We start from the raw sequence: 72,089 nt of genomic DNA on the forward strand, positions 1-72,089 counted from the left end.
GTGGATGGCTTGAAGTTCCATTACTAGAGCGCTGGCTCTAGTAGAATGTTGGCAATATGTATCCAATTTCTGTAAAATATCGTCTCTATTTTGATTCGAGTTCTCTGACATTCACTGAGTACATCTTTGTCGCGAACGCTTCCCAAGCTGTGATATTTTTCTCACACGAAGTCAAAAAAAATTCTAGTAGCAAAAACAGCTTCGCTTTAGTATTGCCACGTGTCTGTATCTTTGTATATTAGGAACCGAAAGTTAAAAAATCTGTTTCTGCTCGTAGAACCCAAGGTACGAAACCAGGTGGGTCATCATCCGGAGGAGGCCATAGTGCCGCCGGGTCCACTGGGGCTTCTGGTTCCACCGGCGGCGCAGGTGGCGCCACTCCCGCTGGCGCTCCTGCTGGTGCCGCCGCAGGCGCTGGTGCCGCCGCAGGCGCTGGTGGTGCCGCAGGCGCTGGTGGTGCCGCCGCAGGCGCTGGTGGTGCCGCCGCAGGCGCTGATGATGCAGCCGCTTCCAAGTAGAAGCCTAAAGGTGCCACCGGTTGACGGTGAGACATGTTATTATGGGTTTCATGAGATTTTTTGTGATGATTTCTGTTTCTTCATCTAAATAGGAATTTCCAGCCGAGCTACATTCCTTTTTGTTATGCACAACATACATAACTTACTCGGTTCTTATAGGAAATATTCCATCTAATCTTTAATATTTTATGTACTTGGTGTCTCGATGAAATTTCCTTCGTAGATGATGGAGGTGGGTGTGGTGGGGGCAGTTTTGCCGCAGGCGTGTTTAGCCTGGCATACATAGCCGGCAAGTGATCCGTCTGAGCCTTCTTTGAGTGTCAGTATGTCGATCACCGGTGTTGAAGAGCCCCGTTTCTCGCATGAAAAAAATAATCAGTCATTGCACTCTCTTCCTGAACGCCGCAGGCCCTCCTGAGAAAATGATGTCATCAAATGTCCTATGCCAAAGAAAATTCTTTTGCAGGCTATCGACCATCGCTTTTCTTTCTGCGTCGAACTGTGAGCATGGCCAGATCCTATGTTCGATGCCGCTGGTATCATCACAGAAGGTACATGGCTGGGAAGCGCATTGCCTATTCTCGAATAACCCAGCCGCGGTGTACGCGGAGTCGGTTCGGATGCGGTAGAACAGCTTTGCTTTTTTCCAAGTAGCCCATGGATCACACAAGCTTGGTGTGAAGTATGGTGGATTGCCATAAAGTGAATACCGATTATCTCCATAGGGTTTTGGAGCAAATCTTTGGCGCTCTTACTTTTGGGACGCACGTCAGTGCCAAGCGTGCAACAGCGTCGGCTTTTTCATTTCCTTCAATTCCTACGGAGACAGCGATCGTTTCAAATTTTACGGTAGATTCCTTGCTCATTAGAACTTTGATCAGTGCCAGTGATTGCCTTGTAAACTAGTTCCGAGGTAGACCCCGACGTAATCGTTGTAACAATGACTGAGTGCGTCAGAACCACGACGTCACGTGCAGAATAAACGCGTAGTTTTCGCGAGGCCGCAGTAATTGCGGCAGTTTCTACTGTTGTAGACGAATCTGCGCGATCCAGGCGCCCAGACCATAACACATTGTGGGACGGTGTGCTGAATGTCGCTGCGCACATACCAACCGGTTTGTGTATATTTGTAGGTGACTTCGAGACGATGTGTTCAAGTGGTATAGCACAAGAAATTATGCTTCGGCTCTTGAAATAGTGCGTTTGGCCGGTAGGTGGAGTACACTGAGGTTGCGCTTAATGTTCGAAAAAGACCATAGCGGGTCGAGTCGACTCAGTTTAGGCCACTCGAATCCAAAAAATTGAAAGGTGTTCAGTGCCGCATGGAAATGGGAGCGAGTTCTTGCTCTTAGCCGTTGGAGAAGCGCCGCTCCTGCGGGGGACTCACCCAGGCTTAACAGCTGCGTCAGTTAGGCCTTAGACGCCAAAAGGCGGAGCGGAAGAGACTCCGCTTCATTACTAACCCTCTTTCTTGAAGCCGCGTGGGGAATTCCCATCGCTAAGTGAAGTCCCATTATGTTCACTGCCTCTAAGCACTCGAATTGGCTCAGTGATAGTGATATCAGCGGTAGCTTAGAGATAATGCGGCTTGTTATCAGTTCAGCGTTTAGTTTAAGCATAGACATAGGATTCTTTCCCCAACATGTACCTGCCATGCGACGAAGTGCGTTCACTCTTTGCACTGATGAAGTCACAACACCTTCAACAGCGCGTCGCCATAGCAGCTTGCTGTTGATGGTGACGCCCAGGAATCGAACACTAGTCGCGTGGCAAATTGGATAGGCTCTAATATTCAGCGACATGCGAGTTGACTTCCCCCTCACCCATGTGAAAAGCATCAAGGCAGTTTTTTGCGCTCATAAAGATGGGCCAAGCATCGTTATCTGACGATCGATGACGGAGATCACGCCCTAGGCTATCCGGACCAAACCTTTGATTTGGTAGCCTGAGATCCAAATGCAGGTGTCATCTCCGCGGTGGGAAATTTTCACTGCCATAAAACCTACCTTTAGTGCTCTGGAGGGTGGCTATGGCAGCGTTAAAAAGCAAGAGAGATAACACACTTTATTGTGGGGCGCGTAGGGGAATGCGCCGCTTTTCAGTCATTATATTTCCGAGCTTAATCTTAACATGTCACTCTCTAAGTAATTCATGGACGAATCGAAGACCGTTTCCAGAGACACCCAGGGCTTGGAGTCCATTAATGATGCCAGTGTGAAGCACACAGTCGTATGCATTGGCAACGTCAAAAAGATGGCGAGTGTCAACAGGGCTTGGACGCGAAAGTGATCGATTTGGTTTAGCAAGTCCAAGACACTGTCCTGTACACTCAACCGTGAGCGAAATGTTGTCCTGCACGATGGCAGTCTACTTCTTTGCTCAAGAAACCAATTCAGCTTGTACGGGTTAGTCTTCACATCAACTTTCATACGCATAATGTTAGTGATATTGTTCGATATGAAGCAAGGTTCGCAGGTTAATTTCCGGACTTGAGCAATGACACCACCCGTGCTGTCTTCCACACGTTGGAGATCTCTCCCGTGCTCCAGACGTGGTTAAATATTTGCATAAGGGCTCGTATTCCCTCGTATGACAAATTTGTCAGCATTTGATTTCTCACCAAATCAAGACCCACAGCACACGTCTTTTCATTCTGCTAAGCGCCAAATCCAACTGGCGAAATGTGAATGGTGTATTCATTCAATGGAACGATTGAGATGACAAAGGATTGTCATTGCAGCACTCGTGGTGTGTTTGTTTCGCTTGCCCTCGTTTTTTTTTTTCGAGCAGTTTTAACCTCCCTTCAAGTATGAACCAAGTCGCCCTCAAGAACGTTCTACTAAAGTAAATTTCTGTTAATGTGCCAGATGCGCATATATCGGCAAAATCTTCTGCAAGGATTCATAAATCTTTTCATTGCTTTAAAGCAAGCGCTGCGAAAGACATGTGTGGGCGAGTGTTTCGGGATAGGCTATTCATTACTCCCCATCTCTTTGTCGTAGGAGTAGAGAGCGATAAGCTCTCACAGAAAGTAGCCATTGAACTCGTGTTAACCTTTTTGTGTGACGACGGACGACAGCGTTTACAATATTATTTTTAGTTCTGACAGATCGATTCCCTTTTTTTTTCGTTAGTTATCGCTGCGCTTCGTGCATTGTTTGAGAAATTTTAGATTATTTAACATTTCAATAGAGTATATATAAACAAAGCTGCGCAGGATTATATCGGTGTTAAGAAATACCAGTTCACACAGTCACACAAGAAGCCTTTACAAGTACACATGCGGTGAAAGAAGAAAAGGCGATGAAAACGGTAAACTTTCTCGCGGTTTTAGCCATGTGTGTGCAATCCCCACTGCCGTTCGGTACAACTGAACGATCATGCGCGAAGTAGCTTCTCACCACCGCTTTGATTACACATCACACTGATGTGAGAAGAATATATATTCTTTTTCACAGTCATGGCTGAATGTGTGAGATAAATGCACACGGCTCTGTGAATCGACCGTAGTTACGAAATAATATAAATCAATCACGAATAACAGCCCCGCTATGCTGCACACCTTTTGCCCTCTATCTCTGTAAATATATATCGACCGCGCTCATTTACTGCTTGTTCTTGGACGCCTGGGCAGTGATGTACAATAAGCACGCAAGGTACATAAGTAACATATCTACTTTTCCGGCATCTTCAAGCCGCTAGCTTGACTGAAGATCGATAACATGCAGAAACTGGGCCTCTTCTCGAGAGTCTGATACGCAGACAAACTTATACTCATTAAAAAACGCACTAAGCTGAGAAGAAGTCACACTTGCTCGCATAGGTTATCAAGAGCTAAGGGAAAGCGTTCATGCCTTCAGGCTAGGTTATATTTATAATAATGGTGCCACTAGAAATTTGTAACATGAACTGAAAGATATTTCGTATAATTTATCGCCTGGGCTTCAATGAATACTGAGGTACTCGACATCAGTACAAACAGCATCAATCGTCTCTGCTCTGTACACTTTAGATCTCCATAGTGTAACATCGGTTTTATTGAAAACGTTCCTGCAAAAAAGGCACCCGCGGCTTCTATGTTGGTACAACAGAGGAAGAAAGGAAAGGCAGGCCTTCTAACCAGCAAAAAGTATTTGTTGAACTTTGCGATTTACGTGCGCCGTCGAGTCATGTTATGAGCTATCAGTAATGCTTTGAATTGACCTAGCTAATAGATTGTTATCTTTCCAGGACACACTTGGAGGAACCGAAAAACCTCAAGATCGCAACTTGTGGCGTTTGTGCTAACGTAAAGACAAAAACCAGTCACTAGAAAAAGACATCTCAGTATGGTCTCATTATTGCTTTCACATAATATTGAAGTCAAGCACCAGCAAAACAAAGGAAAAGCAAAATACATATCACATCGGATCACAACATTCTCCTGATATGAGGTATAAAAATTCTAAATAGTAAGCAGTGATGTCAATGAATAAATGTTAGTTATTCTAAAAAATTATGCTCCTTGTCATTTTCTAGGCCTTATACAGTGAACTCTCATTTGAGTGAACTTCAAGGGACCGAAGGAAATAGTTCACTTAACTGAAAGTTCACTAAACTGAATATTCACTAGACCAGCATAAGATATGGCATACAGAGTCAAAAGGTTGAAGTGCAATTCATGGAGCAAAAGACATGGCATCCATAGTGTTAGAAATGTGTGAAATAGAATTTGTACATATCAATGAAAAACACACCACGTGGGTCGTTTGTGTGCACACGCGGAGCCGACGAGACTGGAAAGAAAGAGACGACGACCATGCCGCGACTAACCGGTCGAAAAAAAACACACACCACGTGGTTTGTGCAGTGACCGATCGCCACTTTGCTCTGGCGGCGTTGAAGCGCCAGTCATGTTACTTTGTTCATGGTCTCCGAGATTACATGCTTGCTCGTTTTGTGCGGGTGATCTCGGAGGTCATGCCTTGTTACCGTTCATTTTCCGGGCCGCCGCTTTGCCCCAGGGGCGCTGTAGCGCCAGCCACATTACATTGCCGCTGGAGCGGCGGTTTGATGAGGGCGGGCATCGGCTGCGCCTGCAGCGCAGTGCAGTGCAAGCCTTGGTCCTCTGAGCGAGTTCGTTAAACTGAAATATTGACTGTTCTGAAATTCGTTTAAGTGAAACACTTTTGCATAGAATCTATAAGAAAACTGCCGGGGATTTTTAAAAAGTTCGTTATTCTGAAATATTCGATAAACCGACGTTCGTACAACTGAGAGTTTACTGGATCTAAGCCCTGTGCGTAGTTTTGTTAATAGCGCACTGCTAAGGTACGATGTAGTCACGATACACAAACGTCGCCAGGTCTTCTCTTAACTTAATCGATGTGGAATACATTGTTATAATGATCACTTGTGTTGTGCCGAAATGTTTACATAATGTTGACACACCTACATTTTTATCTTTATTGGCGGACCACGTTTCACCAGCTAACCAACATTATCACTCAGCACAAGACGCGATTGTATGTATCGGAAGTTTCTCGAAGGTTATCCAGGGTTCTATGCACTCTCTGTTCTCATCGCATCTTGTGTAATGTGATTGCAAGTATGCGCGACGCGATTTGTGTAGTACTTTCTGGAAGACAACAGGGTACCAGCGATTACTCTGGAGCCTTCAAGGACTGATGTATAAAAGCCGACGCGCTTGACCCGCTGATCTGATTTTCGACTATCCCAGACTCTGTTCGCCGCTATCGTTGTGCTGTGAGCGTAGCTTGTTTTTGTGGACACAGCTTCTTCCAATATAACTTAGTTTCATCATTCGCACTTTTGATACTGTCTTCTTTACCGTCACTACTAAATAACATCTGGTCGAGGTGCTTTGCGTTCATGTACTGCACGCCCTCGCAAAGCTGGGCTCCAAGTCCGAACCCGTAAGATAACCCCAACGTCTCCAACGACCAGCAAGTTAACTAAAGGCTTCAAGGACTGCCCCCGGCTCAAGGACTTTTGCTTGAGACGACTAGGAAGGTCATCGCCATATCAACAACGATGGTAGCTACAGATTCCTCCATCGTGCTTCATCAACCGACCCAGCCACCTACCTTGCATGGAGCTTCGTCGCACGATCCCGAAACCTCGCTAGAGCCGTTAGGAAGAATCTCAGCGTTCAACAACTCGACTACTGAGGATAAGCTACGCCACGTGTACTTCTCCTTGGAAGATGCTACTTGAACATCGTGCGAAAATCGGGGGTCCACCTTTACAACATGGAACCTGTTCCACAGTAACATTCTCAGGATCTTAACGAGCTCCGTCCATAAAGAAAGGGCCAAAGTTAAATTGGATACCCGAGTGCAGCTACCTAACGATAACGTTGCCATCTGTACGGAAGAAATGAGCCATCTGTTGTGCCACGCTTTCCCGGAAATGCCCGAGAAGAAAGCCCGCCTACTCATGCCTGGTATGAAGCAAGAACATTTCGCCATAATGATACGAAGCCCACCGAAGATTGCCGAACAGTTTCTTCGCAAGGCCACCTTTATGGAAAAAAATGTTGGAAATGTGTCACGGACAATTCCAATGCCACAGGAATTAATAAACTACGCCAAAATTCAATCACTAGGCAAGGACGATCTGCGCGAGACTTTCAGGGTGGTCGTGCTGCAGGAGTTTCACAAGTTGTCCCCCTCGATGCAGCTTCAAGCTGCTTCCGTCGCCGAGATCGTCCGCAAGGAAATTCGGCTGTCATTTGCAGTCTGACCTCAGCCAGAAACCATGACCTACGCCCCCGTAGTCCGCCGTCTTCCGCCGTCACGCTCCCCCTTCGCGACCGCGCAAGGGTCCGGTAACGCCGCTATTCCGCCGTTCGCCGCTGCAGTTGTCAGCTCAGCCTCACATCGCCCAGCGCAGCTGTCCACGCAAGACAGATGTATCGCACGCTCCGGACTACCACCTGTTCTGCTACCACTGCGTTGATGCGGGCCACGTCTACCGCCGGTGCTCATACCACGACTTGGAAATTCGAGGCTTCGCCGTCAACGCACCTCATCCACAGCTTAATGAGCGGCCACGTGACATCGCTGACCATATCACCGTAACACAGTGGAGATCACGACTACCTTTGAGTTCAGCGTCGCGAGGACGCTACCTGTTAGGGCAATGTCACCGCAGCGCCTGGCAACAGTCCGCGAGCCCTTCTCCGGAAAACTAAATGAAGCAGCCGATAGAGGTGCGCTCGCTGTACGTCGAAAAGACAATCCTTTGCCGCCGACGATGATGCTTCAAGACCGAGTCCGACAACGCGGCAAGGTACCGCCATCCAAACGAAGCCTAGAAGCCGAAAATACCACGGCGCAACACGACCGGATGACGCTATGTACCAGCTATATATAAGTCAACGTGACGCAGCCGTGATCCTAAGCCAAGACCTAATTACAACCGAGGACAAAAAGACAACCTCCACGCGTTTTTCGATGGCTACGAAGTCGCCGCATTTGTAGATACTGGAATGGACTACACCATCATCAGTGTATTATTCGCCGCCAAGTTGAAGAAAGTCAAGACTCCATGCGACGGCCCTCACATTTGGACAGCTGGAAGATACCTCATAATGTGACTGGAAACTGCACCGCTAGAATTACCGTTATTGACGCCACCTGCTCTGGCACCTTCCTTGTGCTCCAACATAGCTCACGAGACGTAATTCTCGCCATGGACTTCCTGAACCAACGTGGCGAAGTCATCGACCTGAAGTCGAAGTCGATAAGGCTATCCGAAGATCAAGATATACCACCAGAGCGCTCTTATAGTCACGACGCCTTGAGTGCGCTCGCAAATCAAGTCAGCATCCGGTCGCGATACAGCACTGTCATATCCATCGGCACCGAAACACCCGCAGACGTAGAAGGCGTCATCGAGGGCGACTAACGTCTACTGCTCGACCGCGAAATTTGCGTCGCAAAAAGTATTGCTCGACTGCACGTAGGGAAAGCGAAAGTTATGCTGACAAACTTAAGCCAGGAGTTAAAGTACATCTACGATGTGCGCGACGATCGCTTACCTCAAGCAAATTGGGGAATCCAGTAACGCGTTCGCCCTCTCGGATTGTGCCGCATATACCGGGAAGAACATAGCTCCCTAAGCCGACTTGGAAATAAATTAAAATATCCTCATAAATAAGCAGCAACAGCTCAGGAGCCATCGTCGACAATTAAAAGCGTGCTTTTCGATGTCATCGAGGATTCCACAGACACCACTTGCAAAGCATGCCATAACCGAAGAGTGCACTCGACCACTCCTCCAGAACCCTTACCGAGTTTCGATGCGAGAACGTCAAGCTATAAGGCAACAAGTCGACGAAAACGTGCGCCACCACATCATCCAGCCGTAGAAAAGCCAGTGGTCACGTCCTGTTGTCTTGGTGAATTAAAGACAGAACCCTACGTTTCTGTGTCGATTATACTCGACTGAACAAGACCACGAAGAAGGACGTATACCCCCTCCCATAGATAGATTACGATTTTTATCGGTTCTGCAACTCTAAATACTTCTCGTCCTTGCATTTCAAGCCAGGCTTCTGGCAAATAGAAGTCGACAAGAGAGATCGCGAAGAGACCGCCTTCAACACGCCAAAAGGTCTATGATTTCAAGTTAAGGCTGTTCGGACTGTGCTCGGTGCCTACAACGTTCGAGCTCGTTAAGGACACGGTGTTAGAAAGATTGAAATGGCAGACCAACAGACCTATTTACTTGCATGACGTCGTCGCCTTCGCCGGAAATTTCAACGGCCACCTTAGGCGGCTTGCGACAGTAGCGTAGGCCATGAAGTCATCAGGGCTCCCTCTGGAGACGGAAATGTGCCGCTACGGATAAAATAACATTTTGTTCGTGGACCAGGTCATCAGGAAATGTGGAGTCCGCCCATACATGCAGAAGACAAGGGCGCTATAACGTAAAACTATTCCAAAAGTTTTCTATTCCAATTCTGCAATTAGCCATACGCGATTGGTCCAAAACTTTTTGCACCACCCCCACCTCACCTGTCTGTCACCCGACGTCACGAAAACCGCGATAGCTCCCCATCTGATATGATGTCTACACATTAATTATGCATGATTTGACCGAAAACAAATTGTTATATGTAATTGGACGCCTTTTTGTCGTTATTTCTCAGCTATTGATAAAAAATTTTCGGGCTGCACCCACTTCACCTGCCTTTCACGCGACGTCAAAAAACCGCAAGAACTCACCGCGTCAAAGTGACGTGTATTATTATGCCGAACAAAACTGAATTTTCTTCTGAACAGCCGCAGGCGGCCCCGTTTCGAAAGAAATAAAAGATGGCTGCCGCCGATCGCTCAGGCACTGGCTACTACTTTCCTACTTTGACAGCCGGTCGCTGCCAAAAGCGGAATGCAATTATTCTAGGACCGAAAAGGAATGCCTCGCCCTCATTTGGGCAGGCTCAAAATTCAGCCCTTACCTATATGGCAGGCAGTTCGAAGTCGTCAGCGACCATCAAGCGTTTTGTTGGCTAGCGAATTTAAAGATCTCATGAGGATGCCTGGCGCAGTGGAGTCTTTGACTGCGCGAATATGACATCACTGCAATCTACAAGACCGGACAAAAGCACGCTGATATCGACTGCCTGTCTCGCACTCCGGTGGACTCACCGCCCCATAACATTCAAGACGAGGACGCATGTTCAGGTACTATCAATGCAGATGACGTTTCCGAGTAGTAGCAAGCGGACCCGGAGCTCAGAGACCTTGCTGAGTACTTGCATGGCAAGACCAACGTTGTCCCGAGGGTATGTATGCGCAAATTCTCTTCCTTATCATAATAAAATGACGTCCTGGTGAAGAATACCTTTTCATCAGACCATGCGAACTACCTTCTCGTTGTGCCCGCATTACTCCGGTAAGAAGTGCTGCGTGCCCTGCAATATGATAAAACAGCCGGTCATCTCGGGTTCTCCCATACGTTCCCAGATCATAATGGATTTATTGGCACCCTTTCCAATGTCAACATCTGGAAAGAAGTCGATCATGGTGGCTACCGATTGCCCTACCCGCTACGCCGAAACGAAAGCTCTGCCTAAAAGTAGTGCGGCCGAAGTCGCTAAATTCTTCGCCGAGAACATCCTCCTGCTACATGGTGATACTGAAGTCAATTGACGAACGGTATTCACTGCAGAGCTCATCCAAACCTTTTTGCAACACAACCGGACAAGCCACAGGAGAACAACTGCCTATGACCCACAGACGAATTATATTACCGACGGGTGAATAAAACCTTTGCCGACATGCTTGCAATTACGTCGACGTCAAACGCAAGAAGTGGGATGCCGTCACACCGTACGTAACCTTATCTTACAATACGGTGGTGCAAGAAATAACGCATGTCACGCCGTTAAAGCTTCTTTACGGCAGGAGCCTGGTGACAACTCTCGACACTATGCTGCCGGACGTCACCGACGAAGAGACTCTCAATGTCGCCGCCTATATCCAGCGCATCGAATAATCCCGACAGCTCGCCCGCCCGCGCATCAAGAACCAGCCGAATACCGACAGCCGACACTGGAACCTGCAACACTGCAGCGCTACGTCGAGTACTAACCCGGCGACCATGTTTGGGTCTCCTCTCCTATACCCCGATGAGCTCATCACGAGAAACCATTTCGCCGCCTCTTCGAACCCTACAAGATCATTCGACGCATTGGCGCACTGGACTATGAGGTTGTGCCAGACGGCGTTTCGCAATCACAGCGGAACCGCGCGCGCCCTTTAATCACCCATGTGGTGAATATTAGGCCACGTCTTCCGATTGGTGAATGAAGAAACGAAGCATTGGCGACATGCGTTGATTCCAAGAGCAGCCATCTTTATTATGGCACGGGGCATCAACACAGTCGTTGATGCCCGACATCGCGTCGTGCGTGGTATATACAAGAAACGGCATGAATGAAAAGAACGCTAAAATTGTATTTTATTATTATTTATGCAATTACAATATTTGAAAAGGGCAATATTTTAGTTCTAACTTGATTTTAAGCTATAAGAGGAGCAGAAACACAACATAATTTATTTCTTTTAGCCAGTTCCTGTCATAAAATAATAAAAGAAAACTTGTTTTGTGGTACGAAAGATTTCTGTATACTTTCTTTTACTTTGGATTTTTTTTACGGTGTAGAGAGCAGCCACTACATGAGTACGATTTCGGACAAACCAAACATGGGCGTATGCGAGTGGTCGCTACTAACATATTCCAATTACCAAAGTTCTCCATTTCAATGAAAGGAGTTGTATTTTGTGTGCAATCACTTGAAAAATTTCATATATATGGTGTTCTCCTTTCTCCTTAGTTCACTAGTGGGTGATGCTAGATTTATATTAAACTACATAACACCTGTGAATTTGGAAACTTATCACAACTACCTTTTCTCTGGGGCAGTTGTGCCAAGTTCAGCCCTGCTGCATAATGAATATCTTCTGCGAATCATTTTCTTTCTAACAGACTGTTTTCTGTAGGTAAGAACGGTGCCCATGAGTGGTAACATATTCAGCAGCCCGTACCCAATGAGCAAATTATAGAGAGCAGCAGAATAGCGGCTTCCTAAGATATCAGCAGCGGCACATCAGGCGAACGTACAAGTGCTACAAGCCCGCGTTGGCAGGTGCGGCGGAATAGGAGACCAAGTGCAATTTTTCTTTCTTTTTGCAATTTTGGTGTGCTGGGAAATATGAATATTCAAAACGTCCGACGAGGACTTGATCGCTCACAGCGCACCAAATCTTGCTGAATATATTTCCTGTTTAGAATTGGAGCTTCAGATGACTAACTCCACAAGTGGGGCCAGAAATTCGGAGCCGACGATACAAACGTAAAATGAGTTTCTTCAGGCTGTTTACCGGGTGATGTGAAAAATGAAGCCGTTCACGGCATGAAGAGAAGAAAGGAATGACAAGAATTAGTTGCACCATTTGTTATGTGAGGTAAAAAGATCACTGAAAAAATGAGGAGAGGCTATGAGTTATTCCCTTTGCCAGAAAACAAGAACACATTTTGTTCCATTTCGGAAACACAGCGAGCGCTTTACTGAAGAAGATTTGTGGATTCTTTTTAGTGATTTATTTCGCTAAACTATACTCAAGTGTTTCTTGCATGCTGGCGTTAAAAACATAGACCGTTACAGCCGATTGCATTTGTAATATTCTTGCACTCACGCAGCGACTGTTTTTCCTACCGTATCATTTACAAGCGAAAAGAAAAGAAAAAAGAATCCCGCGAGCACGTTCTCTCCTGCGCTGAAAAATCATTCTATTATGAAGGGACGCGAGCGAATGTTTGCAAAACTGCCCAACACATACTGTGCTTGCGAAATGTCACGCCATCTTATTGATCATCCGCACCTTCAATATTGTTCCTCTAAAGCACTTTGCGCTCTTGAAACCTGCATTTCTCTCACTCCGTGCCTCGCGCTACATATTTTTGATTGTTGGGGAAGGAGAAGAGAGGTGTGGGCTGTCGGTGTATAAAAGTGGTGACGCTTAGCTACCCTATTCACAGTATGGTGGAGAGCTGCTAGTGCACAATATTCGCGATGGCTGCTTCAAAGGCTCTTGTAATCCTGTCCATTATTGCTAGCGTTATGATTATGTAAGTATGCTGCGAGACTCTGACAAATGTGGTAATCTACAGAATAGATATATTTTTTGTCCGTGTAGGTTGTAGTGCTCGTATGTCATTAAACGTCATGGAACCGTAGCTGTGAGTGTGCAGAAAATGTTTCGATTGCTACTGCACCAATGATTCTAAATACATGTTAGCTTTCCTCTTCGTACCTAAAGGTTATTTCCACGAAAGGAGCAGTGAAAGTATCATTACCTTGTCAAAACTAGCTGCAACTTTTTTACTGCGTCTCTGTAAGAATGTCATTGTCTCATATGCGATAGAATTAACGTTGCACGAAAGTTTTAAAACTAAAATTCTAAAAGGTAGGTCTGTCAATTAGGACAGAAAACTGTATAATTCCTTTTAGATGCGTACCTTTAAATTACGGAAAAAGCACAGAAGAATTGCTCTGACAGGTCACTACTCCTGTCACGCGACTAGTAGATGCAGTTTCTGCACTTCCGTAAACAATCTAAATATAAACGTTTGATGGAGGCATGCGAAATTTTTACAAAACAAATATTAAGGCGTTCTCATAGACAGCTATGATGTGCACTTTGTGTCACCCATGCCAACGCATGCAGACATCTTTATGTGGCAACAACAAAAACTTGCTAATACTGTTGCGCCTTCAAGCGATCACCGTCTTGGTAAGCCACCTTATGTTCTCAAACTGGCTATTGCGAAGAGTGCAAACGGAACGTTACCCGATATTGGCATACGATTCTTATTAATATATGGACACAATTTCATTGGCTTCTCCACCAATTTATGTATTATGTATGCAGTCTCCATACGCTGACCGCGTAAAAAAAATCGCAGGTTGCTTACTAGTGTGAAAAACGAATTGTTTTAGCGTTCGCTCTGCTGTCAGCTAGACATTTTCGCTTCTCATCTGGAGCTTGCCGCAACGCTTAGGGTCAGAAGGTCCTTGTTCTTCCATTATGTTTGTATAAAGCATGTTCTGTAGCGTCCTCGTTTAAACTGCTCTGCTCTTCTCCGATTGCCCGAATGCACGCCGACTTTCTAAGCCTACACTGGCGCAGCCCGGCCTCCCACAGTGCTCTGAGCGACGCATCGCAAAGGTAACAGTTAAACATCTAGTTACGGGACGTAACTGCAAACAGTAAAGCAAGGCGCCGAAGTCATACAAAAAAACTTCCCCGATGCAGGCACCGAAGGGCAACACAATTACTCTTGTTGCTGCTACCCGAGCTTTGTGTCCCGTCACTGACCCACTGCCCTCTCACTGCACGCGACTCCGCGTGCGCTTCCATAAGCAGAACCTCTTTCTGGCTTAGCTCTCCCCTATCTCCCTTCTCTACTCACCTTTATAGCTACGCACAGCGCCAATGTGTGAAACCGAGCAACGAGCAACGAAAAAGGTATATTATTCTAAAATTACAAAAATATATCCCCTGCGATGTGTAGAGCCCGACTTGCAGCAAGAATGTGGTCAGTTATCCTTGAGGCTATGACAAAAGTTGAAAAGTGGCTGCAGACTAAGTGCGACAATAGAACTTAAGAGAACTGCCACCAGTACGCTGTCACAATACAGACAAACATGAGCAGCTGGAGAATGCCCGATCACCAGAGGTCCAGGGACATGCTGTGCGTGCGCTTTCCAATACGGTCAATTGCGGGTCAGCGGTGACCTGTATTTCTGCTTCCTTGTGCCTTCGTCGTTTGCGTGGCCCCATGAAGATGTTCAACCAGTACTAACTTGTACAAATGTTGATTCCTCTGAAAACAAACTGCCGCTATGTCACCCTCCGCTCTGTCGGCTCTAATGAAAGTTGAATAAAGAACATGTGCTGTGCGAATCAAGGGCTCTCGTATTAGGCAATCATCGTAGACTGGTTCTATTCGTATGTTTTTTAACGATGCCCATGGTGGGTGTCATAGTAATAGCCCGTCTTAAATCGATGTACTAGTCTGCCAGGTGGCCAGGACTCAGTGCAACGCTTCATGTTATAAATTACTTGGATTCAGCGACATCCTTAGCTTTACGCTCTATGCAAACAAGCAACCACTCAATGCCGAACTAGGTTTGTCATCTAAGACTGACGCTGTAATTGCTGGATACGCGAGAATGTTTCGGTCATCCGTAAGACACCGCGTACATGGCGCGAGCTTTCACGACTAATTTCCCATGTCGGAAAATTAGGCAACGGTATCACTGGGATCGTGCGCTGATTTGCGATATATAGAATGAAAAAGAGGCGCAAATCACCATGTTATCGCCATGGTGAACCGCTGTCACGAATAAGAAGGCGCGGATAAGTGGGGCAATGTTGCAGTACGCCCGATATAGCATACAGTGTCCCACAGGCTAGAAAAGTAAGGGTCGTGCAGTTGCGCTTCGCTGGCTTTTAAGGCGTGAGCTCAGACGCGTCAAAGTGGCGAAATTTGTATGCGTGTTATATATATATATATATATATATATATATATATATATATATATATATATATATACTAATGTTGATGCTGGAATGCAATGTGTGCAGTCGTACTAATCTTCTGGGCCATGAGCCACATAACACCAGTCTTGAATACGAAATATCCTCCCGAAGAGAAGAGACCTCAGTGAGTTTATTTCACAGGGCAGTGAAAGACACAATCACCCGCGAAAAGACGTATTGCAGAGGCTACGGTGGATGGCAGGTTTGGGTCTGGGTAGAGGTGGAGGCAGTACTGGGTTAATGTAGATAAAAAATTGGAGCGCCCCAAGAACAGTGCCCTGAGGTAGACCAGAATGACGTAGGGAAGAGATGCTATAAGGTGGTCAGCATATACGAACTGTTTTCGGGTAGTGAAAAAACACTGGGTCGAGTTAAGAACAAGTGGGTGGGTGTTTAGGCGTTATATTTTTAGCAAATGACGAGCATGTGGAAACTTATCGAAAGCCTTTTTGAAATCCAAATACAGAGCCTTAGTTGGAATGCTACAGTCAAGGCTTAAAAGAATAAGAAGAATAAATAAAGCTAACTGCGTTTCGCATGCGTTTTCTTTCCGGCAGCCATGTTGGTAGGGTAAAAGAACTTCACTGAAGATAGGAAGTTAGCAACATGAGAGTATGTGACGTGTTCCATGATGTTCGAACATATGCTGGTGAGTGAAATGGGGCGGTAGTTACCTGGGGAAGACCGATCACCTCGAAGACTTGACGGATCTTCCCTGTTTTCTATTTTCTAGAAACAGTGCCTCTAACAAGTAATTATTGAAATATAATACAGAGGATCAAACTACACACATACTTCGTATTTTTAACACTTTGGCACTGATAACGCCTATCCCACAGGATGAAGACCACTTGAGGCCATCTATAACTTTAACGACACCTTCTGGCCTAGAATCAATACATTCCATTGATAGAAAATTTTAAAAGGGTAAATGTGGAATTTTATTGGCAGCTTCTTTTGAAAACATTGAATAAAATAAAATGCAATGCTCAAGGCAACAGGAACATCTGAATCAGAAATGTACGATGCAGAGTTAATACATAGAGAAGTAGAGCTATTATGGTCAGGTGTTATTGTTTTCCAGAAACACTGCGGGTTAAAGTAGTTTGGGACGGTAGTACAAAAGAAATCGCCTTATGCGTGCGCTTTCATTGAGTTGCATTCTTTAGTGGCTTCGTTATCTATTTAGCACGTGAAATCGAAGAAAATAAGTAAATCACAAATTCACTTCCTAATAATTTACGCCACATGTTGCAGTTTGATTTATAGCCAGTGAACTTGCACCAAAATATATATATGTAGTCGAAAGTAATCTCCAGGATGCCAGTTTCGACATATTCCCAGAAGTGGGACGAAATAAATGTGCATTGAAGTTACTTTCGCGCTTCAGTGCATAAAGGGTGTTTTGTTAAAAAAGTAAGTGGAACGCTACAAATTTACGGCTAGTTGATGTCGCGTTAAACCAAACTGCCATTCTGGAACACTTTTTCAAATAAATACGCCTTGTAAGCTCAGCGGCTACAATTAGTAAATTGCGATTGCTGCGATAAAGTAAATAATGAGGAGGTTAATTCATTAGTTTACCTAATTAGTTCTGCAAGTGTTTGGATTTCTCGTGCAAGCAATAGCGGTCTGTCTGCGTAATGGATCTCAAGGACTAGAAATATGTTATCTCCAACGCGCCATATTGTAAAACTTCCGAAAACCGCAGTATGATCACCCGGTATATTACAAGTGATGGTTCCCTTCTACAGGCCATCGTTTAGTACACTTCGCTCCTTGAAGAGGCAGCATGGGTGTCTTATGAGTTCCTGAACAACACTTTGCAATGTGGGGAATGAGGCTTAAATCATGGAAATCATGGACTTATGGCGAAATCGCATTTGTCTTTTTTTTTTCCTGCTTTCAGGGAGTTTTTGTTTTCACAGAGAAGCCCTATTGTTAAACGAAACGACCTATGCAAAGCCATACATAAATACCGCCTTGTGTATTGTCCGCACTGCTTAGAGATCTATTAGCAGCGGACGCAGTCAAACGGGCGAGAGAATACGTGGACGAGATCGGGCCATTGGTTCTGTGTACGTCGGAGGTGCAGTGACTGGCGTCTCTTCATGGGCTGCAGAAACGGCGTGATAAGCTTGCTGATAGATGAAGGCGCGGATATGAGGTGTTAACGCGGGTGATGGGCGCGCAACAGAAGACATCAAACATAGCTGGCGAAAGACCTCTGCGCGAACGAACTCCTGAATCTTCAGGAACGCTGTAGAATGGTTGTCGCCGACTCGAAGACTCGACGGAGGGTCGGCGGGCATAGGGGGACGTCGGGTGTGAGGCTGTTGCCTGCGGAACGTGTCGTAACTCTGACACAATTTTATCACTTTGCGACCAGTGTGAGGAATTTTCGATAATAACGTTTGAAACACGTCGTTTTCAATACCCTTCATTATATGTTTGATCTTATCCTCGGATATCAACGTCTTGACCCATTTAAAAAGGTCAAGAAGGTCCGCAATATATTTCGTGAAATAATCTCCAATTTGTGGAAATGTGTATGCAAACGTTGTTCTGCACGACGTTTTCTTACTGCTCGCGGAGTGAAAACTTGGGTGAAGCTAAGTTTGACGACCAACCACGTAGTTCCGTCAGCTTCGTTGTTTAGAAACCAAAGTTTCGCAATGCCCATACATGGAATGCTACATTTCTCAACTTGTTAACATCGTCCCAATGGTTATGGGTACTGATTCGCTCGGTAGAGGAGATCCCCTCCTAAACGTCTTTGCCATCTGTGCCGGAGAAGATAGGGCGATCCCGCTGACGCAAGGCACCGGCACAAACGAGTGTGGGTGGTGCCGTTAGAGTAGTTCAAGGAGGTTGCTGCGTCGTCAGGCATGGTGGGCGGTAGAGTGCGACTCTGAAGCTCCAGGGTGGTCGAAGTCCAGCCAATTCATCACTTGCCAAGAGATTTGTTATCAGCGGACGCAGGCGAGTCAGCAGCGGTCACAAGGGTTCGACGAAGGACAGGAACCGCAAGCTCATGCCGGCGGCAATGCTGCTAATGAGCAGCCTACTATTCCTTTTTAACAATTTCCTATATCAGAGTATTTATTTCCGTGTTGCTTGCTATGCCGAGACAGATGCCTCAATGATTACTTTCGATAGGATTTTATGAATGTTGATCACAGAAAAGATGCTCTTTTTATCTTGCACCGTAATACGCGCGGTTGTGCGTCCAGTTTCTAGAACGCTGTTGTCATTTACAACAACCAAGACAACCACACTTATACCATGATGAGGCAGCAAAAGTAACAAGGCAAGAGCGTGTTTACGTAAGAAAGTCATGTGTGTATATATTGGCGAAAAATTAATTTCCTTGAAGAATTAGTTGCCCACGAAACTCAGAACTTTATTCATTTGTAGGGCGACACCTTGTGTGCACTCTTTTTATATTCCGAGCAATGGTCTTTCATATGGCCAGTGTGCATGAAAACTGCCAGTCCAAGGTGACTTTCATATTGTTACAACAGCAATTACACCGATTTTTGTGACGCATTCGCGCCGTCGCCGTTCACAGTGGAGCTTCTTCAGCCGCGCTGTCATATCATCGATGCGCTTGCATGGCCATTGAGTACAAGACTAGAAGGCCTTCAGAAAAGCTGAGTGTGTTTGACTGCAAAAGCGGCGAAGCAATATGGACGCACCCTCGTACCCCGTTAGTTTCATTCTGCCAGAGTCAGGACCGCGTTCTGCCTTTTGATGCTGGCTACAGTGCTGCGCACACACACATTAACGCTCTTGCTGAATAGCTCTATGGAAGCCACGTAGTGCCGCATACAATGGTCATAGCGCAACGCGCATTGAACGCCAAGCTACTAATAACTAATCGTAAATTTGGGTCCTCACAATAGCCGACAATTCACCTACTCTCTCATATCATGCACAATCGCTGCCCTACGTCTGCGATGCCGCTGGTAGCACTCCTCGTCACGACTTAATTCTGAGAAGCCGTCAGCGCAACGTAAAGTCTGGCTATTGTTTTTAGTACTTTGCGTGCGATCGAGACTGTCTTATTTCTAAGCAGCTGTAATTTGAGCCACTGCCGTAGCTGATTGGCGCTCTCCGAAAATGTAGCAATATGATTATTTTGCAATCACGCCCCATATATGTGTATGGCTGATTTTTATAATTTGTAAGTTAACCTAGTTCTTGTTCCGATGATTCATTTCTGCTTTAGTTTATTCTGTTAACGACGACCACGTAGGTGGGTGTCTATTGCAATAAGCGGGGCTTTCCGAGTTTTCTAATTCTTTCGGTGGAGCAGTAAATTTAAAACATTCTTTTTTAGAACGTTGCCCATATATAATAAATTAGTGTAAAATGTCATCTCAATTTCAATTCGAGTTCTCTTGCATTCAGAGAGGACTTGTCGCGCACGTTTCCCAAGCCAGTGATATTTTTCTCAGACAAAAAGTAATTCGAGTAGCAAGAACAGCTTCGTTTCAATGATGCTACGTGCCTAATTGCTTTTTAGTTCAAAAATCTGTTTGTGCTCGCAGAACCCAATGCATGGCAGCAGCAACATCAAGTTCTGCTGCAGGAGCCGGTGGTGCCACCGAGAAAGCTGGGGGTACTGGTTCCTGCGGCGGTGGCGCTGCTCCAGCTGCCGGCGCTGCCGCTGCTGGTAGTGGCCGTAAACCTGAGTCACTCGTTTCTGCATCCTATTCATAATGGAAACCCAAAGGTGCAGTCTGTTTACGGTAAGACATGTTATTATTGGTTTCATTATATTTTTTGCGATGATTTCTGTTTGTTCATCTAAATAGGCCATTACAGCCGAGCTACATTTATTTTTGTTACGCACAACATACATAACTTACTGGGTTCGTATAGGAAATATTGCATCTAAGCTTAAAATATTTTATGTATGTGGCGTATTGATGAACTTCCCTTCGTAGATGATGGAGGTGGTGGTGGTGCTGATATTGCAGCAGGTGCGGTTAGCTTGGCATACATAGCCGCAATTGATCCGCCTGAGCCTTCTATGAATGCCACTATGTGGGTCACCAGGTGTTGAAGAACCCCGTGTCTTGAAGAAAATTATAAGTCATTGCATTCTATTCTGTAAAGCCGCGGACACTCCGAGTAAAGTGGTGTCAACAAACGTCCTCTGCAAAAGACCATTCTTTTGCAGGCTGTTGACTATCGCTTTTCTTTCGCTGTCGAACGGTAAACATAGCCAAATGAAATGTTTGATGTCGCCAATATCAGAACAGAAGATACAGAGCCGGGAAGCGCATGGTCCAGTCATGAATAACCAAACCGCGATGTACGCGGAATGGGTTAGGATGCGGTAAAATAGTGTTGCTTCTTTCCGATTTTCTCAACCCAGGATTTAAGTTGGGTATGGTGGATACCCCTAAAGTGAATGCGCGTTGCCTCCAAAGGGTTCTGCAACATCTTGGGCGCTCTTGCTTTTGGGATACATGTCAGTGCCAAGTGTGCAAGAGCGTCAGTTGTTCATTTCCTTCCATTCCTATGCCGGCTGAGATCGCTGGAAAGTTTACGTGAAATCCCCGGCTCATTAGAACTTTGACCAGTGCAGAGATTGCCGTGTAAGCTTGTCGCGAGATTGGCTCTAGGCGTAATCATTGTGACAATGACTATGAGTGCGTCAGCACTAGCACGTCACGTGCGGAATAAGCGCGTAAATTTTGCAAGGCCGCGGTAATTGCGGCGCGTTCGATTGTTGTAGACAAAACAACGCGATCCAGGCAGCCAGACCATGACACATCAAGGGAGGGTATGCAGAATGCAGCTGTGTCACTATCGGCTTGTGCACACACCTACCCGTCTGTGTACACTTATAGGTGGCTTGGAAACGCTGTGCTCAATTGGTATAGCACATGGAACTGCTTGGGCACTTGAAATGGTACGTTTTGCCGATAGGTGGAGTACACTGAGGCTGCAGGTAATGTCCGAAAAAGACCATGGTAGGCCGAGGCGACTCAGTTTAGGCCACTCACATCTAAAAATGGAAAGGTGTTCAGTGCCGCATTGATATGGGAGCGTGTTCTTGCGTTTAGCCGCCGGAGAAGCACCGCGCCTGGGGGGACCCGTCCAGCCTTAAAAGCTGCGTCAGCGAGGCCTGATATGTCAAAAGCCGGAGTGGAATACACTCCGATTTATTACTAACCTTCAAGTTTGAAGCCGCCTAGTAACCCCCATCGCTAACCGAAGTCACTTTTTGTGCACTGCCTCGAAGCATTCGAATTTCCTCGCCGATGGTGATATCAGCGGCAGCTGAAAGAGAATGCGCGTTGTTATCAGTGCGGCGTCCATTTTAAGCATAGACATGGGATTGTTTCCCGCACATGTAGCTAGGGTGTGAGGTAGTGCGTTGACTCTTTGTGCTGATGAAGCCACAACGCTTCCAACTGCGCGTTGCAATAGTAGCTTGCTGTTGTTGGTGATGCCCGGGAATCGAACACTAGTTGCGCGTCGAATTGGACAACCTCTAATATTCAGTGACACGCGACATGACTTTCCCGTCACTAACGGGGAAAGCATGAAGGAAGTTTTTTTTTCTGCTAAGAAAGTTAAGGCCAAGCATCCATAAGTGACTATCGATGACAGAGATTGCACTCTGGGCTATCCCTACCACACCTTTGTGTTAGTACCCCGATATCTAAATGCAGCTGTCATATGCGTACATGGACATTTTAACTGTCCGTCAAACCTAATTTCAGTGTGTCTGGAAGGGTGCGTATGGCAACGTTAAAAAAGGGGAGCTTGCGCACTTTGTTGTGGGACGCTGAGGAAAATGCGTCGCTTTTAGCTCATTATGTTTCCGAGCTAAATCTGAACATGTCGCTCTCTGAGAAATTAATGGATGAATCGAAGACCGTTTCCATAGACACTCAGGGCTTGGAGTCCGTTAATGATCCCAGTATGAGGCACACGGTCATATGCTTTGGCAACGTCCGTAAAGATGGCGAATGTCGAAAGGGCGTGGACGCGAAGGGGCTCGATGTGGCTCAGTAAGTCCAAGACACGTTCCTGGACACTCATTTGTGGGCGAAATTTGGTCATACGATGCCATTCTACTTCCTCGCTCTTGAAACAAAGTTAACCCCGCAAGTATTAGTCTTTCCATCAACTTTGATACTTATGATCTTAGCGATATTGGCCGATATGAGGTAAGGTTCACAGGAACATTACCAGACTTGAGCACTGCCATCGCCCATGCTGTCTTTCACGCTTCGGGGATCTCTCCCGTGCTCCAGAATCGATTAAGTATGTCCAGAAGGGCTCACCTTCACTCGTATGGCAGACTTGTCAGCGCTTGATTGCTGAACAAATCGGAACCCACAGCGCACGTCTTTTTAATCCGCTAAGCACCAAATCCAACTGGCGAAAAGTGAATGGCGTAGCCATCACCGTGGTGTGTTGTGTGTGTTTCGTTTTCTTGTCCTCGTTTTTTCGCGCAGTCTTAATTTTCTTCGAATAGGAACCAACTACACCTGAAAAACGTCCTACTAAAGTACATTCCCTCTGATCTGCCAGATGTCTATATGCCGGCAATATCTTCTGCAATGATTGATAAATCTTTTCTTTTATTTAAAACGAGTGCTCCGAATAAATTGTGTGGGCGAATCTTTCCACATAGGCAACTGATTACTCCCCATATCCTTGTCATGAGAGTAAATACCGATAAGCTCTCACAGAAAGCAACCCATTAAACTCGTCTTAACCTTTTTGTGTGACAACTGACCAAGAGCGTTTACCTTGTTATATTCATATTTCGCAGAGGGATTCCCATGTTTTCTCATTAGCTATCGCTCTCCTCCGTAATTTTTTTTAGAATTTTCAGATTATTTAACATTGCAACAGAGTTCATATAAATAAGGGTACGCAGGAAGGCTGTCGGTGTTAGGAAATACCAGTTCACACCGTTACAGAAGAAGCCTTTACGAGTACAGATGCGGTGAAAGAAGGAAAGGCGATGAAAACTGAAAAACTTATCGTGTTCTCAGCCATGTGTATGCATTCTACACTCCCGCTTCGGCGCAACTGAACCATCATGCGCGATGTAGCTTTTCACCTCCGCCTGCTTTACATATCACATCGACGACAGAAGAATAAATATTTTTCACTGTCGTGGTTGAATGTGTGAAAAATATGAGCGCTGCTATGCGAATAGGCCGTCGTTGCGAAATAACCGAAGCCAATCATGGGTCACTGCCCCGTGATGCTGCACACCTTTAGCGCTCTATTTCTCTAAACATCGGCCGTGCTTTCTCACTGTTTGTTCTTGTACTTCTTGGTTCTGACGTACAATAAACACGCAGGTTGCATGACCAACATATCTACTTTTCCGGCACCTACAATAAGCTAGTTTGACTGCTCATTGATAACATACATAAACTCTGCCTCTTCGTGAGAGTCTTATAGGCAGACAAGCTTAGTCCAATTAACAGACGCACTAAACTGAGAAGTCACAATTACTTGCATAAGATATGAAGCGTTAAGCGAAACTGTTCGTCCCTTCTGGTTATGTTATCTTATATAATAGTGCCACTAAAACTTTGTGACATAAACTAAAACATATTTTGTATCAATGATCACTTCGGCTTTTAGGAAAGCCAGGCCTTTTAACCAGCAAAAATATTTGTTTAACTTTGCGATTTATATAAACCATCGAACCATGTTATGAGTCATCGAAACTTCATGGGCTTGTCCAAGCTAACTGATTTTATCTTCCCATTGCCCATTTGAAGCAACCGAAATGCATCAAGATCGCAACTGATGGTGTTTGTGCCAACGTAAAGACAAAAACCAGTCACTGGAAAAAGACATCTCAATATGGTGTCATTATTGCTTGCACATGATAATAAAGTGAAGCACAAAAAAAAACAAAGGGAAAGCAAAATACAGATCGAATCGTATCACAACGTTTTATGATATGAGTTATGAAAATTGAAAAAATGCAAATCAGTCATGTCTATGAATAAATATTAGTTAGTCTAAAAATTATGCTTTTTGTCTTTTTATAGCTCCTATATATCAGCCCTGCGCGAGCAGTTTTGTCAATAGCGCATTGCAGAGGCACGATATAGTCGCGATACGCAAACGTCGCCAGGTCTTCTCAAGACTTACGGGCCATGTAATAAACGCTGTTACGATGATAATTTGTTTTGTGTCTAAATGTTTCGATAGTATTGACACACCTACTTGTTTATCTTTATTTCGTGACCAGGTTTAACCGTCTGACAAATGGTGCCACTCAACGCAGGATGTGCCTGCATGTATCGCATGTTTCTCGAATGTTATGGATGGTGATATGCACTCTCTGTTGTCACCGAATCTTGTGTAATCTGAGTGCATGTGTGCGCGACGCGAATTGTGTAGTACTTTCTGGAAGACACCCCCCCCCCTCCCCCCCCCCCCCCCCCCCCCCGGTACCAGCGATTAACCTGCAACCATCAAGGACTCGTGTACGAAAGCCGACGCGCTTGACCCGCTGATCAGAGTCTGACTATCGCCGACTCCGATCGCCACTATAATTGTGCTTTGAGTGCAGCCTGTTCTTGGGGGCAAACGTTCACCCAACATAACGTAGTTTCGTCATTCACAGTCTTGCTACCACATTCTTTACCGTAACTACTAAGTAACATCTGGTGCAGGTGCTTGCGTTCATCTACCAGACACCCTCGCAAAGCCGGGATCCAAGCCCGAACCCGGACAAAAACCCCAACATCCCCAGCGACCAGCGAGGAAACCGCTGGCTTCAAGGACTGCCCCCGTGTCAACGACTTTTGCCTAAGACCATTAGGAAGAAGGTAGCCAGGTCAAGAACAATGGGAGCTACAGTTTTCCCCATCGTGCTTCATCAACCAAGGCAGCCACCTACCTTCCGTAGAGCTTCGTCAGACGATTCCGAAACCTGGCTTGAGACTTTAGGAAGAATTTGAGCCTTCCACAACTGGACGTCTGAGGATAAGCTATGCAACGTGTACTACTCCTTGGAAGATGGCACTGGGCCATGCTTCAATATCCGGGAGTCCACCTTTACGACGTCGGGCCTACTCCGCGGTAACATTCTCAACCCCTTAACGAGCTCCGTATGTAATGAAAGGGCCAAATATATATTGGATGCACCAAGTGCAGCTACCTAACCATAACGTTGCGATCTTTACGGAAGAGATGAGCCCTCTATTACGCCACGCTGACGCGAAAATATCCGAGGAGTAGAATGTCCGCCTACTCATGCGTGGTATGAAGCAAGAACTTATCGCCATAATCAGACGAAGCCCACCGAAGACAGTCAAAGAGTTTCTTCGCGAGGCCGCCGACATCGAGAAAATGCTGGAAATGTGGAACGAACAATTCAACCGCCGCCCGAACATAAGAAACTACGCCGGAGTTCAATCAGTGGGCACGGATGATCTGCGCGAGACTATCAGAGCGGTCGTACGGGAACAGATTCGGAAGTTCTTCCCCTCGACGCCGCCTCAATCAGATTCCATCGGTGAGATCATCCGCAAATAAATTCAGCAGTCACTTGGAGTCCCTGAACCGCAGCTTCCATGGCTGGAAGCCACGACCTACGCCACCGTAGCCCGCCATCTCCCGACGTCACGCTCCCCCTCCGAGACCGTGCCTGGGCCCGGTAGCACCGCAGTGCAGTTGTTCGCCGCTACAGTGGTCAGCTCTCCCTCACGTCGCCCAACGCAGCTACACAGGCAAGACAGATTTATGGCAAAGCTCCGGACCACCGCCCGATCTGCTACCACTGTGTAGAAGTGGGGTACGTCTACTGCCGGTGCTCATACCGCGACTTGAGAATGTGAGGCTTCGCCGTCTACCCGCCGCGTCCACAACCTAATGAGCAGCCACGTCACATCGCCGACTATATCGCCTCAACACAGTGGAGGCCCCGATTACCTTAGCGTTCACCGTCGCCAGGACGCTACCTGTCGCCGCAGCGCCAACCATACACTGGCCCCGCCCGGGGCTATCCGTAAGCCCTTCTCCGGAAAACTAAAAGCAGCAGCCCATAGATGTGCGGTTGCTGCACACCGAAAAGATGAAGATCGTCAATCGCCGACGATGATGCTTCAAGGTCTATTGCGAGGACGCAGTAACGACACGCTACAATCCAGACAAAGCCTCGAAGCCAAAATCCACCAACGCAAAACGACCGGACGACGCCACGTACCAGCCACAAATCAACCTGACGCAGCCATGATCCGACGCTAAGACCAAACTGCAACCGAAGACAAAGAAAAACCGACCTCCATGTGCTTCTAGATTTCCACGAAGTCGCCGCGTTTGCAGATACTGGAATGGACTACACTGTCATCATTGAATTATTCGCCGCCAAGTTAAAGAAAGTCAAGACTGCATGCGGCGCCCCTCAAATTTGGATAGCTGGAAGACACCGCATAATGCGACTGCAATCTGCATGACCACAATTACAGATAACGACCGCACCTACCCTGCCACCTTGGTTATCTTCTAACAGAGTTCACGAGACGTAATTCCCGTCACGGACTTCGTGAACCAACACGGCGCAGTCATCGACCTGAAATCAAAGTTAATAGCGCTAGTCGAAGATCAACCGAAACCACCAGAGCGCTCTTGTAATCACCACGCCTTGAGTGCGCTGGAAAATCAAGTCAGCATCCCGTCCCGCAGCAGCAGTGTCATTTCCGTCGGCACCGAAATACCTGCAAACGTCGAAAGGCGTCATCGAGGGTGACCAATGTCTACTGATCTAGGCCTACCGTGAAATTTGTGTCGCAAGAGCTATTGCTCGACTGCAAGTAGGGAAAGCGAAAATGATGCTGACAAACTTCAGCCAGAGTTCAAGCAAATCACCAAGGGCACAACTATCGTGTACATCGAATAAATTGTCGAAAGCAGCAATGCGTTAGTTCTGTCTAGTTGTGCCGCCTCTACCCCGCGGAACATAGTTCCCCTAACCATGCATCGAAATAAATACAAGTGTCCCCACGAGTAAGCGGCAACAGCTCAGAAGCCTTCACCGACGATAAAAAGAGTGCTTTTCCACGTCATCGACGATTCGAGAAACACCACTTGCAAAGTATGTAATAATAAAAGAAGAGCGAGCTCGACCACTCCGGCAGAACACCTACAGAGTTTCCTCGCGAGAAGGTCAAGCTATAAAGTAACAAGTCGACGAAACGCAGCTGCTTTTGTCTTGGTGAGGAAAAAGAATGGATCCCTATGTTTCTGCGTCGATTATCGTCGAGTGAACATGACCACGAAGAAGGACGAATACCCACTCCCACGGATAGACGACGCATTAGATAGGCTTTGCAACTCTGAATACTTCTAGTCGCTGGATTTCAAGTCTGGCTACTGGCGAATAGTAGACGACGAGAGAGATCGCAAAAAGACCGCCTTAAACATGCCAGACGGTCTATGGGTTCAAACTTATGCTATTAGGACTAGGTTCGGCGCCTCCAACGTTCCTGCGCATGATGGACACGGAGTTAGAAGGACTGAAGTGGCTCGAAAAACTGGACAATCGCCCCTTCAGAGAGGAAAAAGTCCTAGGACACTTGTCCACACGGGCTTCGGCACTCAAGGCCTTAAGGGCTTTGCTGAAGTCTTTAGGGACGTGTAAATTCTGCGACCGTCATTGAACGTTGTAGCGCGTAGTATGGCGTTACTGAGTGAATTTTCCGGTTTGCCTATTTTTTTCTTCTTTTTTCTGCTTTTAGTTCCCTTTACCCGTTTCCCCAGCACTAGGTAGCGAGCCGGTGCTTACACTAGCTGACCTGCCTTTCTTTTCTTATTGTCTCTCTCTCTTCATTGCCATTGGATAACCAATCTTTATTTCAATTATTAAGTACAAGCAATTTCCCCTATGTTTTCTTTGGTGTCTCTGTTGGTCTCTCATGACATTGTCGCGGTTCAACGCGGACAGAACACAGGGAGACGTTCTTCACGAACAACAGGACATTCTGTTCAAAAACAAACAGAGCAGAGACACGCCTTATTTGTCATCATCCAATCTGGCTCTGACCCACTAGGCGGAGTCCGTTAGTGCTCCCATCGTCGTCGCCGTCTGCATAGAATACACGCGTCATTTGTCCCTCGCTACGAGAGCATCGTCCCGATGCTAGACAACAAATGTCACTTGCGGAAGTAAAGGCCGCTAGCATATTTATTCGCTCACATACGGCTTCATGCGGACAACGTGCATAAGTTCAGGACGGTGTGTGTGGCGCCACGTGCAGTTGGGATTATCGGGATCGACCTCGTAGGTGACGTCACTGAATCGCCGAAATAACCAATATGGTCCGAAGTATCGCCTTAACATTTTCTCGGAGAGGCCTCGTTTCCGTATGGGTGTCCAAACCCACACTCTGTCGCCGACTTCATAGGTAACTACTCTACGGTAAAGATCGTAGGGGCCTGCGTCGTAGTCTTGCTGCTAGCAGATCCGCAAGCGCGCGAGCTGCCGAGCTTGTTCTGCGCGTTGCGTAAACACATCGGCGTCCGTATCAGCGTCGTCAAAGTCGTGTGGAAGCATCGCATCCAGCATCGTTCGTACATCCCGTCCGTGAACAAGGGTGAACGGAGTCACGCGCGTCGTCGCTTGTTTCGCCGTGCTATATGCAAAGGTGATATACCGTAGGATGTCGTCCCAATTTTTATGTTCGACATCCCCGTACATGGATAGCATGTCTTCGATGGTTTTGTTTAGGCGTTCTGTTAACCGATTGGTTTGTGGATGGTAAGCGGTTGACTTTCTATGGGCCGTTCCACTTAGTAGCAAGACGTTATCTAGGCGCAGCAAGGCGCAGCCGTAAATGCGGTTCCTCGGTCTGTTATTACGATGGCTGGCGCGCCGTGTCGCAACACCACATGCTCAGTGAAAAAGCGCGCCACATCGGTTGCTGTGCTGCTCTGGATTGCATTTGTTTCAGCGTAACGTGTGGGATAGTCGGTTGCGACGATAACAAAGCGATTCCCTGCAGTAGAAGTAGGAAGTGGGCCGAAAAAAACCATTCCGATTTGATCAAATGGTCTTCGCGGGACATGGACGGGTTGCAGGGGGCCGGCTGGTTTCGTCGGAGGTGACTTGCACCTCTGGCAGTCGAGACAAGTGCGAACGTGATGTTTCACGGCTGTGGTAAGTCTCGGCCAGTAGTACCTTTGCTGCATTCTGGCTAATATTCGCGTGTAGCCTAAGTGACCAGAAGTCACCTCGTTGTGGAAACCTTGAAGTACTTCCGTACGAAGAGCTGCAGGAATAACTAGCAGGTAGGGGGACCCGGTCGAAGAAAAGTTTTTTTTGTAAAGGACCTTGGCCCGTAAACAAAATGACAACAGTCCTCTTGCAAAAACTCTAGGTGGTTTCGCGGATCTTCCCTCCAAGTAATTGATTAGTTCAAGCAACTGAGGGTCGTCTCGTTGTTGCGCGTTGGCGAATGTGTCCATAACACAAAGAAATGCTGGGTCTTCTTCTTAGGGAAGAGCAGGTGACTATATCGGCGATCGAGACAAGCAGTCAGCATCCGTATGTCGCTTCCTTGACTTGTACGTGACAGTCATGTCAAACTCTTGCAGCCTTAGGCTCCAACGCGCCAGTCGCGCAGAAGGATCTTTAAGGTTTATCAACCAACATAGTGAATGGTGGTCGCTGATAACTGTGAAGTGGCGGCCATACAAATATGGGCTAAATTTCATAACCGCCAATACCACGGCGAGGCATTCTTTCTCAGTTGTGGAGTAATTAGCCTCAGTGCGTGTGAGTGCTCTACTCGCACAGGCAAGTACCTTTTCTGTGTCCTCTTGCCGCTGCTCAAGAACAGCTCTCAAGCCAACATTACTGGCATCAGTGTGGAGCAATGTAGGAGCGGTCTCATAAAAGTGAGCAAGCACTGGAGGTGTCTGGAGACGTTGCCGCAAGTCGTTGAATGCACCTTGCTCTTTGTCGCCCTATACAAAAGCAACGACGTCTCTCGTCCGGGGAGTTAACGGCGGCGCAATGCACGCAAAGTCTGCAATAAATGGCCGGTAATAGGCGCAGAGGCCGATGAAGCGCCTGACAGCCTTTTTATCGGATGGTACGGGAAACTGTGCGACGGGTGCAATTTTTTCAGGCTCCGGCCGGACACCTGCGTGGCTGACGACATGACCCAGAAACTGCAGTTCCGCGAAGCCAAAGTGGCATTTCTGCGGTTTCAGGGTGAGGATGGCGGACCGTATGGACTGCAGAACCACTTCAAGCCGTTCGAGGTGTTCTTCAAACATTGCGGAGAACACGATGACATCGTCTAGATACACTAAGCAGGTTTTCCACTTCAGACCCGAAAGTACAGTATCCATGAGGCGTTGGAGCATTGCACGCGCAGCACACAAGCGGAAAGGCAAGACTTTAAATTCGTATAGGCCATCTGCCGTCGCGAAAGCAGTTTTTCACGGTCTCCCGGGTCTACTTGAATTTGCCAATATTCACTTTTTAAGTCCATTGAAGAGAAGTGACGTGCCTGTGGAAGCCTGTCGAGTGAATCATCTATGCACAGAAGCGCGTATGCGTCTTTCTTTGTCATCTTATTTAACTTTCGGTAGTCCACACAGAAACGCAAGCTGCCGTCCTTTTTCTTGACCAGGACCACAGGAGATGCCCAGGAATTCGTTGATGGTTGGATCACGTCATCTTCAAGCATTTTTGTCACTTGTTGTTGTATGGCTTCAGGTTCTCTAGGAGTCACACGATATGGATTTTGGTGAATTGGTCTTGCCAGATCCTCGGTAATTATTCGGTGCTTTGTTAGGGGCGTCCGACCGACGCTGGACGTCGACGCAAAGCAGTCGTTGAACTTGGCCAATCGCGTAAGAAGCCGCTCTCGTTTGTGCTGCGAGAAACAGTGCTAACGTCAAGTACAGGAGCTGGGTCTTGCGTCGGCGCTTCTTCGAGTAGTGAACGGCAGACGCGAAGATCCGCAACGCCGTCAAGATAACCCACAGCCGTGCCCTTGGGAAGGTGCCGTTGCTCTGTGCTGATTCCGGCAAATAATTTCGTTCTAAACGACCGGGTATTATTGGCGGCGGTGCTAAGCCTCTGCTCGGGCCGCTCGTTCAGCCGCAGCGACAAACAAAGCACTTCCACCGGTTGCGTCACTGATTGTTCACAAAGAAAGCGTGAACACGGGAAAGCGTGGCTGGCGAGAAGCGCATTCTCTGGCGGCGGCGATGCCGCAGGCGAATTGAAATCACCTAACCAGCGGCGCTCAATTTTCCCATAAGGGAGCGTCGTAATCGTCGGCGAAATTATTCTGTGGCACGTGATCATGTGCTGTGGTAGCGTGTCTGTACTCTCTCTCTCTACCTCCGTGTCTCTTCAGTTATTGCTTGTATCTGCCTCTCCAGAGCCCAAGTGTCGGGTAGCAAACCTTATTTTTGTTCCGATTCTACCTGCACGTCTTTCTTTTCTGTCTTAGTACCTTAAAGAAGGGCTCCTCTCCGGTGAACCAAGCGCCTGTTCACCTCCGTAACTGAGTAAAGAGGTGACACTGTTGTCTCGAGGACAGACACACTTTAGTATGGATTTTTAGTAGCGTTTGCTGTGCTCTTTGACCTCTTCCATGCTGTGATGTGCTAGCTCGTGGTTTACTTCAAGCTCGTCGAGTTGTTGAGCAGGTATATGCACTTCCCTCTATGGAAGCAAGCACCCTGGCAAGCATCCATTGCAATCTGTAGGCATAACCTGATACATATATATATTTTTTTAATTTTCTGTAAGGAACCCTTAGGTATTTTAACCAGGTCGTTTGGCATAGGATGTTGTTCGCGACTCCAACCCATCGATAGCCACCTAGCTCCAGCGCAAAGCGTCAACCGACCCTGGCTTAAGCTTGAAGCGAAAAAAAACGACTGTACATGGGTGACTAGTTGCGCGCAACTGGAAATGTGTCGGTCTACAATGACGAAAAAGATCCGTTAAATTTCTCCGCGGATGAGTGAAATCGAAGCAACGTCAAAAATGTTCCGCTAGTAAGCAACCCGACGCATTACCAGACTGTGCCACAAGTCCACTGGGTAGGTACCACCTTTCAACGAACGCGCTTCGCACCTAGGCTTTAACGAGCTACGCCATGAATTCACTGCGACTTCACCGAACGTCTCCCCTACTAGACTCAATGAGTACCTGCATTGAGTATGCAAAAGCGAGTGAATAATTCTCAGTGTACGCAGCACTTGCGCGCCATGCATTTTTGGTGGCATTCCAGATTTCACGGCGGCGCCGCAAGGTGGCTCCGAGTGTTCTTGGCGAAGCGCGAAAAAAGGGTCCCAAGCAGTACACGCCTCATACATAACTCCTTTCGGCGCTGGCAATACGTTGTGCGGGTATGTTGATTCAATGCTAACGAATTACCATCGACACTCATCGTGAGATTGTTTCTGCCGCTTTGTTTTAATATTGTCACGTGGTGCTGACCTTGAACAACACAGTAGCAATACTGTGAAAGACAAAATTAACTTTTATTGGGCGAACCTGTCCCCACAAAAACAGGCTACACTTATAGCACAACGATAGCGGCGAACACGGTCAGCGATTGTCGAAAATCTGACCAGCGGGTCAAGCGCGTCGGCTTTTATACATCAGTCGTCGAATGTTCCAGAGTAATCGCTGGGACCCGCGTGCCTTCCACAAAGTTCTACATTATTCGCGTTGCGCACACATGCGATCAGATTACACAACGTTCGGTCAGAGACAGCGGAGAGAAGCATCGATAACATTCCAGAAACTTCCAATACATGCAGGCGCGTCCTGCGCTGTGCGATAACATTTGTTAGGCGGTAAAACGTGTCGCCCGATAAAGACAAACAAGTACGCACACAGCAGCAGGCTGATCCCGCCTGCTGCACACCCCCACCACCACCATCTCGAGAGTCTCGTAACGCACACAAACTTAGTCTAATTAAAGACGGACTAAGCTGAGAAGAAGTCACAATTCCTCGCATACTAATCAAGCGCTAAAGGAAAGCGTTCGTGCCTTCATGTTATGCTATCTTTAATATATTAGTGTCACTAAAATTTGGTGACATGAACTAAAACATATTTCGTATAATTTATAACCTAGGCCTCATTGAATACTAAGGAACTCGATATCAGTATAAGCGGGATCAATCAACTCAGCTGTGTACACCTTACTTTTCCATAGTGTAACCTCGGTGTTATTAAAAACCTCCCTCAAAAAAAGCACATGCGTCTTGTTTGTTTGGTAGGACCGAAGAAGAAAGGAAAGGCAGGCCTTATAACCAGCAATATGCGTTTGTATAAGGTTGCGATTTATATAGGCCATCGAGCCATGTTATGAGCTATCGAAATGCTTAGGCTTGTCCTACCTAATAGATTTTTATCTTTCCAGGGCACATTTGAAGCCACCGAAAAACCTCAAGATTGCACCTGATGCTGTTTGTGGTAACGTACGGAAAAAAGCCAGTGACTAGACAAAGAGATGTCAACACGGTTTCATTATTGCTTTCACACGATACTGATGTAGAGCAGCAACAAAACAAAAAAGCAAAATACAGAGCGCATCGCATCGCAGCGTTCTTCTAATATGAGTCATAAGAATTCTAAAATGCAAATCAGCCATCTCTATGAATAAATGTTGACTATTCTAAAAAGATATGCTTCTTGTATTTTTACAGGCCCTGTATCTAAGCACTGTGCGCAGTTTTGTCTATAGCGAATTCGCGGAGGCACGGTGTGCTCGCGATACACAAACGTGACCAGATTTTATCTTTATTTACGCGACATGGAATAAACGCTGTTATGATGATCATTTGTTTTATGGATAATATCGACACACCTACATGTTTATCTTTACTGGGTGACCGCGTTTCGCCATCTGACAAATATTATCACTCAGAGCAGGACGCACTGACATGAATCGGAAGTTTCACAAGTGTTAACGATGGTTGTATCCAATCTCTGTTGTCACCGCATCTTGTGTAATCTGATTGAATGTATGGACGACGAGAATCGTGTAGTACTTTCAAGAAGACAGCCGGGTACCAGCGATTACCCTGGAGCTTTCAAGGACTCAATTATAAACGCCGACGCGCTTGACCGCTGATGAGATTTCGGCTATCGCCGACTCTGTTCGCCGCTATCGTTGCGCTTTTAGTGTAGCCTGTTTTTGAGGGCACAGGTTCGCCAAATATAACTTAGTTTCGGCATTCCTAGTTTCTCTACTCTCTTCTTTACCGTCACTACTAAGTAACAACTGGCGTAGGAGCTTTGCTTTCATGTACCGGACGCCCTCGGCAAAGCAGGGACCCAAGCCCGAACCCTAAAGACAAACCCAATGTCTCCAAGGACCCGCGGACTTTTGCCTTGTTATTCTTCTCGACGAATCATCAAGCAGCTTCCGTCGCTGGGATCGTTCGCGAAGAAACTCAACATTCACTCGGAGTTGCCGATTAGCAGCAGCCTCAGCTGGAATGCATGACCTACGCCCCCGTATCCCGCCGTCTCACACCGTTACGCTCCCCCTCCGCGATCGCACCAGGGCCCGGTAGCGCTGCAGTTCCTTCGTTTGTCGCTGCAGTTGTCAGCTCACCCTCGCGTCGCCCAGCAAAGCTACCCAGGAAATAGAGATGTATTGCAGGCTCCGGACCACCGCCCACTCTGCTACCAGTGCGTAGAAGCGGGTCACATCAACCTCCGTTGCCCATAACGCGACTTGCAACTGCGAGGCTTCGTTGTCGACGCGACGCGTCCACAGCTTCGTGAGCGGCGCCCTGAAATCGCCGACCATATCGCCCTAAAACAATAGAGACACCGACTACCTTTGCGTTCACCATCGCCAGTACGCTATCTGTAACCGCAGCACCGACCATACACTGTTGGCCCAGTCCGGGGCCAGTCCATAGGCCCTTGTCTGGAAAACTAAAAGCAGCAGCCGATCGAGGTGTGGTTGCGGCACGTCGAAATGACGAACATGCTTTGCCGCCGAAGATGATGCTTCAAGATCGATTTCGACGACACCGCCGCAACGTCATGCCGCCATCCAGGCGAAGCCTGGAAGCAAAAAATTCAGTGACGCAAAACGACTGGATGACGCCACGCCGTAGCCACACGTCAACGTGACGCAGCCGCGATCCGACAACAAGACGTAACTGCAACCGAAGACAAAGAAAAAAATAACTTGCACGTGGTTTTCGATCGCAGCAACGTCGCCGCGTTTGTAGATACTGGAATGAACTACTCCGTCATCAGTGCATTATACGCAGGAAAGTTAAAGAAAGTCGAGATTTCATACGACGGCCCTCTAATTTGGATAGCTGGAAGACACTTCATAACGCGACTGGAATGTGCACCTACCCTGCGACCTTCGTTATCCTCCAGTAGACTTCACAAGCGTAATTCTCGGCCGGCACTTCCTGAACCAACACGGCGCAGTCATCCACCTGAAGTCGAAGTCGATAACGCTATCCGATGACCAAGCGACAATGCCAGAGCGCTCTTGTGGGCATCACGCCTTGAGTGCGCTCGAAAATCAAGTGAGCATTCCGCCCCCCTCCAGCATTTTCATTTCCGTAGCACCGAAACACCTGCAGACATAGAAGGCGCCATCGAGGGTGAGCAACGTCTACTGACCGACGTAAAATTTGCGTTGAGAAAAGTATTGCTCGACTGCACATAGGGAAAGCGAAAGTGTTGCTCACAAACTTCAGCCAGGAGTTCAAGCACATCAACAATTGCACGACGATCGCGCACGTCGAGGAAATTGTAGAAACCAGCAATGCGTTAGTCCTCTCGGATTTGGCCGCGTCTACCGCGATGAACATAGTTCCCGAACAAGACTTCGACATAAATTCAAATTTCAGAATGAGTAAGGAGCAACAGATGAGGAGCCTTCACCGACGATGAGAACAGTGATTTTTGAGGTCATCGAGGATTCAATAAACACAACTTGCAAAGCATGCCATAATATCCGAAGAGTCCGCTAGACCACTTCGCCAGGACACTAACCAGCTTTCTACCCGAGAACGTCAAGTTATAAGGCAACAAGTCGACAAATCCCTGCGCAACGGCAACATCCAGCCGTCAAAAAGCCACTGGTCATATCCGTTTGTCTTGGTGAGGAGAAAGGACGGAACTCTATGTTTCTGCGTCGATTATCCTCCGCTGAACAAACCCCAAGAAGGACGTATACCCCCTCCCACGGATAGACAACGCATTGGATAGGCTCTGCAACTCTAAATACTTCTCGTCGCTGGATCTCAAGTCTGGCTACTGGCAAATAGAGGTGCACGAGAGAGATCGTGTAAAGACCGCCTTCAACATGCCAGACGTTCTAGGTCATGGTCATGGTCGGTTCATGGTCATGGTCAGTTCAAGGTCATGTCATTCGGACTGTGCTCGGTGCCTGCAACGTTTCAGCGCGTCATAGAGACGGTGTTAGCAGGACTGAAGTGGCAGACGTGTCTTGTTTACTTGGATGACGTCGTTGTCTTCGCCGGATATTTCGACGATCACCATAGGCGGCTTGCGACAGTGTAAGTGGCAATCAAGTCATTAGAGCTCACTCTGAAGCCGAAAAAGTGCCGCTTTGCTTACGATGAGCTTCTGTTCCTAGGCCGCGTCATCAGCAAATCTTGAGTCCGCCCAGAGATGCAGAAGGCAGCTGCCATCACAAAGTTCCATTCGCCCATTGACAAGAAAACAGTACTTAAACTCATTGCCAAGTGTACCTACTACATACGCTTTGTCAAGGACATTTCGCACACCGCTGAGCCACTGACACATGTAAGTAAATGTGACGTCGATTCGAAGTGACAAACACCGTCGGCCGGCGCATTTGAAGAAAAACGACACACGGAGTCGCCACAAGTACTTGCGCACTTCGAGGAGGACGCCGATACAGAAAATTACACTGAAGCCAGTAGCCTAGGCACCGGCGCCGTCCTGGTCCTTTGCAAAGACGGAGTTGAATGTGTGATATCTTATGGTTGCCGGTCGCTCTGAAAAGCGGAATGCAATTATTCTACGGCCGAAAAGAAATGCTTCGCCATCAGTTGGGCTACAGCAAAATTGCGCTCCTACCAAGGGGCAGGCCATTGAAAGTCGTGAGCGACCATCAAGCGTTGTGTTGGTTAGCGAAGAGTAAGAACCCTTCAAGATGCCTGGCGCAGTGGAGTCTCAAACTGCAAAAATATGACGTCACTGCATTATACAGGAACAGATGAAAGCACTCTGATACCGATTGCCTGCCTCGCACCTCCGTAGACCCGCCGCCCCAAAATGTCGAAGACAAGCCCGCCTATTTAGGTACAATCAGTGCTGACGACAGTGTGTAATAGTAGCAAGCGGACTCGGAGCTCAGAAAGCTTGCTGAGTACTTGCATGGCAAGCCCTACGTTGTCCTGAAGGTACGCAGGCGCGAATTGTCTTCCTTTTTATGACAAAAGGACGTCCTGGTGAAGAATAACTTTTCGACAGACCATGCGAACTACCTTCTCGTTGTGCCCGCATTACTGCGGTCAGAAGTGCTGCGCGCCCGACAAGCTGATAAGACAGCCGGCCATTTCAGACTTTCTCGTACGTTTGAAGATCAGGATGGATTTGTTGGGCCATTTCCGATGTTAACATCTCGAAACACCTCGATCGTCGTGACTGCTTTTACGATTGGCGTCTGGCACCACGTGCAGAAAGGAATTTCACCCGACCTTCTCTCACCCGACCTTCTTCGTCGAAATGAGGTGTAACTTCCCCTGCTACGGTTGGCCTCCCGCCCCTCGTGCACAAAAGACTTCCTTTCACCCGACCTTCGCCCACCATGCCTCGTCGAAATGAAGCGTGACTTCCTAATTCGCCATGACCATTTAAAGTGTCTGCCGGTCTGGCGGAAGACCTGCAGTGTTTACAGGCCTCTTTTGTGCGTGTGTGTGTGTGACTTTATAGCGACCATTTTCTCGAGCTGTCAAGCTCTACAGGGGAATTTTCGCGAACCAGCAACGCGCATAAGAGAATGAAAAGCGTCAGCACTTCCCTGACCTGAGGCTTGGTATAACCGGAGGCGGGGCCCCCTCCTCCTGGCAGCAGGCTTTCTGTGCTGGTCACGTGACGTCGACGGAAGCAAAATCCCTCCTACGATTGTAGAGAGCCTACTTAAGAAGCTCCGAAATGTACTTTTGATCACTTCATGCTCTTCTCATTTTCTTTCACCAATCTTTGAATAAACCGTGCAGGTTTCGCCGTAAAAATTGTCTCGCTCTTGCCTGGTCGCATTGGTCTACCGGATGCCTGCAGCCCGCCGACAACGCCACGCTACCCAATAAGTCACGTCAGTCGAGCTTCGATAGGCAGGCGCCGCTACGACTCGGCAGCAGCACGATACGCTAACCTGGAGTACGCAGCACTACCGACTGCCTTACTAACTACGCCGAAACAAAAGCCTTGCCTAAATGTAGTGCGGCAGAAGTCGCTAAATTATTCACCGCACACTTCCTGCTGCGAGATGGTGCCACAGACGTCATCAACGACAGAGAAACGGCCTTCACTGCAGAGCTCAGGCAAATCATTTTCCAATACAACCAGTCGAGCTACAGCCTCCCATCCGCAGACGAATTATCTTACTGAACGGCTGAATAAAACATTCGCCGACCTGCTTGGAATGTACGTCGACGTCAAACACAAGACGTGGGATGCCGTCCCGCCGTACGGAACCTTCGCTTACAACACAGCGGTGCAAGAAACAACGTATGTCACGCCGTTGAAGCTGGTTTACCCCAGAAGCCCAACGACGACTCTGGACACCAAGCTGGCGCACGTCCCCGACGAAGCGAATCTCAACATCGCCGCCTGTCTGCAACGCACCGAAGAAGCCCGACAGTTCGCCCGCCCGCGCATCGTGAACCTGGAGGACCGACAGCCGACACTGCAATCTTCGACAACACTTCGTCAAGTACCAACCCGGCTACAATGTTTGGCTCTGCACTCCTATACGCCGATACGAACTTTGCGAGAAGCTATTACGCCGCTTTTTCGAACCCTACAAAATCATCCGACGCATTCGTGCACTGCCCAAGGAGGTCGTGCCAGGCGGCGTTTCGCAATGACAGCGGCATTGCGCGAGCCCTGTAATCACCCACGCGTTGACTATTAAGCAATTCTAAGCTCGCTGATTAACTTAGGGGCTTAGGTTCTTTGTTATTTTTTCACTTTATTATGTGTGGTTTTGTTTTCTATTTCACGTTTGTAGCCCGCGGACGATGTGCTTTTCAACAGGAGGGGAATTGACACGCGTACTTGTTTATTGAGCAAGCGCGATTCACCGTCCAATAAATATTCGACGGTGACGGACTGTCTCCATATCGATTGACGGCAGCTCTAGACAGGTCTCGATATATCTGAAATTTCGCCAATGTTATCGACAGTTCTATATGATGTCTGCTAAAAAGAAATAAATTATGTGATTGTAGGTTCCAAATGCTCGATCCGATTTTGAGGCACGCTGTTGTGGGGGACCCTGGAAATTTGCACCGCGCTGGCTTCATTTTCGCATTTCGACCCCATCGATATGCGGCCGCCGTGGCCGGGGTACAACGCCACAGCCACTAAGCAATCCCGGCGGGCTACGCTCTTTTTGTCTCTTAGCCGTCTGTAATCTGATTGCTAGTATGCGCAATGCGAATTGTGTAGCACTTTCTGGAAGGCGCGTGGGCACCGGCGATTCCTCTGAAGCCTTCGACGATTCATGCAGAAAAGCAGACACGCTTGACCCGCTCATCAGATTTCGACGATCGCCGACTGTGTTCGCCGCTATATTTTGCTTTGCGTGTAACTTTCTTTAGTGGGCACAGGTTCCACGAATGAAACTTCGTTTCCTCTTTAACAGCTTGTTTTGGTACTGGGTTATTTACCATCTCTTCTGCGTGACAGAACAATGGCAAAAAAGACGACCCAAATATTACATCTAAGAAGCTCAATGGAGTCTAGAATTATGAAAGCCATAGGTTCTGTATTGCCAAAAGTTGTAAGGCATCAGGATGTCTTGTCAGCGTTAAACATTTGTTGATGAGCCTAGTTTGAGGCGCAGAATATCTCCGTGAAAGCCACACAGGAACAAAACAATGCATGGATCCCGCGCATTGCACGAATCCGTTTCAGTGAAGCTTGTATTTGTGCCGTCTTCGTTGACGCGATATCAACTTCTTCACACTTTGTCAAGTATCAGTCAATCCTGCACGACAGCAGCGGTAACGTGGGGGTATGTGGAAAGAACAGCCTCGCAAAAAAAAAAAAGAATCATTCGCAAGGCTAAGTTGGGATGTCTTAGCTGGCTTACTGCAATGCACAGTAAGCCTTAAATGCTTCTTGCGTTGTTTGTTGTACTAAATATTCGCATGCGTATGTGTGCAGTCTATTTTGCAGAAGTAAAGGAGGTGTGATAAGTATTTCTTTATGGTAGGCGCGTAGCCCTGTGGTGATGTGAATGACCGATTTTCTTCCTTCTGTAACCTACCCTACGTGGCCGTTAACCAGCTTTGAAATAGGCTTTACCTATTTACTGGTGAATACCTTCGGCTTATCTCTATTGGGGCTACATCATTGTACGTCTCAAGCTATCCTCTAAGGAAAGAAAACGATGTCATCGCCATGCAGTAAGTACAAGAAGATTCTGAGTTGTAAAGAAGACCACGCAGACGGACCCAATGAGGGTGATTACATGTAGAAAAGAATACATTCAATTATTGCCGTTTCTTCAAAAGAGAAGGCGGCGTGCTAGAACAGGAAAGAACAGCGTGCACCAGCTGTATCTAGTGCACAAATGTCGAGTGGGCCGAAGGTACTAACGGCAGCAGCTGGCATCATCGCGCTCTAGAGGATCACTGTCCTCCACTTCAACCACACCCGTTGCTTCGATTTCTTTTGACTTGTACGAGGGCTGCCCTTAGGTATGCATACAAACTAAAAAAAATATACCAACGCATTAGGTATTCGTGAATTGTTTGTCGTTGCCTCTGTTTTAGAGGAAACTATGCTTGTTTTCTCTGTTTGCTTATTACTCATACGAATTGTGTTCATTGCTTATTCCTCCAGTGAAGTTCATTGCTTCTTGCTCTCGGGAATGCTTGCATGCACTGTAAAAAATGGCCGTCAATATACGGAGGATTTTCGTCATTATAAGGAGAATTGCAGGTAAAAATGCCGAAAGTATGTCATATTTCTAAAATATGGCAAAAGCTCCGGTCAATTTACGGGAAGTGCTCTCTGTTTTAAGCTTTACGGATATTTCACTGTAATCATTAAACGGCTATACACTCTTTTGCACAAAACAGACAGAATTCCGTATTATTATTATGCGAACAACCATATTATTGTAAGAAAATTTAAGCTGTCTGAATGAGCACTCGTACTCATAAAGTTTCAGCTAACAATATTTTATTGAGCACGCGAACTGTACGCATGATGAAGATATATTAGTACCGAAACGCAGGTAGTGGTATAATGACCGTAACTGCATTTACATTTAGCAACAAATGGTCTCGAAGGGAACTGGCGGCCTATAGATCCAAGTACAACGGTCGGATGAAATTTTCGAATGCGGGAAGCAATTAACCCATGAAAGGGCTTTGCTGAAGTGCAATGTAGTTGGTTTGACTCATTCCCATATTATTTACAAAATTTCTCCTCTTTGTCAATAACTGCCCATTCATTGAGACAAATCGATTACGCATAATCTTCGCTGTTAATGTGTTAGTTCTTGCGGTAAGATGTAATCGCAAACATTTGGCGCTTCATCTTGACACAAGACCGGTAATCGCGGTCTTTTTTGTATGGCAGAATAAAGAACGCGAACATGCACCCGCATGTTCTCAAACAACTGAAAGGTGACTTTGGGCTGGTTCGTGCATGCAATGAACGGGTAAATAATCAGTTGTCTCATAACATTTACCCATGGATAAAGCACATGGAACCAATGGTGTTGCATTCTGGGTCAAAAAGAAATACGGCTTGAATCGTTACATCTCAGCACTGGGCATTCTTCCTTTCCGTCTTCTTTTTTCTTCTTTTTGAAAGTACACGCAGTACAGGTACGGTAAGAGGTCCTTCATCTTCAGTCACCTTTCAGTTGTTTGAGAACATGCGGGTGCATGTTCGCGTTCTTTATTCTGCCATACAAGAAAGACCGCGATTACCGGTCTTGTTTCAAGATGAAGCGACAAATGTTTGCGATTACATCTTACCGCAAGAATTAACACATACACAGTGATGATTATGCGTAATCGATTCATCTCAATGAAAGGGCAGTTATTGACAGAGACGAGATATTTTGTAAATATTATAGGAATGAGTTAAACCAACTACATTGCACTTCAGCAAAGCCCTTTCACACTTCGGTTAATTGCTTCCCGCATTCGAAAATTTCATCCGACCGTTGTACTTGGATCTATAGGCTGCTAGTTCCCTTCGAGACCATTTGTTGCTAAATGTAAACGCAGTTACGGTGATTATAGGACTCCCTGCTTTTCGTTACAGATTTATAGCGCGCACAAATTTTGGCGTAGAGCACCAATATCATTCCGACTGCACCAGCACCTGAGTGCCGCAAGTTTGTTTACGTATGCACGTATACCCACGGCTTTCCTTAACTTAAACATATATGCTGTATTATGAACTACAAAGGGCTTAATTTGAGAACATTGCAAGAACACGCATTTATTTGTGCAAATCATCAGCGTTACAAGGCCCGTATGCGCGGCAAACTGCGACCGGAATGGAAGATGCGTATATACACTGTAAAAAATTTCCGTCATTATACGGAGGATTTCCGTCATTATACGGAGAACTGCAGGGTAAAAATACGGAAACTAGGTCATATTTCAAAAATACGGCAAAATCTGCCGTTAATACACGGAAAGTGCTGTCCGTTTTCAGCTTTACGGACATTTTCACTGTAATCATATGTACGGCTATACACTGTTTTGGACGAAACAGACAGAATTCCGTATTTTTGTTATGCGAACATCCGTATTATTGTGAGAAAACTTAAGCTGTCTGAATAAGCGCTCGTACTCGTAAAGTTTCAGCCAACAATATTTTATTGAACACGCAAACTGTACGCATTATGAAGATGCGTACAAAATGTGAGAGCTAGCCTTCTACCAAAAGCTGCAATAACAGATCGTATAAATACATATACGCATCTTTTATTGCGGTCGCAGTTTGCCGCGCATATGGGCCTCGCTGATCATATGCGCAAATATATGCGTGTTCTCGCAATGTTCTCAAATTAAGCGCTTTGTAGTTAATAGTTGTAGTTTAAGTGAACGAAGAGCTGTGGACATACGTGAATACGTAAACAAGCTTGCAGCATTCAGGTGCTGGTGCACTGGGAATGACATTGGTGCTCTGTATACGCCAAAAATTGTGTGCACTCTAAATCAGTACCGAAACGCAGGGAGTGGTATAATGACCGTAACGGCATTTACATTTTGCAACAAATGGTCTCGAAGGGGGCTGGCGGCCTATAGATCCAAGTACAACGGTCGGATGAAATTTTCGAATGCGGCAAGCAATTAACCCAAGTGTCAAAGGGCATTGCTGAACTGCAATGTAGTTGGTTTAACTCATTCCCGTAATATTTACAAAATATCTCGTCTCTGACAATAACTGCCCATTCATTGAGACAAATCGATTACGCATAATCTTCACTGTTCATGTGTTAATTCTTGCGATAAGATGTAATCGCAAACATTTGGCGCTTCATCTTGAACCAAGACCGGTAAGCGCGCTCGTTCTTGTACGGTAGAATAAAGAACGCGAGCATGCACCGACATGTGTGTAAACTACTGGAAGGTGACTGAAGATGAAGGACCTATTACCGTGCTAGTACTGTGTGTACTGTCAAAAAGAAAAAAAAATAATACGGAAAGAAAGAATGCCCAGTGCCGAGATGTAACGATTCAAGCTTTATTTCTTTTCGACCTAGAATGCAACACCATTAGTTCCATGTGCTTTATATATGGGTAATGTTATGACACAACTCATTATTTACCCGCTCATTACATGCACCAACCAGCCCAAATTATCACTATACTAGAGATTATGGACGCATCGCAGTGCGTTGCTTTGCACTTCATTGCAGCACAGGGGTCAGCTATCCCCAGTAGCGAACGCTTTGGTTGACCTCCCTGCCTTTCTGCTTCTTGCATTCTCTCTCCCTTTGCATAAAACGCACTAACTTGTGGGAGAGAAAGTGTTCTCCTGTTTTAGAATTCAATTAATTGTCAAGCAATTATATTGCAGTTCCAGTAACTGTATCGACCGGGTCCCGGTCGAAGAAACCAACAGCAGGCGTTTCAAGACAACAGTGAACTGTTATGTTTATTGCGCTGGGCATTTTATACCAGAGCGAGGGAAAGGGGGTAGTGGAAATAGAGGGCAAGGAAAGGCACGTGTCGTTTCAGCGCGCCAAGATAGCTTGTGCTCGTTGAACTGATACGATACAGTAACTAGAGCACAAATGCTAAAACGAAACCGATTCTGTTCTCCGCGCTCACAGAGTGCGGCACCAGGGGGCAGCGCGCGCAGCGCGTCCGTTAGGAGTGGCAGACGGAGCTACACATGTGTAGTCAGCCGGGATTTTTAGTGTCGTGTTGTAAAAGTTGTTAATTTGCCGTAAATATCTGTTGATTTGTACTCAAGAGTGAAGCAAGACTCCAAGGAAGAGAGATTGCCGCATCGGGAGAGAAGAACAGAAACGATGGATGGTTACGCTGCTTGGGTCTCGGCACGTTCGAATTGGCAAAGTTCCCAATTTGTCGCTGTGTTTTGTACGCTTGTGCACTCGTCATTTGCCGTCATCGCGCGGAGATATTTGCGCTGGATGTCTGTCACTTCGTGTACAAAACTCTGCACGCTGCGGCATCGAAGAAGTTGTCCTGTGTTTGGGTGCACGTATGCGCTTGGACACGGATATATCCTGCTTGCTCTCAACGGGTGTTCAACAGTCTACGCGCACTCGTAACTTGCTCATGAGGTAAGCCCATTTTAATCTTATTTGGTTTGCATAACGTAGGTGTTAAAGTGATGTGTGGTAAGCCGGTGTCGCGAACAGAAATATTGTTTCAAAAGGCCACTATGCAACGTCTTAGGGCAAAACTGACGCATGAATGGGGAAAGGGATCACCCTATCTTTTCAGATCGATTCCAGTCGTAGCGCGATCGGCTCGATCGCGATTTCCGTGAGGTACTTCTAACCTTTTGCTCACTCGCGTTAAAAGCGTAGAATAAAACTGCGTTCAGTTGCGCACTTGTATTGACGCTTGTATTGGCTTGAGAGCATACTGTATCCGATACAAGAACTTCTGTTAAAATACGGAAATAAACGTTCGAGGCAATAGCAGTCGCTCACTACCTGTGATCGTTACTTTCTTGCTTGGGTGCACGTTTTAATTGTGACCAGAAAAAAAAAGTTCTTTGCTCTGGCTGCTCTGCTGTGTTTCCTCGGTGCAACTTTTTGCAGTGCAGCAAGACGTGTTGCTTCGAATGATGTCTGGGCAGTCAAGGCATTCGTGTCAGTAAGCAAGCAGTAAACGGGGTATCAGTGCGAAAAAAATTGGACATACAAGAGAAGCGAATGGTATCATCATTGACTCTTTTATTTTACGAATAATTCAGTTGTATTACTAAAGCGGAGAGTGGATATGCAGGAAAGTCAGATTGTATTGATACTCAGCAAAAACAAGGTAACTTATCATTACTAATCAATCCTTTTCTTTTACTGAAAGGCAAGTTGCTGTTGTGATGGAGCTGAGAAGAGGTCTGCTGCCTGCAATGGGTCCATCTCTCTCAAGTTATTGCAGTATTGTAGCTCTCAAAGTGAGTGGATTTTTTTTTCTTATAGCTATTTGCCACCTGAATCATGACTGCCACCTGCCACCTGAATCAAGCTGTGTAGGTGATCACTGTTAGTGACATTGGAGTGCTGGTGGACAAGCACTCCTTTATGATTGCAACGCATATGACAGAGTAGCTGTGGCAGTATGCGAAGGTGTTAATCTATAAGCCAAATTAGGTTCTTTGAGGTAACATGTTAATATATTGATGGCATTGGATTGTGGTCTAGCAGGCAAAAATGCTAAACAAGGAGAAGTAATTTTAATTTGCACTTGGTAAGATGTGCAAGCAATTCAGGCTGTTACACATGAAATGGGACATTTGTAGATGTCTTCTACAATGCTGCAATCCTGAATAGCTTCAGAGTTTAGTGATACCACTATAATTTCTCTGTAAAGCATGCAGCACAGTTTAGCATTGGGGGAGGCTGGCATCAACAGGCGTCTACTTACTTAGTTAGTTAAGTGGGGTTTAATGGCGCAAAAGCGGCTAAGGCTATGCTGCGCCAAACATGAGGTGTTTTAAAATCCAGTTAATGAAGGAAAAGACTTTGTTAATAATGTATACTTTATGTAAAAATCCAGCGTCGTCTAGAAATTTACGAACGTCACATAATGGGACTAGCGGATCATCACCTAAAATTAGATCAGGGTGTAAAGGTATGTGTAGTTGGTACAATTTGTGCAAATGTGTTCGTCTGTGTGTTTCAGTCTGCGTACATGTGAGTAATATGTGCATAACTGTTTGTGGCTGTTGACATTTCTCGTATGTTGGTGTGTCTTCTTTCGTAAGTAAGTAATTGTGTGTGAGGTGTGTGTGCCCAATGCGTAGTCAGCATAAAACTACATTGATGAACCGCTCCTGATGGTAGCATGACTTCCACTCGCCAACTATGGGTTTCGTGAGATGTAGTTTGTTGTCAGCACAATGGTCCCATTTGCGTTGCCATTTCGCCGTTAAGGCTTTTCTAATCGCGCGGATGCTATCTTTGTATGGAAGTGTTGTGTTTGTTATCTCTTTGTTCGCTGCCATCGATGCATATCTATCGGCTGCTTCGTTACCCGGTATCCCAACATGACTTGGTACCCAGCAGAAGTGGATTGATCTCCCATATTTGTTAAGTGCGACCATGTTTAGTATGTCCCCTAACAGGGGTTCAAACTCAGATTTTAGGTTTAGAGCCTTCAGTGTACTTAAGGAATCAGTTTAAATAACTGTGTTTTTGTGCTTGCCAGTGATAATCTTTTTCACTACAACCCATACAGCGTAAACTTCAGCAGGGAAAACAGAGGCGTGTTTTGGTAGACGAATACTTCTTTCCCAATTTTCTGTTACGGTGTTACTGTTACAAATGAGGTGTTACTGTTAGGGTGACAATATATAATTTATGGTTTAATTCTAATCTTGTATGAGGCAGACATAGTTTACCCACTTCGTTAAACAATAGAGATGTAATATCTATGTATACAAGTATTACCCATTCATTTATGCCATTTGGACAATGGCAGAAATGCATGGGTAATACTTGTGTACATAGACATTACATCACTATTGTTTAACCAAGTGGTGCCCCTGCATGCTAAATTTTACAGGGCTATTATTAAGTAATGTCAACTTTTGTTGTAAGATTAGGGCACCTTTTATATTATTACAGATTACCACCACTCTGTACCATCATAGTGTGATATTTACACTAAATGTATTTGACTTTGCTATAAAACCCTGCACAGTGGTGCATCATGAAATTTTTTTCTATGGTTTCTGGCCTCAGAAGGCACTTCACGTTATATTCTTGTTTGCAACAAAACTATAATGCAGGTTTCTCCTTATATTTTGTGGCACTTCAAGCTGCGGCGAGCTAAACCACTGGGCAGCAATACTGGAATCGCTACTGCGTGTGGAGCTGTCTTCAAACACACACAAGGGATACATAATTGCTTTTTTAGCGCAAAACAGAAAGACGCCAGAACAAGGTGCTACTCGCAACTGACATCACTTTATTGCGTCCCTCCTTTGTAGACAGCAGAATCTAGAAGAACATGTACAGGAACCACCAACATCTGATCACAAGAGCACACTCATACGACAGAATCTAAAGAAACCATATTGAGCACTGTACAAGGTTAAAGAAAGCACACTAATGCACTGTGACCCCAATGACTGTATGAAGAAAGCTTCCGATAACTCTCTGGCGGTGGTATCACGGCTCTTTTTCAAAATCGTAGTATCACGAGACATTGCGAACATAAGCGATCCATACCAACAGGCACAGGTTCCCATTTGGCTCAACATTGTAAAATATGGAAGTGCAAAGCCATGTTTCGTGATACTATGATTTTGAAAAAAGTGCTGTGATACCACCGCCCGAGGGTTATCGGAAGCTTTCTTCAAACAGTCATTGGGGTCACAGTGCATTAGTGTGCCTTCTTTAACCTTGTGCAGTGCTCAACATGGTTTTTTGGATCCCGTCGCATGGGTGTGCTCTTGTGATCGGTTGTTGGTGGTCCCTGCACATGGTGCTCACTGCACATGTTCTTCTAGATTCTACTATCTATAAAGGAGTGACGCAATAAAGTGATGTCAGTTGAGAGTAGCGCCTTGTGCTGGTCGTCTTTCTTGTGTCCATTGTTTTGCGCTAAACAAAGTATTTATGGATTCGCACCAACTAGCCCGCCAATGCATTGTGTTGAACGCAAAGAAATGCTGCTTTGCCTTCTTTGACTGTGTTGCGGGCACTTCTGAAGTACTGTCTGTCCAATAACCTTGGTGGCATGGAAGTGCCGTCCACTTCTATGCGTTGCTTTCTGTTTCATTGTGGCGTCACATCACATTATATTCATAATGTGTATGTACTTTTTCTAAGAGACCCATATTCCTATCCTTGTGTTATGTTTGCTGTCGCATTATTTATGTGCGGATTACCAGTGCTCCAAGTTCCATTTTATCGCAAAGTAAACTACTGGTACCTAAACAGTTCTGTATATCAGAAAACCAAAGCCGAACTGCCGAACACTATCAAGCAGCAGCCTTAGTACAGTGTCAAGTAGTCAGATTTTATTGGTTATGCAGAGGCGCACAGCGTACTTCTTTATTACTTGCTGAATAATTAAGCTGTGTGAAAACAGTATTTATGTAGCTTCAACCACATGCTATTGGCCATTGTTCCTGCCCTCAGCAAATGTGGAAGATTATCATGGCATTTCTTTTTCTAACTCTTTCCTTATTACAGTGGGATTACTGCATGTGTAAGTAGGAAACGGATCACATAGGCAATCAAAAGCCAACAATGTGTAAACTTGGAACATTGATTGTACAGTTTGATGACCCAGAATAAGTAGAAATACACCATAAATGATTGACGATTAACTTTTACTTGACACAGGGCTAGAGCATACAGTAAGCATACTGTATGCTCATACGGTGTCACATCATTTTAAATTTTAGTGTAGCTTTACAGTGTACGCTTCTATTCAGGCACGTACCCAAGGGGGGGCCCGGGGGGGCCCGGGCCCCCCCCGAAATCAAGTGGCATACCCACCCCCCCCCCCTTCCCACCCACGCCACCACTTCTCACACATTCCTAAAACGCCGCCCGATCAATGTTGAGACTTGGCAGCTTTTCATCGGTCAGCATTATGCTGCCTTTTTCACTCCTTTTAGATGGCGGTAGTTATCGGCATCTCTTGTAATGTGAAGGACAGTTTTCTCATAGATTCCGCACCCGCGCGATTAACTCGAGATGCGTTCAGTTGTCACCATCTATTCAACCGTCACGCGCATAGCTGCTGCTTTTGTTAGTTCAACCTTCTTTGTTTAGACTGATCCTGGGACCAGGAGAGGGATGCGGCTGTTACTCAGCTGGTCTGTACTCTCATGGAATGAGTTGCGGCGGGAGAAAACGCCAATTGCGTTTAACTTATCCCTTTGCTTCATTATTTCCTTGAGTTACGACTCGCCGCGACGCTGGCAGATGCCCGGAGCCATATACACGTGATATGGGTTAGATAAGGTGGCAAATAAAATAATGGGAAAGAGTGTCCATCATGAAACCCTGCAATAACCCTTAAGCCCATAAGCAAGATCAATGTCGCCCGTTACCTCGTCTGTTTTTCCCTAATAGTATAGCACTTTTCGTGCAAAATTTCCAACTGGAAACAAAAATCGCAAGGAGTTGAGAAATTAAGCGATCTACTAAGGGAGAAAGCCAAGGCAACAACCAAACTGCAAGCAAAAGCGAATAATAAAAAAAGTTAACCGTTGTTTATGAGAAGATTTATGGATCAACATCTTTTTATTTAAAAAGGAAGTAGAGAAAACGCCGCCGGAAGTGGAGAACAATTACTTGTTTTGAATGACGCTTCTACAGTTATCGGTCGAACCGCCACACGTAGCCACTTCTCTGCTGTGCTTTGTGGGTACTGCGCTCACCTTTCGCGGTGAGCGCAGTACGTCTGGAATCGCAGAGTCCTGCGCTCTACGCGGTTGTATGGGACTGGCGGCCGCACAGCGTTACGCAACTCGCGGAACTGTCAAAACTGATCAACAAGGCGAAAATAACTGATATTCGAACCTATAACATGAGAAAGGCTGAAGAAGCCGTAAAAAATGAACGCCGCCTGAAATCAGTAAAAAAGAAACCTGGCATAGGACAAACCATGATGTATGCACTAAAAGATAAGAAGGATAATATCATCAGCAATCTCGAAGATATAGTAAAAGCAGCGGAAAAATTCTAAGCTGATCTGTATACAGTACCCAGAGGAGTCACGATACCTCACTTAGAAAGAGTAATGAACAGTATACAGAAACTCTCCTATAACTAGCAATGAGGTCAGAAGGGCCCTGCAAGACATGAAACGATGAAGAGCGGGAGGAGAAGGTGGAATAACAGTCGATTTAATCAAAGATGGAGGAGACATAATGCTTGGAAAACTGGCGGCGCTTTATACGAAGTGTCTATCGACTGCAAGGGTCCCAGAAAACTGGAATGCAGACATTATACTAATCCACAAAAAAGGAAACGTTAAATAATTGAAAAATTATGGGACCATTAGCTTACTCCCAGTATTACACAAAATATTTACCAAAATAATCTCCAAACACTGGACTTTAGTCAACCAAGGGAACAGGCTGGCTCCAGGAAGGGATACTCTACAATGGATCACATCCATGTCATCAATCAGGTTATCGCGAAATCTGCAGAGTACAATAAGCCTCTCTATGTGGCTTATATAGATTACGAAAAGGCATTTGATTCAGTAGAGATACCAGTAATCGTAGAGGCACTACGTAATCAAGAAGTACAGAACGCTTACGTAAAAAGCTAGGAAAATATTGCTACCTGCGTGTGGTATTTGTTTGTTTGAACGAGGCGCGTAGGCGCCATCACTCCAGAAAAGAGGAGGAAGAACGAACTGGGCTCGCGCTGTGAATCTAACCGGTCAGAGCTGCAACCATTGTTGTAAATATAATCTGTAAATAGTTTCTCGTCTTACTGACTCGTCCTTCGCGTAAGAATATCTACAAAGGTTCTACAGCTACCTTAATTCTACACAAGAAAAGCAGGGAGATACCTATAGAGAAAGGGGTCAGACAGGGAGACACAATTTCTCCAAAGCTATTCACCGCGTGCTTAGAAGAATTCAAGCTATTAAACTGGGAAGGCTTAGGAGTAAAGATCGACGGCAAATATCTCAGCAGGCTTCGGTTTGCCGATGACATTGTTCTATTCAACAACAATGCAGACGAGTTACAACAAATGATTGGAGACCTTAACAGAGAGAGTGTAAGAGTGGGGTTGAATATTAATATGCAGAAGTTGAAGATAATGATAAATAGCCGGGCAAAGGAACGAGAGTGACCGGAGCGGTGGCGTAGAGGTAGAACACCCGCCTCGCGTGCAAGAGGTCCGTGGTTCGAATCCCGGTGCCGCGCAATTTTCCACCGGATTAAAAAAAAAAAAAAAAATCCGCGTGTTGATAAAATTGCATAAACAGGCCTGGAGTGTGGCCTGATGCCGGTGACCAGAACCGGTAACACACTCCCTCACCAGAGCAGGATTGGCCACCCTGGTGCAGTACTTGGCCACAACCTCCTATATGAACACAACAATCAAACCCCGGCCCTCAGTCCCCAGCAGCTGCGAAGCAACTGACCACGGCGGCGGTCAGACCTGCGACGCTGCAGAGGGTGCTAAGAATCCCTGGCTCCGGACAGGCCGCCATTGGAATATGAACCTGGCAACGTTTAACGCAAGAACATTATCTAGTGAGGCGAGTCTAGCAGTGCTATTGGAAGAATTAGAGGGCAGTAAATGGGATATAATAGGGCTCAGTGAAGTTAGGAGGCCAAAAGAAGCATATACAGTCTTAAGGAGCGGGCACGTCCTGTGCTACCGGGGCTTAGCGGAGAGACGAGAACTAGGAGTCGGATTCCTGATTAATAAGAATATAGCTGGTAACATACAGGAATTCTATAGCATTAACGAGAGGGTGGCATGTCTTGTTGTGAAACTTAATAAGAGGTACAAAATGAAGGTTGTACAGGTCTACGCCCCTACATCCAGTCATGATGACCAGGAAGTCGAAAGCTTCTACGAAGACGTGGAATCGGCGATGGGTAGAGTGAAAACAAAATACGCCATACTGATGGGCGATTTCAATGCCAAGGTAGGCAAGAAGCATGCTGGAGACAAGTCAGTGGGGGAATATGGCATAGGCTCTAGGAATAGCAGAGGAGAGTTATTAGTAGAGTTTGCAAAACAGAATAATATGCGGATAATGAATACGTTCTTCCGCAAGCGGGATAGCCGAAAATGGACGTGGAGGAGCCCGAACGGCGAGACTAGAAATGAAATAGATTTCATACTCTGCGCTAACCCTGGCATCATACAAGATGTGGACGTGCTCGGTAAGGTGCGCTGCAGTGACCACAGGATGGTAAGAACTCGAATTAGCCTAGACCTGAGGAGGGAACGGAGGAAACTGGTACATAAGAAGCCGATCAATGAGTTAGCGCTAAGAGGGAAAATAGAGGAATTCCAGATCAAGCTACAGAACAGGTATTCGGCTTTAAGTCACGAAGAGGACCTTAGTGTTGAAGCAATGAACGACAATCTTGTGGGCATCATTAAGGAGTGTGCAATAGAAGTCGGTGGTAACTCCGTTAGACAGGATACCAGTAAGCTATCGCAGGAGACGAAAGATCTGATCAAGAAACGCCAATGTATGAAAGCCTCTAACCCTACAGCTAGAATAGAACTGGCAGAACTTTCGAAGTTAATCAACAAGCGTAAGACAGCTGACATAAGGAAGTATAACATGGATAGAATTGAACAAGCTCTCAGGAACGGAGGAAGCCTAAAAGCAGTGAAGAAGAAACTAGGAATTGGCAAGAATCAGATGTATGCGCTAAGAGACAAAGCCGGCAATATCATTACTAATATGGATGAGATAGTTCAAGTGGCTGAGGAGTTCTATAGAGATTTATACAGTACGAGTGGCACCCACGATGATAATGGAAGAGATAATAATCTAGAGGAATTTGATATCCCAGAAGTAACGCCGGAACAAGTAAAGAAAGCCTTGGGAGCTATACAAAGGGGGAAGGCAGCTGGGGAGGATCAGGTAACAGCAGATTTGCTGAAGGATGGTGGGCAGATTGTTCTAGAAAAACTGGCCACCCTGTATACACAATGCCTCAAGACCTCGAGCGTACCGGAATCTTGGAAGAACGCTAACATAATCCTAATTCATAAGAAAGGCGACGCCAAAGACTTGAAAAATTATAGACCGATCAGCTTACTGTCCGTTGCCTACAAAGTATTTACTAAGGTAATTGCAAATAGAATCCGGAACACCTTAGAGTTCCGTCAACCAAAGGACCAGGCAGGATTCCGTAAAGGCTACTCAACAATAGATCATATTCACACTATCAATCAGGTGATAGAGAAATGTGCGGAATATAACCAACCATTATATATAGCTTTCATTGATTACGAGAAAGCGTTTGATTCAGTCGAAACCTCAGCAGTCATGGAGGCATTGCGGAATCAGGGTGTAGACGAGCCGTATCTAAAAATACTGAAAGATATCTATAGCGGCTCCACAGCCACTGTACTCCTCCATAAAGAAAGCAACAAAATCCCAATAAAGAAAGGCGTCAGGCAGGGAGATACGATCTCTCCAATGCTATTCACAGCCTGTTTACAGGAGGTATTCAGAGACCTGGATTGGGAAGAATTGGGGATAAGAGTAAATGGAGAATACCTTAGTAACTTGCGCTTCGCTGATGATATTGCCTTGCTTAGTAACTCAGGGGACCAACTGCAATGCATGCTCACTGATCTGGAGAGGCAGAGCAGAAGGGTGGGACTAAAAATGAATCTGCAGAAAACTAAAGTAATGTTTAACAGTCTCGGAAGGGAACAGCAGTTTACGATAGGTAGCGAGGCACTGGAAGTGGTAAGAGAATACATCTACTTAGGACAGGTAGTGACTGCTGATCCAGATCATGAGAGTGAAATAATCAGAAGAATAAGAATGGGCTGGGGTGCGTTTGGCAGGCATTCGCAGATCATGAACAGCAGGTTGCCATTATCCCTCAAGAGAAAAGTGTATAACAGCTGTGTCTTACCAGTACTCACGTACGGGGCAGAAACCTGGAGGCTTACGAAAAGGGTTCTACTTAAATTGAGGACGACGCAACGAGCTATGGAAAGAAGAATGATAGGTGTAACGTTAAGGGATAAGAAAAGAGCAGATTGGGTGAGGGAACAAACGCGCGTTAATGACATCTTAGTTGAAATCAAGAAAAAGAAATGGGCATGGGCAGGACATGTAATGAGGAGGGAAGATAACCGATGGTCATTAAGGGTTACGGACTGGATTCCGAGGGAAGGGAAGCGTAGCAGGGGGCGACAGAAAGTTAGGTGGGCAGATGAGATAAGGAAGTTTGGAGGGTCAACATGGCCACAATTAGTACATGACCGGGGTAGTTGGAGAAGTATGGGAGAGGCCTTTGCCCTGCAGTGGGCGTAATCAGGCTGATGATGATGATGATGAAAGGAACGAGAGATCAGGATCGCCAGTCGGCCACTAGAGACTGTGAAGGAGTACGTTTACCTAGGTCAATTAATCACAGGGAACCCTGATCATGAGAAGGAAATTCACAGAATAATAAAAATGGGTGAGTTCGCATACGGCAGACATTGCCAGCTCCTGACTGGAAGCTTAACATTATCATTGAAAAGGAAGGTGTGCAATCAGCGCATTTTACCAGTGCTGACATATGGGGCAGGAACTTGGAGACAGACAGTGAAGCTTCAGAACAACTTAAGGACAGCACAGAGAGCGATGGAACGACGATTGCTAGGCATAACGTTAAGAGACAGAAAGAGAGCTGTATGGATCAGAGAGCAAACAGGTATAGACGATATTCTAATTGACATCAAGAGGAAAAAATGTAGCTGGGCAGGTCATGTAATGCGCCGGTTAGATAACCGTTGGACCATTATGGTTACAGAATGGGTACCAAGAGAAGGGAAACGCAATCGAGGACGACAAAACACTAGGTGGAGCGATGAAATTAGGAAATTCGCGGGCGCTAGTTGGAATCGGTTGGATGAGGACAGGGGTAATTAAAGATCGCAGGGAGAGGCTTTCGTCCTGCAGTGGACATAAAACAGGCTGATGATGATGATGATGATGATGATGGAGGTGGCGGCCCCCCCCCCCCCCCGAAAGAAAATCCTGCGTACGTGCCTGCTTCTATTGTTGCATTCTGTCAGAGGGATGGTAATGTTTCGCGTGTCTAGCAACTAGACTGTCTATATACAGTAGTAAAAATGTGCAAACTGTATTTTTCAATGATTTGATAGAATGTGTAGAACAATAAAGCCATACAATCAACGCATAGTAATGTGACTTTCTCTGCACATGTTGCAGGTTCAAAAAAGTATGGTGGAAGCTGTTGCCAAGGTTCCGACCAGAAAAGACAGCCAGTATAAAAGGGTCCACACCACTGATCTCTACTACAGGGGATGGACAGCACATCGAGCACCCTCGACTGAAGCCAACCTTGTCCCGGAAGTTGGTGCTTCACAACTTTGCGGCAGCACTTCGTTTGCACGGTTGTGTGGCATTTCTACCCCTAACATGCCTGCCTGATGTGCCATAAACTACCCAAGCAGTGTTTCGAGGTGTCCAGAATTTTTCCATTGCAGTGTCTACAGTGTAGCTAACATAAGTGGCGTGCAATGGAAACACTGGTAAATGAGAAAAAACTTGATGTAAGAGAACACTATCGTATACGGGTTCAGATTGTCATAAAAGCGCTTACCAGACATGTACAGACCTCCTAAAATGTGAAAAACCACAAAGAAAAGTTTTTCGGCAGCAATATTATCTGATCGCACGCTCTAGTTAGTCCGCCATATGCCCTGCTTCCAGGACAAGCGCCTGCATGACACCGCATTTCCATTGGCTTCACCTGCATCCGGTGCGGTGTGCTGCATCCAGCAAAACATTAGAAATCACTGGTGCACAGTGTTTTCTGTCCCCTTTCTCGACACCTACTGAACACATGGTAAACTGTTTCCAAAGCAAAAAAGCAGAGGGAAAGGCCTCTGAACACATTGCATTTTAAAGTGGCTGGTACTGGGTAACGCAAGTACTGTGGCATAGTAGATTTGCACCTGGCAACCTGGGCGCCCAAGAAGGCTGCTGTTTACTTGCAAATGGCCAACGTATTGTGAGCATGTTGAAGTTCTTTTTTTATTCTCGTTGCTTATTTGGCTAGTGGAGACAGCTTTCACAACTGGAGAAGAAGCCTTGGAAGCATCAAACACTTCACAAAACCAGCTTCAATATATCGTGTCTGCATCACAATTTCATGGCTGCATGAGTGAACCCTCTGGTTAACATGTAAGAGTGTTCATGAAGTTTGCCATGCATTATCCACTTTATTTACAGGTCAACCCTATCTTGAGATTTAAGCTGATGTTGCGTTTAGAGAAATTATGGCCGAGAGCGAGCTTTTGAGAATACAGATTGAGCTCGACAGATTAAACGCCAGAACATGTCGTTGAGGATTTCAGATCAAGAACCTTCAAAGGCCAGTTCATTTAGTGGTGTTAATTCTGCTCAAAGTTGTTGATTGTTACGTTCATATGGTGCCCAAGCATTGCGGTAACAACTTCACTTGGAGTACATAGCAAGGGTGTATTCGACGTAAGCTGCTGGCTTTTTTCTGTGTTTTCAAAAACTGGTTTCTTGTTCAGTTTAAATTTTCAAATTTTGCATTGTTTATTAGGTGTTGTGTGCTGTTTCCTTTTCCTGCAGCTTCTTAGTTAAACATCTGAATAGTGAACACAACTTGACCTTTCGCTTGATTTTCTAGATTACACGCCACGATGCCAAACAATTTCACTTCAAAACTGCTTGTACCGTACTGAAAGAATAACTTGAAGCAGCCATAGCCACCAATAACACGCAAGAGATGATTATGAAAATTGTAATATTGGTTTTTTGATCTACAGGGTGTCTTAACTATCGTGCACCAAGATTTAGAAATATGTAAATGCGATGTAACTAGACAAAATGAAGGTAATGTTGTTTGCCGTCGCTTGGAGATACTCTGATTATATTTTGCGTTCTGCCTAATTACATAATTCTTAATTAGTTAATAAATATCTCAAATAATTAAATGAAATGTGTCAATGAAAAGTTGTAGAGCAATATGAAAGCCTCCTTATACACTTTTTTGTTACTGTTACTCATTGTGTGCTACATAAAAGTGTTTTTCCAAGGAATAAGCCTGCGAGAACACATAAAGTGTCTTGAGTGGCCAGTCATGTGTCAGTTTTGTGGTGCAAAGCCACGAATACACCTTAAATGGGTTCTTTTAAGAAAAACACTTGGCTCAGAAAATTATCCTTCTTTATGCAGCCTGTGGAGACAAGGTTTCTTAGACATGGCCATGGACCTCAAGGAAGATGCCGAGGCCACAGGCAGTTCCTCCAGTGACCGTGAAAAGGTCCCCTGGGGCACAAGTCTAATTTGGCACCCCTACCTTTCTCCTGCAGCTTTTCTGTCTACTTAGCTAACCAGGTGGGTCAATGATGGCAAAGGGAAAAAAGAATCAACAGCTTCAAACGTAGAACTTGCTCAAGCTCAACGCATTTTTGATGTGAAGTTTTTCCGTTATCATTTATCAAAAAACGGGTAATAAGTATATGATATGGTCTTCATACGGACACCTCTTTCCCACAGAGAATTAGCAGTAAAAAAAGCAGCTTATGAAGGCTTGAATATTAGCTAGGATGATGTGGCATAGATAGGATAATGATTATGAATGTTTCTGGTAAAGGTAGTGGTAGTAGAGCAAATAATCAGTTTATATATAGATTAGAAGACATTTCGTTCCAATGCCAGAATTTTAAATCATCCCAAATAATTCTTGCGTTTGATAGTCTTTGCGCATTGAGTGACAGTGCTTCTTGATGCTTGCTTCTTGCTGACATCATTCTTATGCTGCATAATTCACCTGTTTAAATTCCCTATTTCTCCCGTTCAAGCAACTTTACATTCATCATAACATACCTTGTAGATGAGTTCCAGAAACTTGCTGATGAGGTTAGGGGGCGGCGTGCACCCCAGGCTTAGATATGCATTCAAGAGCCTCATATCTTGCAAATGCTAGAAATACTCCTGCTAAGCAAATTCTTGGTGTCATACAAGGTTATTTGCGAATACGAATTTGCCTAAGTTTAGAAAACAGTCAATCTAAAACATGTCAAGCAATATCGCTGACAGTACACACACATTCCAACGGAACTAAATACAAATAAATATAGCACCAAATGCAGCATCATTGGCATGATGCCATTCTTTCAGTGGAATAAAATCTGTCCTGCGTTGTAAATCTGGAATACTTTATAATCCAGACTACGAAATGCCTCATGAGGGTTGTGACATAAAATATGTGTGTATTTATTCCTCATTTTTTTACTTTAAGACCCGATAATGCTTAAACAGCAGTGAAAGAACTGAGATCACGGTACTTAATACTTTATATTGCTCCAGAAATCCGTTTTTCTGCCGATCGCAGCATTTGACACTAACAATTTTTGACAGAAAATGTGAGACAGAAGGCACATAACACTTAAGGTGGTGCTATTCACTTTGATTGTTTGGGAACAAAACTCATAATGTACATGTTATGGCCCTACGTGTCATTGCCTTTGAACAACAAAAAGGTAGGGGGTTTGCGTTTTGCAAAACTGCATGGAGGTTTTTACTGTGTGCAATTAAAATTAGAAACCTTCACAGCTGATACTAAATACATTCTCCACAGCTTTAGGTTATACAGGTGCACTACTTTACACAGAATACACTCTTTTACCTCATCACTGCCCACACTCTTAGGCAAAGTTAAACCCTTTGGAGTGCCCCTTCTGCCACGCAACGATAATCGTCATCTGCCTTGTTGCGTTTCCTTTCTTTAACGCTGCGAGCCCTGTACTTTCCAGTAACGAACGGCATGCGCGTTATCAGCATGGTAGCATTCCCGAAAGCAAAGTAGCGGGCGTAGTGTTTTAAGGAAAGGAAACACATCAAGGCAGATAATGATTATTGTTTTGTGGCAGAAGGGGCACTCCAAAGGGTGTAACTGCCTAAGAGTGCAGGTAGTGATTCAGATTCTTCAAAGGTGTTTCATTGTATGGGATGGCACATCGCTCTTCACTTATTTGCAGAATATTGCATTCCAATTGTGTCATATGAGATGAATCCATTAGAGAGCTTTAACTTGCCCTAAATTTATTGCAGCTCTGTACTGGTAAACTGGCAGCAGCTTGCAGTGCTTGTGGAAAAACAATTGTAACTGCCATATTATATGTAACTGCTAGTGCACAGGCATCGGCAGCAGCAATGGTTAGGGTACACTTGTTTCTTCTGTTCTGGGGTATGCATCCTCCACGAGAAAGTAGTTTTTTTCGTCTTCCTCTTCTACCACATTGGAATGTGCAATGGGGCGTAATTTGTATTGTATACTCTTGCATAAACTTCATGAGCATTTATTCTTGTCTGTGCCACATATCATTGTTGCTACCACTATAAAAGCAGTTTACAGCACCCGTAGGGAACAATCTGTGAATCTTTAACGAACAGTAAGGATAATGAATAATCGAATAACTTTTAGTAATTTTCAACAAATTTAGCACTTTGCTTTCCACTGTGGTGTTTTTCAAACTAATGTTGGCACAAGGTTTGTCTGCAGGATGTCATTTTGTGTGAATGAGTGCACTTGTGCGCATAACACCTCATCGTCAACATTCTGCTGCACAGAATGTCTTTAGCTTTCGTATGCATTGGTCACTATCGGCTGCTCCTTTGTTAGTTGGAATGTAGCATTTATGTAAAGCGCATTTGATGTTCTAACAAAAAGCATTGTGCCCTCTTATCTTCTAGTTCTCCTACTTGATGCTTAATGCTATAATAGCATGGTTGACACCATGAGAGTCAGTGTGGTGTATAATTGTGTCTGGTGGGGTGGGGGGTGTACAATAAATTAAGCAACTTTTCCAGACGACTTGAATCAATATTGTGGAATGCTGGTTTTTTTTTCAATCACTGTTACCAAGTTTCACTTTGGTTGTGGCAACAAGTTTAATATAGTTCGCTAGCACTCCTGCCAACACATATAATGTGCAGGCATCTGTGTTGAAAAATATACCAGCTAATGCTTTGCGAGGAGCTAAGGTCCATTTAGACCATTAAATTTTGAGCTTACACCGGTGGAAATAACTGGTGAATGAAAGCACACCCAGGAGAACTGACCATAATATTTTCTTTCAATATAATAATGCTGAAGCTTTGAACTGCATATGAACTGACTTGTTTAAAAAATGACCCAATTCCTTGTTCAAGTAAGACAAAAGTTCCACAGGAAGACAGAAACTTGAAGCCGTCAAGAGCAGCATCAATATAAACAGCGCTCGACGTTTTGCAATCTTGCACCTGGTTATCATATTGTCCATCCTATTTTTTTTCCACAGGCGGTTCTTTACTGTTTTATGGTCATACCCAGTTTAATTTTAATGTCCCTATTTTTTAATATTTCGTTGATATATCTTTTCTTCATCGGCTTTTAACAAAATATATATTCGTAATGTGCCTTCATTTACCATTTACAGTGATCTTAACCAGATGCATCTTGATACAAAATTTGTTTTCCTTAATTCTTCGTTTTCCTTCTTCAAAAGTGCAAACTGTTTACCTTGATACCTATTTTGTCTTCTCGGAAGATTAGGTCTACTGGATTAATGACTGCTTACATGTGTACATCATTTTCTGTTTTGGTCACCCCTACTCTTTGCAAGAACTGACAGTAGTGCTCATACCCACTCCATCACAATCACCACTGCTACGCACACCCTTCCTTCCTTTATTTTAACACTTTGGCTTCTCTTGACCTATTATATGCACCAGTTTCTTCTCCCCCAATGAGGCTAGGGGCCAGTGAGCTATGCACAATCCAAAACAACACAGCCAAGGAAAACATTAGCTACCCTAATGACAAGCACCTATGTCGAAATGTTGGCTATAGCAACATCCCTTGTTCCAACAATGTTGGTCTCCTTACATGTTTTTCTAACACAGAAATTACTGCTTTGTCGTGTTCTGTGATTATACTTTTTTGCCGCTTTCTTTAGGATGGATATTCACGAATACTATTTGTTTCTCCTAACAGCAGCAAGTTTATCCTTGGAAGCATTTTGGGTCAAGAACAACTTTCACCAGGAAGAAGTGCAAGACGAGCGATTGAAGAAAATAAAGTTGCTTCTGTGACCTAAGAACTTCAGGACTGTTAATGTTGCACCTTTGTGTATATATGCTATGCAGTGCATTCATATCACAAAGTGCAAAGTGTTTTATCTCTGCAGCCATGTCAGTGTGTTGGCAAGACAATTTTCTCAATGGTGACCTGCTGCTTTGTCTATGAGCTGCCTTCATGATATTAGCATTAAAGGCGATGTACTATCGTGGACAAAAGTACCCTGGAAGTGCGAGCGTTGACCAAATTGCATTTCTGTTCAAGACCGCTGAAAACAGTGGGTCACGTATGCACATTCCGAACGCAGATGGTAGCACGGCTGATCCCAGCAAATAGTGCACCATAAAATACGGTCGACTCTCGCACGTCCTGGGCAATTTTGTCCCCGATGGCACATTCTTCGAACAATGGATATGCTCTGCAAGGTGAAATACGGGAAGCACCTGTACTTTAACGGATATAGTACAGATTTAGCATACGGAGTCTTTCGTTTTCTGAATACGGCAAGCACCTGTATTTTAACGGCTATAGTACAAATTCAGCATACAGTGTGTTCCGTTTTCTGAATACGAGAAGCACCGTACTTTAACGGATATAGTACAGATTCAGAATACAGAGTCTTCCGTTTTCTAGATACAGAAGAACTCGTATCTTGTATTACGGTCTCTCTTTTACAGTTGTCCGTTCTACGGAAATGACCGTTCATAATTTACGGAAGAGTGTTCGGTCACAAATTACCAGCAATGTTTCTGTAAAGTAAGGAAAATTTTTTTACAGTGTATATTTATAGGATCTCTTATTGCAGCTTTTGGTAGAAGGCAAGCTCTCCCGTTTTGTACGTATCTTCATCATGCGTACAGTTCGCGTGTTCAATAAAATATTGTTAGCTGAAACTTTGTGAGCACGAGCGCTCATTCAGACAGCTTAAATTTTCTCACAATAATACGGTTGTTCGCATAACAATAATACGGAATTCTGTCTGTTTCGTGGAAAAGAGTGTATAGCCGTTTAATGATTACAGTGAAATATCCGTAAAGCTTAAAACGGAGAGCATTTCCCGTAAATTGACCGGAGATTTTGCCATATTTTAGAAATATGACATACTTTCGGCATTTTTAAATGCAATTCTCCGTATAATGACGAAAATCCTCCATATATTGACGGCCATTTTTTACAGTGCATGCAAGCATTCCCGAGAGCAAGAAGCAATGAACTTCACTTGAGGAATAAGCAAAGAACACAATTCGTATGAGTAATAAGCAAACAGAGAAAACAAGCATAGTTTAGTCTAAAACAGAGGCAACGACAAACAATTCACGAATACCTAATGCGTTGGTATATTTTTTTAGTTTGTATGCATACCTTAGGGCAGCCCTCGTACAAGTCAAAAGAAATCGAAGCAACGGGTGTGGTTGAAGTGGAGGACAGTGATCCTGTAGAGCGCGATCATGCCAGCTGCTGCCGTTAGTACCTTCGGCCCACTCGACATTTGTGCACTAGATACAGCTGGTGCACGCTGTTCTTTCCTGTTCTAGCACGCCGCCTTCTCTTTTGAAGAAACGGCAATAATTGAATGTATTCTTTTCTACATGTAATCACCCTCATTGGGTCCGTCTGCGTGGTCTTCTTTACAACTCAGAATCTTCGTGTACTTACTGCATGGCGATGACATCGTTTTCTTTCCTTAGAGGATAGCTTGAGACGTAAAATGATGTAGCCCCAATAGAGATAAGCCGAAGGTATTCACCAGTAAAAAGGTAAAGCCTATTTCAGAGCAGGCTAACGGCCAAGTAGGGATAGGTTACAGAAGTAAGAAAATCTGTCATTCACATCACCACAGGACTTGCGAACCTACTATAAAGAAATACTTATCATACCTCTTTTACATCTGCAAAATAGACTGCGCACATACGCAGGCGAATGTGTATTACAACAAACAACGCAAGAAGCATTTAAGGCTTACTGCGGGTTCAGTAAGCCAGCTAATACATACCAACTTAGTGTTGCGAACGAATTTTTTTGCGAGGCTGTTCTTTCCACATACCCCTACGTTACGGCTGCTGTCGTGCAGGATTGACCGATACTTGACAGAGTGCGAAGAAGAACTGGATATCGTGTCAAGAAAGACGGCACAAATAAAAGCTTCACTGAAACAGATTCGCGCTATGCACGGGATCCATGCATTGTTTTGTTTCTGAGTGACATTCACGGAGATATTCTGCGCCTCAGACTAGGCACATTAGCAGATGTTTAACGCCGACCAGACACCCTGATGCTTTACAACTTACGGCAATACCGAACCTATGGCTTTTGACATTCCAGACTCATTGAGCTTCTTAGATGTGATATTTGGGTCGTCTTTTTCTCCATTGTTTTATGGTCACGCGGTAGAGATGGTAAATAACCCAGTATCAAAAAAAAACTGTTAAAGAGGAAACTAGGTTTCATTCTGCGAACCTGTGCCCACTAAAGAAAGTTACACGGAAAGCAAAAGATAACGGCGAACACAGTCGGCGATCGTCGAAATGTTATCAGCGGGTCAAGCGTGTCTGCTTTTCTGCATGAGTCGTCGAAGGGTTCAGACGAATCGCTGGTGCCCACGTGCCTTTCAGAAAGTGCTACACAATTCGCATTGCGCGTACTAGCAATCAGATTAGAGATGGCTCAGAGACAAAAAAGAGCGTAGCCCGCCCGGGTTGCTTAGTGGGTGTGGTGTTGGATCGCGGCTACGGCGGCCGCATATCGATGGGGGCGAAATGCGAAAATGAAGCCAGGGCGGTGCAAATTTCCAGGGCCCCCCACTACAGCGTGCCTCAATATCGGATCGTACTTTTGGAACCTAGAATCACATAATTTATTTCTTTTTAGCCGACAGCACATATAACCGTCGATAACACTGGAGAAATTTCAGATATATCGAGGCCTGTCTTGAGCCCCCGTCAATCGATATCGACACCTGTCAGTCACCATCCAATTTTTATTGGACGGTGACGCGCGCTCACCCAATAAACAAGTACGAGTGCCAATTCCCCTCCTGTTGAAAAGCACATCGTCCCCGTGCTACAAACGTGAAATCAAAAACAAAACCACGCATAATAAAGAGAAAAACAATAACAAAGGACCTAAGTACCTAAGTTGTTCAGCGAGCTTAAAATCGCTTAATAGTCGACGCGTAGGTGATTACAAGGCTCGCGCGGGGCCGCTGTCATTACGAAACGCCGTCTGGCACGACCTCAAAGGGCAGTGCACCAATGCGTCGGATGATCTTGTAGGGTTCGAAAAAAGCGGCGTAACAGCTTCTCGCAAAGTTCTTATCGGCGTATGGGAGTGCAGACCCAAACATGGTCGCCGGGTTGATACTCGACGAAGTGTTGTCGAAGATTGCAGTGTCGGCTGTCGGTCCTCCAGGTTCTCGATGCGCTGGCGGGCGACTGTCGGGCTGCTTCGATGCGTTGCAGATAGGCGGCGATGTTGAGATTCGCTTCGTCGGTGACGTGCGGCAGCTTGGTGTCCAGAGTCGTCGTTGGCCTTCTGGTGTAAACCAGCTTGAACGGCGTGACCTACGATGACTCTTGCACCGCCGTGTTGTAACCGAAGGTTCCGTACGGCGGGACGGCATCCCACGTCTTGTGTTTGACGTCGACGCACATTCCAAGCAGGTCGTTGAATGTTTTATTTAGCCGCTCAGTAAGATCATTCGTCTGCGGATGGTAGGCAGTTCTCCTGTAGCTTCGCTGGCTGTATTGGAAAATTATTTGCATGAGCTCTGCAGTGAAGGCCGTTTCTCTGTCGTTGAAGACTTCTGTGGCACCAGGTCGCTGCAGGATGTTTCCGGCGAATAATTTAGCTACTTCTGCCGCACTACATTTAGGCAGAGCTTTTGTTTCGGCGTAGTTAGTAAGGCAGTCGGTAGTGTTGCGTATTCCAGGATAGCGTATCGTACTGCTGCCGAGTTGTAGCGACGCCTGCCTATCGAAGCTCGACTGACGTTACTTATTGGGTAGCGTGGCGTTGTCGGCGGGCTGCAGGGATCCGGTATACCATGGCGACCAGGCAAGAGCGAGACGATCCTTAGTGCGAAATTTGCACGGTTTATTCAAAGGTTGGTGAAAGAAAATGAGAAGAGCATGAAGTGATCAAAAGTACATTTCGGAGCCCCTTAAATAGGCTCTCTACAATCGTGGAAGAGATTTTCCTTCCTTCGACGTCAAGTGACCTGCACAGAAAGCCTGCTGCCAGGAGGAGGGTGTCCCGCCTCCGGTTATATCAAGCCTCAAGCCCGGGAAGTGCAGACGCTTGTCCTTCTCCTTTGGGCGTTGCTTGTTCGCGGACGTTCCCCTGTAGAGCCTGACAGTTCGAGAAAAGGGTCCCTCTAAACTCGCACACACACACGCAAAAGAGGCCTGTGAACACTGCAGGGCTTCCGCCAGAGTGGCAGACACTTGAAATGATCATGGCAAATTAGGAAGTCACGCTTCATTTCGACGAGACATGGTGGGTGATGGTCGGGTGAGAGAAAGTCCTTTGTGCACGAGGTGCGGGAACGCAACCGTAGCAGGAGAAGTCATGACTAATTTCGACGAAGAAGGTCGGGTGAGAGAAGGTCGGTTGAAATTCCTTTCGGCACGTGGTGCCGGACGCCAATCGTAACAGCATCTCCGGCGTGGGAGGGAGATCCCGACGCGTAGGGGCCAACAACCCCTGTACGAGGTATCGGCGTTTCATTAGCACAATTCACCTTAGAGGTGACGAACCCTTAGTTTGTAGCTGGTAGATTCCGCGGAGTTGTCAGCATGCAGTCCTCGTGATGCTCTTGTGACTTTTCACCCTGGTCCGGTCCGGTGAAATTGGTCTTGCAAGCAGGAATCGCAACTTTTCGTCTCTTGCGTTGGCAAGCATCACCCCAGAGCAGTGCCGGACCCTCAGCCACAAAGCAGCGTGCGCAAGGACACCCTCCTCCAAGCAACACCCGTCTTTCAAAATGAAAGAAAACCCGCTGCACCTTTCCCATTCCTTATGCGCATACACCCCCTGAATACTAAAAAGAGCCACTGCTAGAGAGCGTTAAGACGTGGTTATTACAATCAGCTAAAGATCGACTACACTTTGGAAAAACGTATGAACGAACGCAAAAATTCCACCGAAATGGGGATGAGCATGAGGCTTTTGTTACTCTAGGGGCAACGACTCAAACCGTCGGAATTGCTGTTAATCTTACCCTTCTTATAGCGAATGTCGAAGGTGTACTGTGGAAGAGCCAAGATCCAGTGCAAAAGAGGACCGTTTTAATAGACATGGAGGGCAGCCATGTGAGGGGACAGTGGTCAGTCTCTATGGTGAACCTTCAACGAGCGATATAGAAAGCTAGCTTCTGCACCCCCCGTACTACGCAGGCGCATTCCTTTTCTCATGCACTGTATGCTTCCTTACGAACTGAAAGCTTTGTACTGGCGTACAGTACAGGGTGTCCGTTCTCGTCATCTCTCTTTTGACAAAGCACCACCCCCATACGCCTGTCGCTAGCATCACACTGAAGAATGAATGGCTTAATGTAGTCGGGCGCATTCAACACTGGCTGACTCGTTAGTGCGTTCTTCAGCATACTAAACACCTTCTCTTTTGCGTTATCCTAATTTACCGTTCGTGGTTTCATTTTCTGAGAGCATCAGTTAAATAACTCGCAATTTCGGAATACCGCGGGATATATCTTTGGTAATAACCCGCCAAGCCAAGGAATGATCTGACGTCTCGCTTTGTGCGTGCTTGCGGGAAGTTGTCTATTGCGGTCAGTTTAATCTCGGAAGGCCAACGATGACGTTGCCCTATTATATGACCTAGATAAGCTACCTTCGCGCACACTAATTGGCATTTGGGAGCCTTAACAGTTAAGTTGGACTCTCGTGGACGACACAGCACGGTTCGCAGTTGGTGCATATGGTCCGCCCAGGATGAAGAAAAGATTGCTATGTCATCGAGATACGGAAGTGCCAAGTCCTCCATTCCTCGTAGCACCTGGTCCATAAGCCTAGAGTAGCAATATGGCGCATTCTTCAATCCAAAGCTGAGGACTTTCGGACGAAAGGTTCCCATCTGGGAAATATACGCCGCAAGCCTGCTTACCCTCTCGGTCAACAGAACCTGCCAGTAGCCTCTGACTAAATCGAGCGTAGCGATGAAATTAGCACTGCTCACTTTCTTAAGCCTTTGTTTATTATGCGGCATTGGACAAGTCTGATCCTTCGTGATTAAATTGAGCCTGCGGTAGTCGATACACGGTCGCGGGTCCATTCCTGGGACCTCAACTAAGATAAGAGGCGAGGTATAATCACTCTCTCCTGGCTCGATTACTCCTAGCTCTAACATCTAGTGCATTTCAGCAGTCATGACGTCACGTTGACGAGGTGAAACGCGATAAGCTATCGAACGAACTGGGTCCGATACCATTAACTCGATGTCGTGAACGATCACGGTGGACCTGCCCGGCGTGTCTGAAAATACGTCTTTAAGTTCAAACACGAGTTCCCTCAGTTGGGCCCTTTGAGTGGGATTCAACTCCACCTGTTCTACTAACTTGTCAATGGTATCGTGAATGTCTTTGGTCTCCGTTACTGCTGTTAACTCCGGAAAGTCGACAGGCATGTCCTCAGGTTGGTTAAGGGATATGTTCACAATGGCCTTCCCCTGGGTTTAAGTAGATTGCTATGGTATACTTGTGGTGTCCTTCCTTTTCCCACTAGCGTGATTACGTAGTTGGTTTCGAATAATTTCTGAATTATGTCAGCTGGTCCTTCCCATTGAACCTCTAGTTTGTTTTTCAACGAGGGTTTCAGGATCATTACCTTTTCCCCATCTTCAAAGCGTTGGGTGCGAGCCGTCTTGTCATAGTATTGCTTAGCATTGCCTTGTGCCTTACGCATTTCCTGCTAAGCAATCATTGTGGCAAAGATTACGTTCAAAAACATTCTCCTGCATTCTGCCTCTCGAGACACTTCAGGATTCGGCCCTTGCCGGACCTCTTCATTAGCTGGTGCACTTTCCGCATTATCCCCTATAGGGCTGTCCTGTTTCCTGCTGGTTGTCGAATCCTCCGTCAAACCTGTTTCCTCCACTACTGGACATTCGTACACTGCATTGGCCGCGAGTTCCTTTGCGTTGGAACAAGTTACGGCTTGCACTGTTCCGTCACTAAACCCGATTCCCCTGCGTCGTAGCAAATCCTCTTATTTGTTACAAAACAAATACGGATACTGCAGCGAGAGATGTGCCGAGACAGCGGCTTCAGTGTCCAGTGCTCCAAAAAGGCCCTCGATACGAATCCTGGCCACAGGGAGACAAACACTGGTGGCCTCTACGGTTTGCCTTATCGAAGCACATTCTCTCGTGAACTGGCATTCCTCTACATACGAACGATGCCCCACCTCCATTGTGACTGCCGAGTCGCGAAGCACTCTACACGGTTTTCCGTTTACCACGAGGTCTCGAATGTAGGGTTCTAGCAAGTTCAGATTTTTTGCGTTACTACTTACTGACATCAATACTAGTTTGGGATTTCGGCACCCCACGGAGATATGCCCCGTTTGCTGGCAGCTGTAGCAAACTACTGGTTTCTTTGCCTCGAAAACCTTTCTTTCTTGTCTTTTTGCCTTCCATTCAGGCGACTCTTCTTTTCATTCGCTGTCGTCGTCAAATGTTTTCACCTAATCTGTCCTTTCCATTGTTTTATACCGACTCGACTTTGACTATCGCTTTGGCTTGTCGGGTCTGTATTTATTCATCTCCTTCTTAGGAGCTTCGTTGCCTGCGTCCGCACGGCGAGTTACGTACTCCTCAGCGAGATCGGGCGCTCTCGTGATAGTGTCTACGCCTGGCCTATCCTGAACACAATGATTGATGTTTACTGGCAGCCGGCGGTAGAGCTGTTCTAAAGCAACGCAATGCATTGTCTTTTCGGCATCGCTGAGTGCACCCTCTTCTCTGAGTCATTCCTTCAGGTTTATCTCTAAGGTGTATGAAAAAATCTGAGTATGACTCGATTTTGGTTTTCTCGACTTCCCTGAATTTCCGCCCTAATGCTTCTGCTGATAATCTGTACTTTTAGAGCAGGTTCACTTTGACTTCATCGAAGTCCTCTGCTTCTTCTTTCCCTATGAGGGCAATGATATCAGCTACCTCACGTGGCAGTAATGTAAGCATGCGTTGCGGCCATGTGTTTCTTGCGAATTTTGCCTTTTCACACGTGCCCTCACACTGTACCAGAAAAAGACCTGTGTCCCCTCCTAGTGCGTAGGGTGCTATCAAGTCTGTCATTCTGCACTCGCTTTCACGTGCGTCTGTACTTGGTTTTTCAATATTTTGAACTTTCAGGAGCTCAATCTCTAGGTGCTTGATTTCGAGGTCGCGCTCTCCTTTGGCCTCACGTGCTGCCCGCTCGCGCTCTGCTTTTTCCTCTAGGCGCTTACGCTCTTCTTTTTCCTCTTTCTCTAGGCGCTTACGCTCTGCCTCAGCAATGCTCTTTAGGCATTCCTTCAGTTCATCGTCGTCTGCCCCGATCGCTTGGATCGCCTCTATGATACCCAGCTTTCTCTTTGATTCGGCAATTTGGAGGCCCAACTCTTTGGCCAAGCTCAACAATTCCGGCTTCTTTAGCGCCTTAAAGTTCATGGCTGCCATTAGTGCTGCTAACCCTTCACTCTATAACAATCTTGACGTACTGAAAACTTCTGTCAACAGTTAAAGAAAAATCATTGCACTCTACTTTCCAAAAAAAAAGAATACGTAAGGCCAAGGGATATCTTAGTCAAGAAAATCCGTGCACTCACCATGTGCATATGCTCCATAACGTTGAAGGCACCGAGCACAGCCCGAATGACATGACCTTGAACTCATAGACCGTCTGGCATGTTGAAGGCGGTCTTTCGGCGATCTCTCTCGTACACCTCTATTTGCCAGTAGCCAGACTTGAGATCCAGCGACGAGAAGTATTTAGAGTTGCAGAGCCTGTCCAATGCGTTGTCTATCCGCGGGAGGGTGTATACGTCCTTCTTGGGGTTTGTTCAATCGAGGATAATCGACGCAGAAACAGAGTTCCGGCCTTTGTCCTCACCAATACTAAGGGATATGACCAGTTGCTTTTTGACGGCTGGATGTTGCCGTCGCGCAGGGTTTTGTCGACTTGTTGCCTTATAGCTTGACGTTCTCGGGTAGAAAACTGGTTAGTGTTCTGGCGAAGCGGTCTAGCGGAATATTCGGATATTATGGCATGCTTTGCAAGTTGTCTTTGTCAAACCCTCGATGACCTCAAAAATCACTGTTTTTATCGTCGGTGAAGGCTCCTCATCTGTTGCTCCTTGCTCATTGGGACATTTGAATTTATATCGAAGTCTTGTTCGGGAACTATGTTCAACGCGGCAGACGCGGCCAAATCAGAGAGGACAAACGCATTGCTGGTTTCTACAATTTCGTCGACCTACGCGATCGTCGTGCAATTGTTGATGTGCTTGAACTCCTGGCTGAAGTTGGTGAGCATCACTTTCGCTTTCCCTCTGTGCAGTCGCGCAATACTTCTTGCAACGCAAATTTTACGTCGGTCAGTAGGCGTTGCTCACCCTCGATGGCGCCTTCTATGTCTGCATGGGTTTCGGTGCTACGGAAATGAAAATGCTGGATGGGGGTGGAATGCTCACTTTATTTTCGAGCGCACTCAAGGCGTGATGCCCA

At 45.8% G+C, this 72,089-nt stretch overlaps 3 long non-coding RNA genes across 3 annotated transcripts in view; all 3 read left to right on the forward strand.

Annotated features, from left to right (window-relative positions):
* Window positions 1–5,013, forward strand: part of LOC140213527 (uncharacterized) — a 12,111-nt gene extending 7,098 nt beyond the window's left edge. Inside the window, exons 2-3 of the long non-coding RNA XR_011890387.1 lie at window positions 278–544; window positions 4,749–5,013. This is a non-coding gene — a long non-coding RNA (uncharacterized lncRNA). The remainder of the gene's footprint in view (window positions 1–277; window positions 545–4,748) is intronic.
* Window positions 5,014–13,080: 8,067 nt separating this feature from the next.
* On the forward strand, window positions 13,081–34,289 carry LOC129388331 (uncharacterized). The gene is made up of 3 exons (XR_011890402.1): window positions 13,081–13,160; window positions 20,191–20,391; window positions 34,048–34,289. It is a non-coding gene; the product is annotated as an uncharacterized lncRNA (long non-coding RNA).
* Window positions 34,290–45,400: 11,111 nt separating this feature from the next.
* LOC140213528 (uncharacterized) lies at window positions 45,401–56,931 on the forward strand. The gene is made up of 3 exons (XR_011890388.1): window positions 45,401–45,678; window positions 46,430–46,520; window positions 56,483–56,931. It is a non-coding gene; the product is annotated as an uncharacterized lncRNA (long non-coding RNA).
* The last annotated feature ends 15,158 nt before the right edge of the window (window positions 56,932–72,089 follow it).

The sequence above is a fragment of the Dermacentor andersoni genome, chromosome 10, assembly GCF_023375885.2.
Source record: "Dermacentor andersoni chromosome 10, qqDerAnde1_hic_scaffold, whole genome shotgun sequence".
Lineage (NCBI taxonomy): Eukaryota > Metazoa > Arthropoda > Arachnida > Ixodida > Ixodidae > Dermacentor > Dermacentor andersoni.